This window comes from Salmo salar, chromosome 09 (assembly GCF_965601325.2).
Source record: "Salmo salar chromosome 09, fSalSal1, whole genome shotgun sequence".
In the NCBI taxonomy this organism is placed as follows: domain Eukaryota; kingdom Metazoa; phylum Chordata; class Actinopteri; order Salmoniformes; family Salmonidae; genus Salmo; species Salmo salar.
The window spans coordinates 164,284,035-164,356,123 of record NC_138299.1 but is presented as its reverse complement, the minus strand read 5'-3'; the positions used below and the strand labels follow the sequence as shown (position 1 = coordinate 164,356,123).

At 45.2% G+C, this 72,089-nt stretch overlaps 1 protein-coding gene across 1 annotated transcript; it reads left to right on the top strand.

Moving 5' to 3' along the window:
• The first annotated feature begins 16,530 nt into the window (after nucleotides 1-16,530).
• Nucleotides 16,531-68,813, top strand: LOC106613405 (contactin-5). The gene is made up of 6 exons (XM_082955563.1): nucleotides 16,531-16,554; nucleotides 16,786-17,053; nucleotides 31,538-31,661; nucleotides 40,449-40,624; nucleotides 68,485-68,580; nucleotides 68,788-68,813. The coding sequence occupies exons 1-6, from the start codon at nucleotides 16,531-16,533 to the stop codon at nucleotides 68,811-68,813; spliced, it is 714 nt and encodes a 237-aa protein (XP_082811689.1).
• The last annotated feature ends 3,276 nt before the right edge of the window (nucleotides 68,814-72,089 follow it).

Here is a 72,089-nt window from a genome sequence, read left to right as displayed (position 1 = left end):
AACTTGTTCTTGTTTGGGCCACTGCAGTAATCACAATTCAGGTCCACACATGTTTCCTCAACTCTGTAATTGGTGAAGAAATGGTGCATGTAGTTGATGACTGCGCTGCTGCCTGAGCTGGATGACATGTAAGGTGTAACCTGAGCCTGCTTGGACCAGCTCTCTTTTAGATGGGAGGCATTAGACCATTCTCCTTATATGACTGGTGGAGGAGAGACAGGTGTGTTCTACAGGTGGAGGAGAGACAGGTGTGTTCTACAGGTCTTTCTGATGGGAGGCATTAGACCATTCTCCTTGTATGACTGGTGGAGGAGAGACAGGTGTGTTCTACAGGTGGAGGAGAGACAGGTGTGTTCTACAGGTGGAGGAGAGACAGGTGTGTTCTACAGGTCTTTCTGATGGGAGGCATTAGACCATTCTCCTTGTATGACTGGTGGAGGAGAGACAGGTGTGTTCTACAGGTGTGTTCTACAGGTGTTTTCTACAGGTCTTTATGATGGGAGGCATTAGACCATTCTCCTTGTATGACTGGTGGAGGAGAGTCAGGCCTGTTCTACTGATGCAGAAAGACAAATTCTAGTTACAAATATTTTAGCAATAGGCTATAACTAGCAATGTGAAATGGCATTCTGAGAAAACATCACTAATGTTGCACACAATTCATACACATAAATTAATGTTAGCTAGCAAGCCAGCCATCTAACCTCAGCTAACGTTAGTTAGCTAACAGCAAGCTTTAACTTGGGGTCTTTTGTTTAGACATGTCACGTTAAATTTAGCTAGCTAAAAAATGAACTATAATCCCAATCCATAGAGTAACGCTACTAGCAAGACAAACCGATTGTCATAGCTAAAGTTAACCAAATAAATTAGGTTGAATGTTAACTTTAGCTAGCAAGCCAGCCATTGAACAGCTTGCCTTAACTTGCATTGAAAACAACTGACAAAATTAGAAATGTATAATATTTGAATCTGTGGCTAGATTCTTACCTGTATACATGGATGAATGCTTCACAGCAGACTGCATCCCCTTTCATTTAATAAGACGTCCTGTGTAGTTTCCGTTTAGTTTGCACAGCTAGTTTGGCCCGTTGCGTTCCACTAATTTCAAAACTCGGTCAACGTTTTCCGTGACAACAACACTGTTGATCGCCATTTCTTCCCCATCACCGTCATCGGAAGACTCCACAAAATCTTCTTCAATCATAATTTGTACCTAAATCAGAGATTTCCTCATCGTCTGATTCATTTTCAGAGTCAGAGAGAGCCAGCATGGTACGATCGTCCTCCAGAAAGTAGTCCATCACAACTTTTTCCCACTGACCTTTGTCGATAGCGCCTGATAAATTCAGGGCAGTAGCAACATATTTGCCGGTCTCCATGGCTAACATTATATCTTTAGAAAAAAACTACGTTAGAAAGGATTATCTACGCATAACGAGCCGCTCATTTTATAGACACAAGATGCTACAATCTGAAACTCTTCTCTCGGCATGTCCAGCCCACTCATTATCTCAGCCAATCATGGCTAGCGGGAAGGTTACTGGCTTTTCTTTGGCTAAACCAACTAGGCTCTTAATTTAACAACTTTATTTGTATTTCCAGATAGCATAAAAGTTTGTTATTAAGGCACATAAAAGTTCACATGTTCGAGAAGGCATTTCTTCCAAAAAGCACATTTTGGGAAATAAAATGTTATGTTTAAACGACTCTCCTGTGAAGTCGTGACTTGCGGCATACGTCTAGTTTCCTGAATCGGGTCACATATAATGATTTGATTCCAGACTTTTAGGCCTATTGAACTGATTCCTATATGTTTTAGAGATATAGTGCCTCCTAGAGGATGTTGGACTTTGGGGAATGGCCCAAGCCACAAGAAAGCATGCCACGCATCATTATATTAAACGTCAAATATGTATCTCTGTTTTTTTGTTCCTGTTTTTTTGTTCCTTCTTGTGTCAGACCCAGGATGTGCTTGCATACTTCCTGTTCATTCAGTCATACCCACCTTGTATGCTATGCATGGGAATCTTGGCTGTAGTTTGTCCCTAGGCTAGATATCGTAATCACACCAAAGCAAGTGCAGACAGACAGCCAGACAGACAGATGGGTCCGGACTTTTGTCCTCTCTGGCCGTGGGTTTCAGCACTCTCAGCACCTCAGGACCCTGCTGGGTGTAATCGAGGAAGGCTTTTCAGATGGTTACATGAGATCACTTCACGGGTCATTCAAACATCAACACTTTAATGGTCAATTATTAATATCCCATGGACCAAATTAAATGTCAAATGGAACTTTCAGTGGAGTGCGTCGCATGTGTCTGTTATGGTTTTGAATGAGACTAGCATGGTCTCTCTGCTCTCTCCCTGGGGATACCTGCTACTGGATAGCATGGCCTCTCTCCTCTCTCCCTGGGGATACCTGCTACTGGATAGCATGGTCTCTCTCCTCTCTCCCTGGGGATACCTGCTACTGGATAGCATGGTCTCTCTCCCTGGGGATACCTGCTACTGGATAGCATGGCCTCTCTCCTCTCTCCCTGGGGATACCTGCTACTGGATAGCATGGTCTCTCTCCCTGGGGATACCTGCTACTGGATAGCATGGTCTCTCTCCCTGGGGATACCTGCTACTGGATAGCATGGTCTCTCTCCTCTCTCCCTGGGGATCGGCCTTTATCATCCATTTTACTATGTGGTTGAATGCCTCTGTTGACTCACATTGCTACAATTTACAATATACTGTAAGTTCTCGTCTGGAAATGTATTATGTGTGCTAAGTATAGAAGTATTGACAATTTACAATTTACTAAATTAATGAATCAGTTAATGTTTTTTTTCCTTATACGTAAAGCTTAGAGGTCATGGCCCTCCCTCTTCAGCAAATGACAGACACACGGCTCTGACATACTACAGTACTGTAGTGAAGGGTACCATGAACCAGCTGAAAATGTTTTATTTGGTATAGCCATTTATTACTAATCTAATCATATCATTCACAGTCTGCAGAGCACTCTAAACGGGAGAAAAATAAATACGAACTTATTTTACACTTCTGCATCACTTTAACCAACTTTAAACCTTATATTGTACACTCTTCGGAAAAAAGGGTTCCAAACGAGTTCTTTGGCTGCCTCCATTTTGGAACGGGTTCTACAGGGAATCAAAAGGTTTTTACATGAACCAGAAAGTGTTCCTCAAAGGGGTTTCCAATGGGGAAAGCCGACTAATCATTTTAGGTTCGAGATAGAACCTTTTTTTTCTAAGAGTGTAATTACATTCGCTGTCCCATAAGTATGCACATACAGTAACACACTATTTTAGTACTCTGTTAGGGCTTTCTGCTGCTGCTTGGTAACATTAGGAATACACTTTCAGTAAGATAAGTGTTCCTATTTGTGATCAGAGCTTTGAATTGTTATGAGAAATTAGAGTTAATGGGAGAACCTGCTGAGAACACAGTGTGAGGTGGAGAGACCGATAGAACCATCTGCAGCTGGAGCTAATGCTGCTGTTGTCACTGTACAGTGGCTAGTGTATAGTGGCTAGTGTATAGTGGCTAGTGTTAGGCTGCTGTTGTCACTGTGTAGTGGCTAGTGTATAGTGGCTAGTGTATAGTGGCTAGTGTTAGGCTGCTGTTGTCACTGTGTAGTGGCTAGTGTATAGTGGCTAGTGTACAGTGGCTAGTGTGTAGTGGCTAGTGTATAGTGGCTAGTGTGTAGTGGCTAGTGTGTAGTGGCTAGTGTGTAGTGGCTAGTGTTAGGCTGCTGTTGTCACTGTACAGTGGCTAGTGTACAGTGGCTAGTGTGTAGTGGCTAGTGTATAGTGGCTAGTGTGTAGTGGATAGTGTATAGTGGCTAGGGTACAGTGGCTAGTGTATAGTGGCTAGTGTACAGTGGCTAGTGTGTAGTGGCTAGTGTGTAGTGGCTAGTGTTAGGCTGCTGTTGTCACTGTACAGTGGCTAGTGTACAGTGGCTAGTGTGTAGTGGCTAGTGTATAGTGGCTAGTGTGTAGTGGCTAGTGTATAGTGGCTAGCGTACAGTGGCTAGTGTATAGTGGCTAGTGTACAGTGGCTAGTGTGTAGTGGCTAGTGTATAGTGGCTAGTGTATAGTGGCTAGTGTGTAGTGGCTAGTGTATAGTGGCTAGTGTACAGTGGCTAGTATGTAGTGGCTAGTGTGTAGTGGCTAGTGTTAGGCTGCTGTTGTCACTGTGTAGTGGCTAGTGTATAGTGGCTAGTGTATAGTGGCTAGTGTGTAGTGGCTAGTGTATAGTGGCTAGTGTGTAGTGGCTAGTGTATAGTGGCTAGTGTATAGTGGCTAGTGTTAGGCTGCTGTTGTCACTTTGTAGTGGCTAGTGTATAGTGGCTAGTGTGTAGTGGCTAGTGTGTAGTGGCTAGTGTATAGTGGCTAGTGTGTAGTAGCTAGTGTATAGTGGCTAGTGTATAGTGGCTAGTGTGTAGTGGCTAGTGTGTAGTGGCTAGTGTATAGTGGCTAGTGTGTAGTAGCTAGTGTATAGTGGCTAGTGTATAGTGGCTAGTGTTAGGCTGCTGTTATGAGCAAAACCACTGTTTTGAAGTAGTACCTTATTTCATAATACGGTAGCTAGTATTACTGATGGTCTTATTTTGTTCATTGTCTCTCTATGCATTACCCCTGGTTAGTCGTAGAAGGCTTCCTGGTTAGTAGGGGTTTCCCTGTAGAATAATAAAGGCCATGTACATCTTTGTTATTGATGAGTAGTGTTGTTCTCATGTTTGTCCTATGCTGTGACTACATGTAACATAGTCCCTAACAATCACACTGAGTCCACAGGAGATATGTCCATATAGGTTGATAGTTGCTGGCCCTGCATGTATGTATAGTGTCCATTCTATCCAATACAACTCGTTTCCTAGTAACTGGCATGCATAGCATTTGCAAGATGGCTGTGCCAAATTGACTTTAAAAACCGAGCATTATAAACATTCATTTTGCAAGGTGACTGAAAAGTCTGTTACCAATCAAGATGACTAATATTACCCATCTAGTTACTTGAAATACACAGTTTGTCCTAAAGCAGAGTATAATGTGTGGTAGAGAAACCTGGATAGATGTCTGTCCAGCACCACTATACTGTGGATCACTATGGGAGCACCACTATACTGTGGATCACTATGGGAGCACCACTATACTGTAGAGCACTATGGGAGCACCACTATACTGTGGATCACTATGGGAGCATCACTATACTGTAGAGCACTATGGGAGCACCACTACACTGTAGATCACTATGGGAGCACCACTATACTGTGGATCACTATGGGAGCACCACTATACTGTAGAGAACTATGGGAGCACCACTATACTGTAGATCACTATGGGAGCACCACTATACTGTGGATCACTATGGGAGCACCACTACACCACTATACTGTAGAGCACTATGGGAGCACCACTATACTGTAGAGCACTATGGGAGCACCACTATACTGTAGATCACTATGGGAGCACCACTATAATGTAGATCACTATGGGAGCACCACTACACCGCTATACTGTAGATCACTATGGGAGCACCACTATACTGTAGAGCACTATGGGAGCACCACTACACCACTATACTGTAGAGCACTATGGGAGCACCACTACACCACTATACTGTAGATCACTATGGGAGCACCACTACACCGCTATACTGTAGATCACTATGGGAGCACCACTATACTGTAGCGCACTATGGGAGCACCACTACACCACTATACGGTAGAGCACTATGGGAGCACCACTACACTGTAGATCACTATGGGAGCACCACTACACTGCAGATCACTATGGGAGCACCACTACACTGTAGATCACTATGGGAGCACCACTACACTGTAGATCACTATGGGAGCACCACTACACTGTAGATCACTATGGGAGCACCACTATACTGTAGATCACTATGGGAGCACCACTATACTGTAGATCACTATGGGAGCACCACTACACCACTATCCTGTAGAGCACTATGGGAGCACCACTATACTGTAGATCACTATGGGAGCACCACTACACCACTATCCTGTAGAGCACTATGGGAGCACCACTATACTGTAGATCACTATGGGAGCACCACTATACTGTAGAGCACTATGGGAGCACCACTACACCACTATCCTGTAGAGCACTATGGGAGCACCACTACACCACTATACTGTAGAGCACTATGGGAGCACCACTATACTGTGGATCACTATGGGAGCATCACTACACCACTATACTGTAGAGCACTATGGGAGCACCACTATACTGTTGAGCACTATGGGAGCACCACTACACTGTAGATCACTATGGGAGCACCACTACACTGTAGATCACTATGGGAGCACCACTATACTGTAGATCACTATGGGAGCACCACTATACTGTAGATCACTATGGGAGCACCACTACACCACTATCCTGTAGAGCACTATGGGAGCACCACTATACTGTAGATCACTATGGGAGCACCACTACACCACTATCCTGTAGAGCACTATGGGAGCACCACTATACTGTAGATCACTATGGGAGCACCACTATACTGTAGAGCACTATGGGAGCACCACTACACCACTATCCTGTAGAGCACTATGGGAGCACCACTACACCACTATACTGTAGAGCACTATGGGAGCACCACTATACTGTGGATCACTATGGGAGCATCACTACACCACTATACTGTAGAGCACTATGGGAGCACCACTATACTGTTGAGCACTATGGGAGCACCACTACACCACTATACTGTAGAGCACTATGGGAGCACCACTATACCACTATACTGTAGAGCACTATGGGAGAACCACTATACTGTAGATCACTATGGGAGCACCACTACACCACTATACTGTAGAGCACTATGGGAGCACCACTATACTGTAGAGCACTATGGGAGCACCACTATACTGTAGAGCACTATGGGAGAACCACTATACTGTAGATCACTATGGGAGCACCACTACACCACTATACTGTAGAGCACTATGGGAGAACCACTATACTGTAGATCACTATGGGAGCACCACTACACCACTATACTGTAGAGCACTATGGGAGAACCACTATACTGTAGATCACTATGGGAGCACCACTACACCACTATCCTGTGGCCGTCCATGTCTAGTCAAAGACTATAACATTCAAATAAAATACAATTGTATTGGTTACATACACATGGTTAGCAGGTGTTATTTAGAGTGTAGCGAAATGCCCATTACATTAATCACTATGGGCAATACAACATATTCCTACTAATATCACCGTGCCAAAACTGAATTTTCCTTCTAATTTCACTGTTGCATTTGTAAAAGTTTGAAGCCAGTATCATTTGGTGAGCAACATTCCCACTGTGCATTAAAGATCAAAGGAAATGGTTTAGTAGGATGTCAGCTTTGCTCTGAAGGGAGGGGAAGGGGAGTGCGAGGAAGGTGGTGGGGGGTTATTGCATATGATACATGGATAGTTCTATCTGTAATGATATGCCAGTGAATAAATGGTCTCAAGCATAGTCAGCTTCAGTCAATATAATCTACCAGAAAAGGTGTTCATTAATCTTACCGGGCTGTGGCTAATCATGTCCATCTACTTGAACCCACGTGAACGTCTCACCTGCTTACAGTATGTTATTTTCATTAATGTTTCACACTGAAGTCCACAGCCAGCAGGCAAGCAGTTAGGCAGGCAAACAGTTAGGCTGCAGGGCAGGCAAGCAGTTAGGCTGCTGGGCAGGCAAGCAGTTAGGCTGCTGGGCAGGCAGGCAGTTAGGCTGCTGGGCAGGCAGGCAGTTAGGCTGCTGGGCAGGCAAGCAGTTAGGCTGCTGGGCAGGCAGGCAGTTAGGCTGCTGGGCAGGCAGTTAGGCAGGCAAGCAGTTAGGCTGCTGGGCAGGCAGGCAGTTAGGCTGCTGGGCAGGCAGGCAGTTAGGCTGCTGGGCAAGCAGTTAGGCAGGCAGGCAGTTAGGCTGCTGGGCAGGCAAACAGTTAGGCAGGTAAGCAGTTAGGCAGGCAAGCAGTTAGGCAGGCAGGCAGTTAGGCTGCTGGGCAGGCAAGCAGTTAGGCAGGCAGGCAGTTAGGCTGCTGGGCAGGCAAACAGTTAGGCAGGTAAGCAGTTAGGCAGGCAAGCAGTTAGGCAGGCAGGCAGTTAGGCTGCTGGGCAGGCAAGCAGTTAGGCAGGCAAGCAGTTAGGCTGCTGGGCAGGCAGGCAGTTAGGCAGGCAAGCAGTTAGGCAGACAGGCAGTTAGGCTGCTGGGCAGGCAAACAGTTAGGCAGGCAAGCAGTTAGGCAGGCAGGCAGTTAGGCTGCTGGGCAGGCAGTTAGGCAGAGTTTTTAAAAGTTTATATATGTTTTAACCTTTTATTTAACTAGGCAAGTCAGTTAAGAACAAATTTGTATTTACAATGCCGGCCTACACTGGTCAAACCCGGACGACGCTGGGCTAATTGTGTGCCGCCCTATGGGACTCCCAATCACGTGAGACAGAATGGATTCAAACCAGGGTGTCTGTAGTGGCACCTCTAGCACTGACATGCAGTGCCTTAGACCGCTGCGCCAACCAGAAGCCCAGGTGAGCCAAGGCTTAATCATTGTCTCTGTGACTCTGCTCTGATCCATCCACCAACCTATATTCATTATCTCTACTGTTGGACTCAGCTCTGATGTACACTACCGTTCAAAAGTTTGGGGTCACTTGGAAATGTCCTTAAAAGAACATCAAATGGATCAGAAATACAGTGTAGACATTGTTGTAAATGAGTACAGAGGCCCATTATCAGCAACCATCAGTCCTGTGTTCCAATGGCACGTTGTGGTAGCTAATACAAGTTTATCATTTTAAAAGGCTAATTTATCATTAGAAAACCCTTTGCAATTATGTTAGCACTGCTGAAAACTGTTATTCTGATTAATGAAGCAATAAAACTGGCCTTCTTTAGACTAGTTGAATATCTGGAGCATCAGCATTTGTGGGTTCGATTACGGGCTCAAAATGGCCAGAAACAAAGACCTTTCTTCTGAAACTCTTCAGTCTATTCTTGTTCTGAGAAATGAGGGCTATTCTATGTGAGAAATTGCCAAGAAACTGAAGATCTCTTACAACGCTATGTACTACTCCCTTCACAGAACAGCGCAAACTGGCCCTAACCAGATAGAAAGAGGAGTGGGAGGCCCCGTATGCAAAACACCAGTCTCAACGTCAACAGTGAAGAGGCGACTCCGGGATGCTGGCCTTCTAGGCAGAGTTGCAAAGAAAAAGCCATATCTCAGACTGGCCCCCGAAAAAGAAAAGGTTAAGATGGGCAAAATAACAGACACTGGACAGAGGAACTCTGCCTAGAAGGCCAGCATCCCGGAGTCACCTCTAGACTGTTGACGTTGAGACTGGTGTTTTGAGGGTACTATTTAATGAAGCTGTCAGTTAGCTCTGTGTGCAGCAGGTAACTAATTGGCTCCTGCTCAAATAACAAATTCTCCGCTTATCCACTGTCAAACTCAAAGACATCTTTAATTTTAAATAGATTCTCGCTCGCCTTTCCTCGTTCAAGTTTCCTGGCATATGAAATACCCACTGCATGTTGATTAAGCCTTAATGGAATTATGAAGAAGTAGAGTGATGGCCTACTTTACATTTTCAGAGAGCGGCAGACAGCAGCTCACCGTTATGATCTTTTAACATACTTTATCCGAAAGGGAGAAGTAAACCCCTGGGTAAACAATCTGATCAACCTTTCAGTCACTTTGATTAGACAATCTGATCAACCTTTCAGTCAGTTTGATTAGACATTCTCTCAGCCGCTCATTCTTTGCAGTCTTTTCCCACCTGCATGCAATATCATTAGATTTTTCTTATCCTTATTGTTATCCTCTGTAGCTCAGTTGGTAGAGCATGATGTTTGCAACACCAGGATAGTGGGTTCAATTCCTGGCACTACCTATACGTAAAATGGATGCACACATGACTGTAAGTTGCTTAGGTTAGAAGTGTTTTTCTGAATGGCATATATATTTATTAAATATGATATTATTTCCACTCATACAAACATAGTGGAATGTTTTGTTTTTCTTTATTGATGTGTCAGAACATTCGATTAACTCAATTATCAAAACAATCCTTGACTTAATTAGCTAAAAAGATAAACTTTTCCTAAGGTTAGGGTTAGGGTTAGGGTTAGGGCTAGGGTTAGGGTTGGGGTTAGGGTTAGGGCTAGGGTTAGGGTTAGGGTTAGGGTTAGGGTTAGGGCTAGGGCTAGGGTTAGGGTTAGGGTTAGGGTTAGGGCTAGGGTTAGGGTTAGGGTTAGGGTTAGGGCTAGGGTTAGGGTTAGGGTTAGGGTTAGGGTTAGGGCTAGGGTTAGGGTTAGGGTTAGGGTTAGGGCTAGGGTTAGGGTTAGGGATAGGGTTAGGGTTAGGTTAGGGTTAGGGTTAGGGTTAGGGCTAGGGTTAGGGTTAGGGTTAGGTTAGGGTTAGGGTTAGGTTTGAAAAAAAACTGACGAATCTGATATGCACTGGCACAGGCAAAACTTTAAATAAATGGTAAAAACCTTGTATAAAATACCTTGATTAAGAACAGGGGAGGGAAAAAAAGGGGGGGGGGAGAAGGAAAATAAATAATATTGATAAAAAGGTTACCCGGAAGATAAAACCTAGGTTTGCAACCCAAGATGCAATCCCTAAGGGATAGAGGCCAAAACCCAAGGTCAAGACCACCAACCTGAAATTAGGATGGTCATAGACATACAGGGGTTGAAGTTCGGCACACCAGCTCCAAGAGTTAGGGCCAAACGGGGTGATATAAGGGTCAAGAGGGTATAAGGGTTAGAATTAGATGAGGGGGTATGAAAGTTAGATAAGGGGGTATAAGGGTTAGGGTTAGATAAAAAGGTATAAAGGTTAAGGTTAGATAAGGGGGTATAAGGGTTAAGGTTAGAACTAAGGTGATGTAAGGGTTAAATAAAGAGATATAAAGGGTTGAACTTAGGGTTAAATAAGGGGATGTAAGGGTTTGGGTAGGTAAGGGGGTATAAAGGTTAGGGTTAGATAAGCAGGTATAAGGGTTAGGGTTAGATAAGGGGGTATAAAGGTAAAGGTTAGAGCTAAGGGGATATAAGGGTTAAATAAATAAATATAAAAGGTTAAGGTTAGGATTATAAGGGAATATAAGGATTAGGGTTAGGTAAGGGGGTATCAAGGTTAGGATTAGGTAAGCAGGTATAAAGGTTAGGGTTAGATAAGGGGATATAAAGGTTAAGGTTAGAACTAAGGGGGTATGAGGATTAGGGTTAGGGCTAGGGCTAAGGCTAGGGTTAGGGCTAGGGCTAGAGCTAGGGCTAGGGTTAGGGCTAGGGCTAAGGCTAGGGTTAGGGCTAAGGCTAAGGCTAGGGCTAACCCTAACCCTAACCCTAAGGTGTTTTGTAAATCTCTTCTGGTGAACCATGATTTATTCCATTTTGTTGTTCAAGTGGAGTATGGTTGGGGAGTCGAGGTGTGCTGATACTGCTGTGCTATGATGCTGTGTTTCTACCATGCTGTGTTGCTACCATGCTGTGTTGTCATGTTGTGTTGCTACCATGCTGTGTTGTCATGCTGTGTTTCTACCATGCTGTGTTTCTACCATGCTGTGTTGCTACCATGCTGTGTTTCTACCATGCTGTGTTGCTACCATGCTGTGTTTCTACCATGTTGTGTTTCTACCATGCTGTGTTGCTACTGTGATGTGTTGCTACCGTGATGGGTTGTCATGTGGTGTTGCTACCGTGATGTGTTGCTACCATGCTGTGTTGTCATGTTGTGTTGCTACCGTGATGGGTTGTCATGTTGTGTTGCTACCATGCTGTGTTTCTACCATGATGTGTTGTCATGCTGTGTTTCTACCGTGATGTGTTTCTACCATGTTGTGTTTCTACCGTGATGTGTTTCTACCATGCTGTGTTTCTACCATGATGTGTTGTCATGATGTGTTGTCATGTGGTGTTTCTACCGTGATGTGTTGTCATGTGGTGTTTCTACCGTGATGTGTTGTCATGTGATGTTTCTACCGTGATGTGTTGTCATGTGGTGTTTCTACCGTGCTGTGTTGTTGTCTTAGGTCTCTCTTTATGTAGTGTTGTGTAGTCTCTCGTCACAATGTGTGTTTTGTCCAACAATAGTTTTTTTAATCCCAGCCCCCGTCCCGGCTGGAGGCCATTTGCCTCTTGGCAGGCCGTCATTGTAAATACATTTTTTTTTTGTTAATTGACTTGCCTAGTTAAATAAAGGTTCAAATATAACATTTCACTGAGCAGCCATTACAAACACAGGTTGTAAAACAGTGATCTCTGAGGTCATTACAGAAAATACCATAAATGTCACTCTGGTGGAGGAGAGATGTGACTGGCGGAGGAGAGATGTGACTGGCGGAGGAGAGATGTGACTGGTGGAGGAGAGATGTGACTCTGGTGGAGGAGAGATGTGACTCTGGTGGAGGAGAGATGTGACTGGTGGAGGAGAGATGTGACTGGTGGAGGAGGGATGTGACTCTGGTGGAGGAGAGATGTGACTGGTGGAGGAGAGATGTGACTGGTGGAGGAGAGATGTGACTCTGGTGGAGGAGAGATATGACTGGTGGAGGAGAGATGTGACTGGTGGAGGAGAGATGTGACTGGTGGAGGAGAGATGTGACTCTGTTGGAGGAGAGATGTGACTGGTGGAGGAGAGATGTGACTCTGGTGGAGGAGAGATGTGACTGGTGGAGGAGAGATGTGACTCTGGTGGAGGAGAGATGTGCTGTGCCCTGGAGAAGAGACATTCTGTAATGATCTTGAAACGTTACAGTTTTATTACATTTAGTTGTCCCCGTCTGCCTGGGAAAGAAGTACTCCAATTATTTTATGACAGTTGTCAATCTCTCTAGAGAAATAAAATATTATCTAGTTACTCCTAGTTGTGCCTACAAGGTATCAGCAACATTTTGACGATATGGTCTTTGTCAGTTGTCAAACCTTCCCCACAGACTTTTTAGTGCACCAGCCAGACATTTTATAATAGTTTTAATTGTTTAATGAAGCTTTGAAAAATATCAGACTTTGGTAGTCTCTGGTTGTGTCACGCCCTGACCTTAGAGAGCCTTATTATTCTCTATGTTTGGTTAGGTCAGGGTGTGACACGGGTGGGAAATTCTATGTTTTCTGTTTCTTTGTTTTTGTGCCAGTGTGGTTCCCAATCAGAGGCAGCTGTCTATCGTTGTCTCTGATTGGGAATCACACTGGCCCAAAAACAAAGAAACAGAAAACATAGAATTTCCCACCCGTGTTTTCCACCTGAGTTTGTGGGATCTTGTTTTCTGTTTAGTGTCTGTGCCTGACAGAACTGTGCGCTTTCGTTTTTGCTTGAGTGTTTTGTGAATAAAAGAATCATGAACACTTTCCACGCTGCGCTTTGGTCTACTCTTCCTACCACCAACGAGAGCTGTTACAGGTTGTTAAAGTAATCTTTGGAAGACCAAATGAGCTGAGGCTATGGAAACATCATGTAAAAGAATGATTGGATAGGCCGGACATCTGTAGTTTACACTTAAAATGGATACATGCTGTTATACAACCCACTATCAGGGAACAAGGCAAGACCCAGATGCAGACACAGGAGGCAGACGGTTTGAGTCATTCATATTTATTGTATCCAAAAAGGGAAGGCAAGAGAATGGTTGTGGACAGGGAAAAAGTCAAAACCAGTTCAGAGTCCAGAAGGTACAGAGTGGCAGGCAGGCTTGAGGTCAGGGCAGGCAGAATGGTCAGGCAGGCGGGTACAGAGTCCAGAAACAGGCAAGGGTCAAAACTGGGAGGACTAGCAAAAGAGAATAGAAAAGGCAGAGGCATGGGAAAAACACGCTGGTTGACTTGGAACATACAAGACGAACTAGCACAGAGAGACAGAAAACACAGGTTTAAATACCCAGGGGACAATGGGGAAGATGGGAAACATGTGGATAAATACACTGGGGATAACAAGTGACACCTGGAGGGGGTGGAGACAATAACAAGGACAGGTGAAACTGATCAGGGTGTGACACACAGTATTTAGAAAAACTTTTTAGAAAAATATATACTGTATGTTGCACAGTGTCAGGTAAATAAGCCTTTCAAATGTAACTCACTTCATATTCCCTCCTATGTGTTGCAGATTTTTCCAAAACTGTAGCATGGAGGCAAGTGTCATATGCAGCAGTGTTGAGAATGAAACCGGACAGCTCGTCGTCACTGCTAAGTTCACGGCCACAGCTTCGACACGGACATGACCACGGTGTAGGGATTTTGACTCCTGACTGGCCGGCATCCTTCTCCAACCATCACCTGTCTGCCCTCAGTCTGCTCAGCTCCCAGGAGGAATACAGTAGCCAAGGTCAGTCAGACCTAACCCTAACCTTCAGTCTGCTCAGCTCCCAGGAGGAATACAGTAGCCAAGGTCAGTCAGACCAACCCTAACCTTCAGTCTGTTCAGCTCCCAGGAGGAATACAGTAGCCAAGGGCAGTCAGACCAACCCTAACCTTCAGTCTGCTCAGCTCCCAGGAGGAATACAGTAGCCAAGGTCAGTCAGACCAACCCTAACCTTCAGTCTGTTCAGCTCCCAGGAGGAATACAGTAGCCAAGGGCAGTCAGACCAACCCTAACCTTCAGTCTGCTCAGCTCCCAGGAGGAATACAGTAGCCAAGGGCAGTCAGACCTAACCCTAACCTTCAGTCTGCTCAGCTCCCAGGAGGAATACAGTAGCCAAGGTCAGTCAGACAGACCAACCCTAACCTTCAGTCTGCTCAGCTCCCAGGAGGAATACAGTAGCCAAGGGCAGTCAGACCAACCCTACCCTTCAGTCTGTTCAGCTCCCAGGAGGAATACAGTAGCCAAGGGCAGTCAGACCAACCCTAACCTTCAGTCTGCTCAGCTCCCAGGAGGAATACAGTAGCCAAGGGCAGTCAGACCAACCCTAACCTTCAGTCTGCTCAGCTCCCAGGAGGAATACAGTAGCCAAGGGCAGTCAGACCAACCGTAACCTTCAGTCTGTTCAGCTCCCAGGAGGAATACAGTAGCCAAGGGCAGTCAGACTAACCCTAACCGTCAGTCTGCTCAGCTCCCAGGAGGAATACAGTAGCCAAGGTCAGTCAGACCAACCCTAACCTTCAGTCTGCTCAGCTCCCAGGAGGAATACAGTAGCCAAGGGCAGTCAGACCAACCCTAACCTTCAGTCTGCTCAGCTCCCAGGAGGAATACAGTAGCCAAGGTCAGTCAGTCAGACCAACCCTAACCTTCAGTCTGCTCAGCTCCCAGGAGGAATACAGTAGCCAAGGTCAGTCAGTCAGACCAACCCTAACCTTCAGTCTGCTCAGCTCCCAGGAGGAATACAGTAGCCAAGGTCAGTCAGACCAACCCTAACCTTCAGTCTGCTCAGCTCCCAGGAGGAATACAGTAGCCAAGGGCAGTCAGACCAACCCTAACCTTCAGTCTGCTCAGCTCCCAGGAGGAATACAGTAGCCAAGGGCAGTCAGACCAACCCTAACCTTCAGTCTGCTCAGCTCCCAGGAGGAATACAGTAGCCAAGGGCAGTCAGACCAACCCTAACCTTCAGTCTGCTCAGTTGGTAGAGCATGGTGTTTGCAACGCCAGGGTTGTGGGTTCGATTCCCACAGGGGACCAGTACGGAGAAAAATGTATGAAATGTATGCATTCACTACTGTAAGTCGCTCTGGATAAGAGCGTCTGCTAAATGACTAAAATGTAAATGTAGGAATACAGTAGCCAACGTCGGTCTGTCCCTTACGAAAAAAGATTGTAGTCAGAGTGCAGTATAACTGCAGTATGCTTCAAATACTGCGTCCAAAACAACAGCCTTTTTTTACTGCTGTAATTTTTCAGTGTGACTGCAGTTACAGGGCAGCATAAGTGCAGTTAAACTGCAGTAAACTACAGTTATTCTGCAATTACTGCACCCAAAATACCAGTTGACTGCAGTTACTGCGCTTTTATCAGTTAGACCTGGCGGGGATACAATAGTTGTGGAATCTTCTAAATCAGAAGGATACTAGATGGTAAGGGTTTGCATTTCCTGGAGTATTGCATTTGTTCCATTGTATTATACTATACTTTAGCCACACCGATTCTATGACTTTAACAGAGATTCCTGTCACAATGGAACCAATGGACTGGTCAAATCAAATGTATTTGTCACATGGTTGGTAAACAACAGGTGTAGACTAACATTGAAATGCTTACTAGTCCAGGAAATACAACCCCTTCCCATCAGGAACTTTGGCCATCTAAATCAAATGCTAAAAGTTGTTTTATGATTTTAAATAATACATGAACCCGTCAAGGACCACTTTGAAAAGTGTTTTAATTAATGCATTTAAGCGCTATAGTCTGGTACTCCAATGTACAGGTTGTTGTATACTTTTCTTACCCAATTCAATTAAATTCACCTCTGCAGAGTGAGAGTCAGCGTTACTAGTCCAGCTCCATTGGGGTGCTCCATCCCTGTCTCTGCCAAGCTCAGCCTGCCCTTCAGACTGCATGGCCATGGATGCTTCCTGCTTGGTTAGACCCTGGGATGCATCCCAAATGGCACCCTGTTCCCTATATAGTGCACTACTTTGACTAAAGCTCACTACTTTTGACCAGGGCTCTGGTCTAAAGGAGTGCACTCAATGGGGAATAGGGTGCCATTTGGGATGCATCCCCGGTCAGTCCGGAAATTAATCCCACCTATCCATCATAGGCTGTGGATAGTATGTAGTGACCCGATTCCTGCCCTCTGTGAAATTGAAGAGGGATCATGGCAATATCTGCGACTCCCTGAACTCCCTGGACTCCCTGGACTCCCTGGACACCCAGAACTCCCTGGACTCCCTGAACTCCCTGGACACCCAGAACTCCCTGGACACCCAGAACTCCCTGGACTCCCTGAACTCCCTGGACTCCCTGAACTTCCAGTACTCCCTGAACTCCCTGGACTCCCTGAACTCCCAGGACACCCATGACTCCCTGGACTCTTGTCACTGTAGGAGGAGAGAAGATGGATTTGTCAATAAGGGAAGTATTTATTTCCAGAAGCCTAGGAGCCAGGGAGGCACACTGTGACTGACTACAGCTGGAACAAACACAAGGTTTCTATATTGGTCTGTGACTGACAACAGCTGGAGCAAACACATGGTTTCTATATTGGTCTGTGAATGACTACAGCTGGAACAAACACATGGTTTCTATATTGGTCTGTGAATGACTTCAGCTGGAACAAACACATGGTTTCTATATTGGTCAGCTCTATCCTGTCCCAGATGTATCCGTGTTTCTGGAGAAGATAAAGACATCTAATATTTTAACATTTTCCGACAAGATAGAACTGCCAAAGGGGGCGGAGTTAGCCTGCAGAGTTCTGTCATACTATCCAGGTCTGTGCCCAAAAAATTAGAGCTTCTACTTTTAAAAATCCACCTTTCCAGAAACAAGTCTCTCACCATTGCCGCTTGTTATAGACCCCCTTCAGCCCCCTGCTGTACGTTGGACACCATATGTGAATTGATTGCCCCCATCTATCTTCAGAGTTGATACTGTTAGGTGTTATGCTTAACACCCCGGCCGTCCTACAATCTAAGCTAGATGCCCTCAATCTCACACAAATCATCAAGGAACCTACCAGGTACAACCCTAAATCTGTAACCATGGGCTTCCTCTTAGATATCATCCTGACCAACTTGCCCTCTAAATACAACTCTGCTGTCTTCAACCAGGATCTCAGTGATCACTGCCTCTTTGCCTACGTGTCTTCAACCAGGATCTCAGCGATCACTGCCTCATTGTATCCTGCCTTCCAGAATACAGGCATCCTCTACTTGACCTCATCCCGTCAGTAGAGGATGCCTGGTTGCTCTTCAAAAGTGCTTTCCTCACCATCTTAAATAAGCATGCCCCGTTCAAGAAATGTAGAACTAAGAACAGATATAGCCCTTGGTTCACCCCAGACTTGACTGCCCTTGGCCAGCACAAAAATATCCTGTAGTGTTCTGCATTAGCATAGAATAGCCACCGTGATATGCAACTTTTCAGGGAAGTCAGGAATCAATATACTCAGTCAGTTAGGAAAGCTAAGGCTAGCTTTTTGAAATAGAAATTTGCATCCTGTAGCACTAATTCCAAAAGGGTTTGGGACACTGTAAAGTCCATGGAGAATAAGAGCACCTCCTCCCAGCTGCCAACTGCACTGAGGCTAGGAAACACTGTCACCACCGATACATCTACAATAATCGATCATTTCAATAAGCATTTTTCTATGGCTGGCCATGCTTTCCACCTGGCTACCCTTACCCCGTCCAACAGCTCAGCACCCCCTGCAGCAACTTGCCCAATTCCCCCCCCCCCCCCCCGCTTCTCCTTCACCCAAATCCAGACAGCTGATGTTCTGAAAGAGCTGCAAAATCTGGATCCCTACAAATCAGCTGGGCTAGACAATCTGGACCCTGTCTTTCTAAAATTATCTGCCAAAATTGTTGCAACCCCTATTGCTAGCCTGTTCAACCTCTCTTTTGTATCGTCTGGGATCCCCAAAGATTGGAAAGCTGCCGCGGTCATCCCCCACTTCAAAGGGGGAGACACTCTAGACACAAACTGTTTTAGACCTTTATCCATCCTGCCCTGCCTTTTATAAAATCTTTGAAAGCCAAGTTAACAAACAGATCATCGACCACTTCGAATCCCACCGTACCTTCTCCACTATGCAATCTGGTGTCCGAGCTGGTCATGGGTGCACCTCAGCCGCGCTCAAGGTCCTAAACGATATCTTAACCACCATCTATAAAAGACAGTACTGTGCAGCAGTCTTCATCAACCTGGCCAAGGCTTTCGACTCTGTCAATCATCGCATTCTTATCAGCAGACTCAACAGCCTTGGCTTCTGAAATGACTGCCTCGCCTGGTTCACTAACTACTTCTCAGAGTTCAGTGTGTCAAATCGGAGGGCCTGTTGTCCGGATCTCTGGCAGTCTCTGTGGGGGTGCCACAGGGTTCAATTCTCGGGCCGACTCTTTTCTCTGTATATATCAGTAATGTTGCTGTTGCTGCTGGTGATTCTCTGATCCACCTCTATGCAGACGACACAATTCTGTATACATCTGGCCCTTCTTTAGACACTGTGCTAACAAACCTCCAAACGAGTTTCAATGACATACAACACTCCTTCCGTGGCCTCCAACTTCTTTTAAATGCTAGTAAAACTAAATGCATGCACTTCAACGGATTGCTGCCCGCACCCGCCCGCCCGACTAGCATCACTACACTGGACGGTTCTGACTTAGAATATGTGGACAACTACAAATACCTAGGTGTCTGGTTAGACTGTAAACTCTCTTTCCAGACTCACATTAAGCATCTCCAATCCAAAATTAAATCTAGAATCGGCTTCCTATTTCCCAACAAAGCCTCCTTCACTCATGCTGCCAAACATACCCTCATAACTGACTATCCTACCGATCCTTGACTTTGCGATGTAATTTACAAAATAGCCTCCAACACTCTACTCAGCAAACTGGATGTAGTCTATCACAGTGCCATCCGGTTTGTCACCAAATCTCCATATACTACCCACCACTGCGACCTGTATGCTCTTGTTGGCTGGCCCTCACTACATATTCGGGGGAAGGGGAGGAGGGGTGGGGGGAAGGGAAGGAAATCTGTTAGTGGTACTAAGGGAAGGCTGGTGGTATCATGTCAATCTGTTAGTAGGGTGCAATCACAACTTCTACAATTATTTAGACTTTATTTCTTATTCAGGCTAGTTCAACCTTGGTTCATGTGGGTGAAAAGACAGAAACTGAACTGTGTTCAGTTTCTTGAACTGTGTTGTAATTTTTACATTTACATTTTAGTCATTTAGCAGATGCTCTTATCCAGAGCGACTTACAGTAGTGAATGCATATAGTTCATACATTTTGTTCTCCGTACTGGTCCCCTGTGGGAATCGAACCCACAACCCTGGCGTTGCAAACACCATGCTCTACCAACTGAGCCACACAGGACCAACTAACCTCTTGCTGTATAAATATGTCCCAAGTATTTTTCTTTCTACATATTCTCTGACAAGCCGTGTGTGTTTTCAGCATGTCTCTTCATAATTTTTCCCATCTATTTCAAAGCCTTGAAATTCAAAGGCCTTTTCTATCTTAAATTAGACTGTATTTATCCTGTCCAGTGGTGTTATTTTCCTCTTTCAGTTTTTTTCTGTGTGAATGGGGACAGGACTGCGTTACTCCTAGACTGCTAGCTTCCTGCTAGTGGGGACATGACAGTGTCACTCCTAGACGGCTAGCTTCCTGCTAGTGGGGACATGACAGTGTCACTCCTAGACGGCTAGCTTCCTGCTAGTGGGGACATGACAGCGTTACTCCTAGACGGCTAGCTTCCTGCTAGTGGGGACATGACAGCGTTACTCCTAGACTGCTAGCTTCCTGCTAGTGGGGACAGGACAGCGTTACTCCTAGACTGCTAGCTTCCTGCTAGTGGGGACATGACAGTGTCACTCAAAGGCTGCTAGCTTCCTGCTAGTGGGGACATGATAGTGTCACTCAAAGGCTGCTAGCTTCCTGCTAGTGGGGACAGGACAGCGTTACTCCTAGACTGCTAGCTTCCTGCTAGTGGGGACAGGACAGCGTTACTCCTAGACTGCTAGCTTCCTGCTAGTGGGGACAGGACAGTGTCACTCATAGGCTGCTAGCTCCCTGCTAGTGGGGACAAGACAGCGGAATAGAGTACCAAAGCCCAGCACTATAAAGGGAATAGAGTACCTGAGCCCAGCACTATAAAGGGAATAGAGTACCTGAGCCCAGCACTATAAAGGGAATAGAGTACCTGAGCCCAGCACTATAAAGGGAATAGAGTACCTGAGCCCAGCACTATAAAGGGAATAGAGTACCTGAGCCCAGCACTATAAAGGGAATAGAGTACCTGAGCCCAGCACTATAAAGGGAATAGAGTACCTGAGCCCAGCACTATAAAGGGAATAGAGTACCTGAGCCCAGCACTATAAAGGGAATAGAGTACCTGAGCCCAGCACTATAAAGGGAATCGAGTACCTGAGCCCAGCACTATAAAGGGAATAGAGTACAAAATCAGCAGGGGATCAAATACTTTTTCCCCTCACTGTATAAAGTGAACAGGGTACTATTTATGATGCACCCCTCCTCTCATCTCCATGTCTTTAATCTCTTCTGACTGGAACTCAACTCACATCACCGCTAGCTAGCTGCTTTTAGCAACCCCATTTGGTGCAAAGGATTAATGGCCAGTAATCAAAGTGGAGAGCACTCTACTTCCCCAATAATGTCCAAACAAGGCCTGCAGTGTTGTTGTGGCTTGTCTTATGTAGAAAGGACCAGAACAAATGTTTCCATTTAGATCAACTCGTGTGGTGTTTGTATTTCAGGCTAGTTGATGATGATGATAATAATAATAACAATATTAATAATAACAATAATAACAATAATAATAATAGTAATAGTAGTAATAATAGCAACAATAATATAGTAATAATAATAGTAATAACAATAATAATGGTACTATGAATAATATGAAGAACATCAATAATAATGGTAATAATAGTCAAAAATAATAATAACAATAATAGTAATAGTAACAGCAATAATAATAATTCATAATGATAATAACAATTATCATAACAATAACAACAATAATAGCAATAATAATAACAATAATAACAACAATCATAATAATAACAGCAATAACAATACTACTAATAATAATAATAATAATAATAATAACAATAATAATAATAATAATAACAATAATAACAATAATAATAATAATAATAGCAATAACAATACTACTAATAATAACAATAATAATAATAATAATAATAAACAATAATAATAACAATAATAACAACAATCATAATAATAACAGCAATAACAATACTACTAATAATAACAAGAATAATAATAATAATAATAATAACAACAAGAATAATAATAATAATAGTAATAACAATAATAACAATACTACTAATAATAATAATAATAATAATAACAACAAGAATAATAATAATAATAGTAATAATATCAATATTAATAATATGAATAATAACAATAATAACAATAATAATATGAATAATACAAATATTAATCAATAATAACTATAATAATTTGAATAATAATAATAATAATAATAATAACAATACTTGTAATATGAGGTCGTTTTATCTACCTTTTGTTTAATTGACTGATTGTAGCTGTCACTCTGTAGAAGGGTCTGCTAAATAATGATGTACTGTGTCAGATTGACATGTAACACTGCATGTAGGGAATTAGTTGACAGGCAGGCAGTGTAAATGTATTGTTTTGATTCTAAGTTGTGGATGGTTTATTGAGCACTCAAACACAGGGAATGCCTCAGGCAATGATTTTCTTCTCACTCCAAGGAAGTGACCCTTGTTATCGGTGATTGTGTCAATTTAGCAACCTAGACTGGAAGAGAAGCATTGGTGATTTTCTTCTGTCACTCTGACTTTCTCATTTCAATCTCAAAGTCACTGTCACGTTGCTGCTTCATGAATAATTGTATGTTGTTGTTGAACAATGGACTACATTTACATACAGTCCCTGTCTGTTGTTAACACTGTCACCCTTACCTTATGTACCACTGGATTAGGAGTCCCTGGCTGTTGTTAACACTGTCACCCTTACCTGATGTACCACTGGATTTAGATTAACCTCGGAGTTGAAACCAAGTGTACATCCCAAATTGATCAGAGTCCTATGGATCATGGTCAACATTAGTGCACTATAAATTAAATAGGGTGCTATTTGGAATGAAGGTGTTATGTTCCTTTTCCCCGGCTGCAAATTGCTTTGTTGTATTGTGAGAGATGGAGCGGAGGGCAGTTGGATGGAGCGGAGGGCAGTTGGATGGAGCGGAGGGCAGTTGGATGGAGCGGAGGGCAGTTGGATGGAGCGGAGGGCAGTTGGATGGAGCGGAGGACAGTTGGATGGAGCGGAGGACAGAGCGGAGGGCAGTTGGATGGAGCGGAGGGCAGTTGGATGGAGCGGAGGACAGTTGGATTGAGCGGAGGACAGAGCGGAGGACAGTTGGATGGAGCGGAGGACAGTTGGATGGAGCGGAGGACAGTTGGATGGAGCGGAGGACAGTTGGATTGAGCGGAGGACAGAGCGGAGGACAGAGCGGAGGGCAGTTGGATTGAGCGGAGGACAGAGCGGAGGGCAGTTGGATGGAGCGGAGGGCAGTTGGATGGAGCGGAGGGCAGTTGGATGGAGTAGAGGACAGTTGGATGGAGCGGAGGACAGAGCGGAGGACAGTTGGATGGAGCGGAGGACAGTTGGATTGAGCGGAGGGCAGTTGGATTGAGCGGAGGGCAGTTGGATTGAGCGGAGGGCAGTTGGATTGAGCGGAGGGCAGTTGGATGGAGCGGAGGGCAGTTGGATGGAGCGGAGGGCAGTTGGATGGAGCGGAGGACAGAGCGGAGGACAGTTGGATGGAGCGGAGGGCAGTTGGATGGAGCGGAGGACAGTTGGATTGAGCGGAGGACAGAGCGGAGGACAGAGCGGAGGGCAGTTGGATTGAGCGGAGGGCAGTTGGATTGAGCGGAGGACAGAGCGGAGGGCAGTTGGATGGAGCGGAGGGCAGTTGGATGGAGCGGAGGACAGTTGGATGGAGCGGAGGGCAGTTGGATGGAGCGGAGGGCAGTTGGATGGAGCGGAGGACAGTTGGATGGAGCGGAGGGCAGTTGGATGGAGCGGAGGGCAGTTGGATTGAGCGGAGGACAGAGCGGAGGGCAGTTGGATGGAGCGGAGGGCAGTTGGATTGAGCGGAGGACAGTTGGATGGAGCGGAGGGCAGTTGGATGGAGCGGAGGGCAGTTGGATTGAGCGGAGGACAGAGCGGAGGGCAGTTGGATGGAGCGGAGGGCAGTTGGATGGAGCGGAGGGCAGTTGGATGGAGCGGAGGACAGTTGGATTGAGCGGAGGGCAGTTGGATTGAGCGGAGGGCAGTTGGATTGAGCGGAGGGCAGTTGGATTGAGCGGAGGACAGTTGGATGGAGCGGAGGGCAGTTGGATGGAGCGGAGGACAGTTGGATGGAGCGGAGGGCAGTTGGATGGAGCGGAGGGCAGTTGGATTGAGCGGAGGACAGAGCGGAGGGCAGTTGGATGGAGCGGAGGGCAGTTGGATTGAGCGGAGGACAGTTGGATGGAGCGGAGGGCAGTTGGATGGAGCGGAGGGCAGTTGGATTGAGCGGAGGACAGAGCGGAGGGCAGTTGGATGGAGCGGAGGGCAGTTGGATGGAGCGGAGGGCAGTTGGATGGAGCGGAGGACAGTTGGATTGAGCGGAGGGCAGTTGGATTGAGCGGAGGGCAGTTGGATTGAGCGGAGGGCAGTTGGATTGAGCGGAGGACAGTTGGATTGAGCGGAGGACAGTTGGATTGAGTTGGATTGAGCGGAGGGCAGTTGGATTGAGCGGAGGGCAGTTGGATTGAGCGGAGGGCAGTTGGATTGAGCGGAGGGCAGTTGGATGGAGCGGAGGGCAGTTGGATGGAGCGGAGGGCAGTTGGATGGATCTTCCTTTTCCTTTATTAATCTATTCTCCTGATTTATGTATAACTCTAGAGAGACTTATTTCCCTCATGGATCTGCATTCTACTGACAACATGCTGCTGAGATTACATGTCCTCCCAGTGACAAAAACCAAGGCCATTTTTGTCAGAAGATCATTCTTAACTTTTTTATTGCAATGGGCTAAATCAGGGCCACACAGAGTGATTATTGGTAGTCTGAAACAAATCTACTTTGAATCCAAAGTATAAACCTCAGACATGATTATGGGCTTTAAAAAAAGAAGACCACCTGTACGAAGTCGGAAATAGAGTTGAAACGTGCAACATTTAGATTTTGCGTCCCAGTATTACACTTTATATACAGTACCATTCAAAAGTTCAGACACACCTACTCATTCAAGGGTTTTTCTTTATTTTTACTATTTTCTACATTGTAGAATAATAGTGAAGACATCAGGACTATGAAATAACACACATGGAATCATGTAGTAACCAAAAGTGTTAAACAAATCAAAATCTATTTTATATTTGAGATTCTTCAAAGTAGCCACCCTTTGCCTTGATGACAGCTTCGCACACTCTTGGCATTCTCTCAACCAGCTTCATGAGGTAGTCACCTGGAATGTATTTCAATTAACAGGTGTGCCTTGTTAATAGTTAAATTGTGGAATTTCCTTCCTCCTTAATGCGTTTCAGCCAATTAGTTGTGTTCTGACAAGGTAGGGGTGGTGTACAAAAGATAGCCCTATCTGGTAAAAGACCAAGTCCATATTATGGCAAGAACAGCTCAAATAAGCAAAGATAAACAACAGTCCATCATTACTTTAAGACATGAAGGTCAGTCAATCTGGAAAATGTCAAGAACTATGAAAATTTGTGCAGTCGCAAAAACCGTCAAGCGCTTTGATGATACTGGCTCTCATGAGGACCGCCACTGGAAAGGAAGACCAAGAATACCTCTGCTGCAGACGATAAGTTCATTTACATTTTACATTTTTTTACATTTTAGTCATTTAGCAGACGCTCTTATCCAGAGCGACTTACAAATTGGTGCATTCACCTATAATATCCAGTGGAACAACCACTTTACAATAGTGCATCTAAATCTTTTAAGGGGGGGGGGTTAGAAGGATTACCTTATCCTATCCCAGGTATTCCTTGAAGAGGTGGGGTTTCAGGTGTCTCCGGAAGGTGGTGATTGACTCCGCTGTCCTGGCGTCGTGAGGGAGCTTGTTCCACCATTGGGGTGCCAGAGCAGCGAACAGTTTTGACTGGGCTGAGCGGGAACTGTGCTTCCTCAGAGGTAGGGAGGCGAGCAGGCCAGAGGTGGATGAACGGAGTGCCCTTGTTTGGGTGTAGGGCCTGATCAGAGCCTGAAGGTACGGAGGTGCCGTTCCCCTCACAGCTCCGTAGGCAAGCACCATGGTCTTGTAGCGGATGCGAGCTTCGACTGGAAGCCAGTGGAGAGAGCGGAGGAGCGGGGTGACGTGAGAGAACTTGGGAAGGTTGAACACCAGACGGGCTGCGGCGTTCTGGATGAGTTGTAGGGGTTTAATGGCACAGGCAGGGAGCCCAGCCAACAGCGAGTTGCAGTAATCCAGACGGGAGATGACAAGTGCCTGGATTAGGACCTGCGCCGCTTCCTGTGTGAGGCAGGGTCGTACTCTGCGAATGTTGTAGAGCATGAACCTACAGGATCGGGTCACCGCCTTGATGTTGGTGGAGAACGACAGGGTGTTGTCCAGGGTCACGCCAAGGCTCTTAGCACTCTGGGAGGAGGACACAAGGGAGTTGTCAACCGTGATGGCGAGATCATGGAACGGGCAGTCCTTCCCCGGGAGGAAGAGCAGCTCCGTCTTGCCGAGGTTCAGCTTGAGGTGGTGATCCGTCATCCACACTGATATGTCTGCCAGACATGCAGAGATGCGATTCGCCACCTGGTTGTCAGAAGGGGGAAAGGAGAAGATTAATTGTGTGTCATCTGCATAGCAATGATATGAGAGACCATGTGAGGATATGACAGAGCCAAGTGACTTGGTGTATAGCGAGAATAGGAGTGGGCCAAGAACAGAGCCCTGGGGGACACCAGTGGTGAGAGCACGTGGTGCGGAGACAGATTCTCGCCACGCCACCTGGTAGGAGCGACCTGTCAGGTAGGACGCAATCCAAGCGTGCGCGGTGCCAGAGATGCCCAGCTCGGAGAGGGTGGAGAGGAGGATCTGATGGTTCACGGTATCAAAGGCAGCAGATAGGTCTAGAAGGATGAGAGCAGAGGAGAGAGAGTTAGCTTTAGCAGTGCGGAGAGCCTCCGTGACACAGAGAAGAGCAGTCTCAGTTGAATGCCCAGTCTTGAAACCTGACTGATTAGGATCAAGAAGGTCATTCTGAGAGAGATAGCAAGAGAGCTGGCCAAGCACGGCGCGTTCAAGAGTTTTGGAGAGAAAGGAAAGAAGGGATACTGGCCTGTAGTTGTTGACATCGGAGGGATCGAGTGTAGGTTTTTTCAGAAGGGGTGCAACTCTCGCTCTCTTGAAGACGGAAGGGACGTAGCCAGCGGTCAAGGATGCGTTGATGAGCGAGGTGAGGTAGGGGAGAAGGTCTCCGGAAATGGTCTGGAGAAGAGAGGAGGGGATAGGGTCAAGTGGGCAGGTTGTTGGGCGGCCGGCCGTCACAAGACGCGAGATTTCATCTGGAGAGAGAGGGGAGAAAGAGGTCAAAGCACAGGGTAGGGCAGTGTGAGCAGGACCAGCAGTGTCGTTTGACTTAGCAAACGAGGATCGGATGTCGTCAACCTTCTTTTCAAAATGGTTGACGAAGTCATCCGCAGAGAGGGAGGAGGGGGGGGGGGGGGGGAGGAGGATTCAGGAGGGAGGAGAAGGTAGCAAAGAGCTTCCTAGGGTTAGAGGCAGATGCTTGGAGTTTAGAGTGGTAGAAAGTGGCTTTAGCAGCAGAGACAGAAGAGGAAAATGTAGAGAGGAGGGAGTGAAAGGATGCCAGGTCCGCAGGGAGGCGAGTTTTCCTCCATTTCCGCTCGGCTGCCCGGAGCCCTGTTCTGTGAGCTCGCAGTGAGTCGTCGAGCCACGGAGCAGGAGGGGAGGACCGAGCCGGCCTGGAGGATAGGGGACAGAGGAGATCAAAGGATGCAGAGAGGGAGGAGAGGAGGGTTGAGGAGGCAGAATCAGGAGATAGGTTGGAGAAGGTTTGAGCAGAGGGAAGAGATGATAGGATGGAAGAGGAGAGAGTAGCGGGAGAGAGAGAGCGAAGGTTGGGACGGCGCAATACCATCCGAGTAGGGGGAGAGTGAGAAGTGTTGGATGAGAGCGAGAGGGAAAAGGATACAAGGTAGTGGTCGGAGACTTGGAGGGGAGTTGCAATGAGATTAGTGGAAGAACAGCATCTAGTAAAGATGAGGTCAAGCGTATTGCCTGCCTTGTGAGTAGGGGGGGAAGGTGAGAGGGTGAGGTCGAAGGAGGAGAGGAGTGGAAAGAAGGAGGCAGAGAGGAATGAGTCGAAGGTAGACGTGGGGAGGTTAAAGTCACCCAGAACTGTGAGAGGTGAGCCATCCTCAGGAAAGGAACTTATCAAGGCGTCAAGCTCATTGATGAACTCTCCAAGGGAACCTGGAGGGCGATAAATGATAAGGATGTTAAGCTTGAAAGGGCTGGTAACTGTGACAGCATGGAATTCAAATGAGGAGATAGACAGATGGGTCAGGGGAGAAAGAGAGAATGTCCACTTGGGAGAGATGAGGATTGCAGTGCCACCACCCCGCTGGCTCGATGCTCTAGGGGTATGCGAGAACACGTAGTCAGACGAGGAGAGAGCAGTAGGAGTAGCAGTGTTATCTGTGGTGATCCATGTTTCCGTCAGCGCCAGGAAGTCTAGGGACTGGAGGGTAGCATAGGCTGAGATGAACTCAGCCTTGTTGGCCGCAGACCGGCAGTTCCAGAGGCTGCCGGAGACCTGGAACACCACGTGGGTCGTGCGCGCTGGGACCACCAGGTTAGAGTGGCAGCGGCCACGCGGTGTGGAGCGTTTGTATGGCCTGTGCAGAGGAGAGAGAACAGGGATAGGCAGACACATAGTAGACAAGCTACAGAAGAGGCTACGCTAATGCAAATGAGATTGGAGTGACAAGTGGACTACACGTCTCGAATGTTCAGGAAGTTAAGCTTACGTTGCAAAAATGTTATTGACTAAAATGATACAGTACTGCTGGCTGGTGGAGTAGGCTAGCTAGCAGTGGCTGCGTTGTTGACTTTGAACGTGTAGCTGGCTAGGTAACCTCGGTAGTTTCAGTACTACACCTTGTCATGATACAAAGCAACTTTGTAGCTAGCTAGCTAACATAACACTAATCAAGACGTTCCTTGTAGTGTATTTAGTTTCAACAATGCTGCTCGTCGGTAATAGTTGGCTAGGTTAGGAAAAATGGCGTCGCGGGGGACGGAAATAGCTGGCTAGCTAACCTCGATGGCTGGCTAGCTAACAATTATCAATTAACAATTATCAAGTTATGACAAAGACAACTAGGTAGCTAGCTAGGTAACACTGCACTAGTCAAATCGTTCCGTTGTTTAGTATTAGTAACTACAGCGCTGCTAGTCGGTAACGGATGGCTAGCTGGCAGTGGGTTAATGATGACTAGGTGTGTTGAGTAAGTCTGGCGCCGCGTCGCGGCTGGCTAGCACACCTCGATAATACTCAAACTCAAACTACACAATTATCTTAGATACAGAGACAGCACAGACAACTATGTAGCTGGCTAACTAACACTAACACCACACTAATCAAGTCGTTGCGTTGTAATGTAATAGTTTCTGCGGTGCTGCTAGTCGGTAGAAGTTGGCTAGCTAACGGTGATGACTAGCTAGCTAGCAGCTAGCAGTGTTGACTACGTTAGGAGGACGAAGATAGCTAGCCTCGATAATTACTCAGTTACTCTAAACTACACAATTATCTTTGATACAAAGACGGCTATGTAGCTAGCTAAGAAGAATTGCTCAGATCAAACAAATCAAGCCGTTGTAATGTAGCGAAGTGGAATATTACCTGTGGAGCGAAGCGTGGTGCGACTGCTCGCTCCAAACCGGAAACATTAGTTACCAGCATCAGAAATTGCAACAGACACTGTTCAGAGGAGACTGCGTGAATAAGGTCTTCATGGTCGAATTGCTGCATAGAAACCAATAAGAAGAAGAGACTTGGATGGGCCAGGCTTCTGAGTGGCACAGCGGTCTAAGGCACTGCATCTCAGTGCTAGAGGCGTCACTACAGACCCTGGCTTGATGCCGGGCTGTATCACAAGCGTCTGTGATCGGGAGTCCCATAGGGCAGCGCACAGTTGGGATCAAACCCTCCGAGTTAGGGGAGGGTTTGGCCGGAGTAGGCCGTCGTTGTAAATTAAGAATTTGTTCTTAACTGACTTGCCTAGTTAAATAAAGGTTGAAAAGAAACATGAGCAATGGACATTAGACTGGTGGAAATCTGTCCTTTGGTCTGATGAGTCCAAATTTGAAATTTTTGGTTCCATGTTGAGCTCATTCATATTGAGCTGATTCATATTGAGCTGATTCATGTTGAGCTGATTCGTATTGAGCTGATTCGTATTGAACTGATTCGTATTGAACTGATTCGTATTGAGCTGATTCGTATTGAGCTGATTCGTATTGAGCTGATTCGTATTGAGCTGATTTGTATTGAGCTGATTCATTATTGAGCTGATTCGTATTGAGCTGATTCGTATTGAGCTGATTCGTATTGAACTGATTCGTATTGAGCTGATTTGTATTGAGCTGATTCATTATTGAGCTGATTCGTATTGAGCTGATTCTTATTGAACTGATTCGTATTGAGCTGATTCGTATTGAACTGATTCGTATTGAGCTGATTTGTATTGAGCTGATTCATTATTGAGCTGATTCGTATTGAACTGATTCGTATTGAGCTGATTCGTATTGAGCTGATTCGTATTGAGCTGATTCGTATTGAACTGATTTGTATTGAGCTGATTTGTATTGAGCTGATTCATTATTGAGCTGATTCGTATTGAGCTGATTCGTATTGAACTGATTCGTATTGAGCTGATTCGTATTGAGCTGATTTGTATTGAGCTGATTCGTATTGAGCTGATTCGTATTGAGCTGATTTGTATTGAGCTGATTCGTATTGAGCTGATTCATTATTGAGCTGATTCGTATTGAGCTGATTCGTATTGAGCTGATTCGTATTGAGCTGATTCGTATTGAACTGATTCGTATTGAACTGATTTGTATTGAGCTGATTCATTATTGGCCAATTGAGCTGATTCATATTGAGCTGGAAGTAGAAGAAAAACGATGGTGAGTTTGCCCTCAAGTCAAGAGAATTAGAGTAAGGTACAAATTCAAACAGAGATGACCTGGTCAAAAGTAGTGCACTATGTAGGGAATAGGGTGAGATAATGTAGGGAAAAGGGTGAGATAATGTAGGAAGGTGATGTTCTCCGTTCAGAATCTGAATATCAGCCCATTGCTCAGTTAGCGACACCACATCCACCTCTGGTAATAGAATAATTCAGTACTGTTGTAACTCCCTCTAAAATCATCTGATTTAACACTGAATTATGCAGTGTTGTAACTCCCTCTAAAATCATCTGATTTAACACTGAATTATGCAGTGTTGTAACTCCCTCTAAAATCATCTGATTTAACACTGAATTATGTAGTGTTGTAACTCCCTCTAAAATCATCTGATTTAACACTGAATTATGTAGTGTTGTAACTCCCTCTAAAATCATCTGATTTAACACTGAATTATGTAGTGTTGTAACTCCCTCTAAAATCATCTGATTTAACACTGAATTATGTAGTGTTGGTGTAGCTCCTAAAACCATCAGAAGTTTCGGTGGTGACCTTCTTCAATGTGTGTATCTCCCTCAAACTCTTCTCTGTCTTCTCCGTGTTTTAGAGAGTGAAGAGTTTGGGCCGGTGTTCGTCCAGGAACCACATGACGCCATCTTTCCGTTGGACTCTGAGGAGAAGAAAGTGATGATGAGCTGTGAAGCCAGAGGCAACCCTGTACCTGCATACAGGTATGACTCTCTGGCTCTCTGTCTCTCTGCGTCTCTGTCTTTGTCTCTTTGTCTCTCTCTCTTTCTCTGTGTCTCTGTGTATCTGTGACTCTGTCTCTGTCTCTCTCTCTCTGTGTCTCTGTCTTTGTGTCTCTCTCTCTGTCTCTTTGTCTCTGTCTCTGTATCTCTCTTTCTCTCTCTGTCTGTCTCTGTCTCTCTGTCTCTCTGACTCTCTGTCTCTTTCTCTCTGTGTGTGTCTCTCTGTGTGTCTCTCTGTGTGTCTCTCTGTGTGTCTCTCTGTGTGTCTCTCTGTGTGTGTCTCTGTGTGTGTCTCTCTGTGTGTCTCTCTGTGTGTCTCTCTGTGTGTCTCTCTCTGTGTCTCTGTCTCTGTGTCTCTGACTGTGTCTCTCTCTGTGTCTTTGTGTTTCTATATCTCTTTCTGTGTCTCTCTGTCTCTGACAAAGTGAAAAATCAGTCGATGTGCCCTTGAGCAAGGCACTTACCGCTAATTTGCTCCAGGGGAGCCGTATGGCTGACAACACATTACACTGCACCTAAACCTATGGCTGACCCTGTACAACAACACATTACACTGCACATAAACCTAAACCTATCATACTGCTATGGCTGACCCTGTACAACAACACATCACACTGCACCTAAACCTATCATAAAACTATGGCTGACCCTGTACAACAACACATCACACTGCACCTAAACCTATCATAAAACTATGGCTGACCCTGTACAACAACACATCACACTGCACCTAAACCTATCATACTGCTATGGCTGACCCTGTACAACAACACATCATATTTCACTGCACCTATCGTACTGCTATGGCTGACCCTGTACAACAACATATCACATTTCACTGCACCTATCGTACTGCTATGGCTGACCCTGTAAAACAACACATTTCACTGCACATATCATACTGCTATGGCTGACCCTGTAAAACACCTATCTGGTGGATGTGACCCTGTATATCAATCAAATGTTATTTATGAAGCCCTTTTTACATCAGTCGATGTCACAAAGTGCTATACAGAAATCCAGCCTAAAACCCCAAACAGAAAGCAATGCAGGTGTAGAAGCACGGTGGCCAGGAAAAACTCCCTAGAAAGGCCAAAACCTAGAGAGGAACCAGGCTACAGTGAGGGAAAAAAGTATTTGATCCCCTGCTGATTTTGTACGTTTGCCCACTGACAAAGAAATGATCAGTCTATAATTTTAATGGTAGTTTTATTTGAACAGTGAGAGACAGAATAACAACAAAAAATCCAGAAAAACGCATGTCAAAAATGTTATAAATTGATTTGCATTTTAATGAGGGAAATAAGTATTTGACCCCCTCTCAATCAGAAAGATTTCTGGCTCCCAGGTGTCTTTTATACAGGTAACGAGCTGAGATTAGGAGCGCACTCTTAAAGGGAGTGCTCCTAATCTCAGTTTGTTACCTGTATAAAAGACACCTGTCCACAGAAGCAATCAATCAATCAGATTCCAAACTCTCCACCATGGCCAAGACCAAAGAGCTCTCCAAGGATGTCAGGGACAAGATTGTAGACCTACACAAGGCTGGAATGGGCTACAAGACCATCGCCAAGCAGCTTGGTGAGAAGGTGATAACATTTGGTGGGATTATTCACAAATGGAAGAAACACAAAATAACTGTCAATCTCCCTCGGCCTGGGGCTCCATGCAAGATCTCACCTCGTGGAGTTGCAATGATCATGAGAACGGTGAGGAATCAGCCCAGAACTACACGGGAGGATCTTGTCAATGATCTCAAGGCAGCTGGAACCATAGTCACCAAGAAAACAATTGGTAACACACTACGCCGTGAAGGACTGAAATCCTGCAGCGCCCGCAAGGTCCCCCTGCTCAAGAAAGCACATATACATGCCCGTCTGAAGTTTGCCAATGTCAGATGAGACCAAAATGGAGCTCGTTGGCAGCAACTCAAGAAGAAGCACATTAAGGTCCTGGAGTGGCCTAGCTAGTCTCCAGACCTTAATCCCATAGAAAATCTGTGGAGGGAGCTGAAGGTTCGAGTTGCCAAACGTCAGCCTCGAAACCTTAATGGCTTGGAGAAGATCTGCAAAGAGGAGTGGGACAAAATCCCTCCTGAGATGTGTGCAAACCTGGTGGCCAACTACAAGAAACGTCTGACCTCTGTGATTGCCAACAAGGGTTTTGCCACCAAGTACTAAGTCATGTTTTGCAGAGGGGTCAAATACTTATTTCCCTCATTAAAATGCAAATCATTTTATAACATTTTTGACATACGTTCTTCTGGATTTGTTGTTGTTATTCTGTCTCTCACTGTTCAAATAAACCTACCATTTAAATTATAGACTGATAATTTCTTTGTCAGTGGGCAAATGTACAAAATCAGCAGGGGATCAAATACTTTTTTCCCTCACTGTATGAGGGGTGGCCAGTCCTCTTCTGGCTGTGCTGGGTGGAGATTATAACAGAACATGGCAAGATGTTCAAATGTTCATAGATAACCAGCAGGGTCAAATAATAGTAATCACAGTGGTTGTCGAGGGTGCAACACGTCAGCACCTCAGCAGTAAATGTCAGCTGGCTTTTCATAGGCGATCATTCAGAGTTAGACAGCAGGTGCGGTAGAGAGAGACAGGTATCACGTCCAGTGAACAGGTCAGGTTTCCATAGCCGCAGGCAGAACAGTTGAAACTGGAGCAGCAGCATGACCAGGTGGACTGGGGACAGCAAGGAGTCGTCAGGCTAGGTAGTGTTGAGGCATGGTCCTAGTGCTCAGGTCCAGAGAGAGAGAGAGAGAGAGAGAGATCTTAGATTCACACTGGATTATATGAGAAATACTCCAGATATAACAGACTGACTCTAGCCCACCCCTGACACGTAAACTATTGCAGCATAAATACTGGAGGCTGAGACAGGAGGGGTCAGGAGACACTGTGGCCCCGTCTGACGATACCCCCAAACATGGCCAAGCAGGCAGAATATAACCCCACCCACTTTACCAAAGCACAGCCCCCACACCATTTGAGGGGTATCTTCAACCACCAACTTACTACCCTGAGACTAGGCTGAGTATAGCCCATGAAGATCTCCCCACAAACCCGCCATTAAAAGGTCATTTACCACCTTCACAAGTGCAGTCTCAGTGCTATGATTGGGTCTAAAACCAGACTGAAGCGTTTCGTATACATTGTTTGTCTTCAGGAAGGCAGTGAGTTGCTGCGCACCAGCTTTAAAAAAAGATGGATTGATAACACCTATCATACTGCTATGGCTGACTCAGTGAACAGCCTATCATAGTGCTATGGCTGACCCAGTGAACAGCCTATCATACTACTATGGCTGACCAAGTAAACAACTGTCATGTCTCTGACTAATTAAATTATATGACACGCTTTTTTATCAAATCGATTACCTAACGTTTAATTGGTTACGTGATTGAATTAAACCATGCAACAATTAACTCATTAACAACCTGGGACACCACAGAAGCATTAGTTTATATAGAGCGCCTATCTCCCGAATCCCCTCTTAATTATCTAAATATCTCTTATATCAATAGCAGTGAATTATTAATCGTCACCTTATTCAGTCTCATCTGAACGTTGTAAAATTATTGGTGATCTTTACGAACCCTGGCTAACAAGTTGAATCAGCAATACAAAAATTGGCTTAATTATTTATTTACGAAATACCTAAATAATCACATAAAAAAAAGGCCCTAGAGGACGAAACCGATATGATGGCTGGTTACACAAAGAAAGGGGGTTGGGTTTGAATGAAAGAGCGGGAAGACTGAGGTACAAAGGAGATTTGGTCTCTATTGGACCTTGAAAAGCTATGCTAACGTAAATACAGAATCTTATGCATTCTAATAACCGCCTATTCAGAAAAGGAAAATGCAAGATATATACAGTTGAAGTCGAAAGTTTACATACACCTTAGCCAACTACATTTAAACTCCGTTTTTCACAATCCCTGACATTTAATCCAAGTAAAAATTCCCTGTTTTAGGTCAGTTAGGATCACCAGAGAAGGATTTATTTCAGCTTTAATTTCTTTCATAACATTCCCAGTGGGTCAGAAGTTTACATACACTCAATTAGTATTTCTTAGCATTGCCTTTAAAATGTTTAACTTGGGTCAAACTTTTTGGGAAGCCTTCCACAAGCTTCCCACAATAAATTGGGTGAATTGTGGCCCATTCCCCCTAACAGAGTTGATATATCTGAGTCAGGTTTGTAGGCCTCCTTGCTCACAAATGCTTTTTCAGTTCTGCCCATACATTTTCTATGGGATTGAGGTCAGGGCCTTGTGATGGCCACTCCAATACCTTGACTTTGCTGTCCTTAAGCCATTTTGCCACAACTTTGGAAGTATGCTTGGGGTCATTGTCCATTTGGAAGACCCATTTGCGGCCAAGCTTTAACCTCTTACATCTAGACGTTCCGCTAGCGGAACACCTGCTCCAATATCCAATGATGGGCGTGGCGCGAAATACAAATTCCTCAAAAATACAAAAACTTCCATTTTTCAAACATATGACTATTTCACAGCATTTTAAAGACAAGACTCTCCTTTATCTAACCACACTGTCCGATTTCAAAAAAGCTTTACAGCGAAAGCAAAACATTAGATTATGTCAGCAGAGTACCCAGCCAGAAATAATCAGACACCCATTTTTCAAGCTAGCATATAATGTCACAAAAAACAAAACCACAGCTAAATGCAGCACTAACCTTTGATGATCTTCATCAGATGACACACCTATGACATTATGTTATATAATACATGCATGTTTTGTTCAATCAAGTTCATATTTATATCAAAAACCAGCTTTTTACATTAGCATGTGACGTTCAGAACTAGCATACCCCCCGCAAACCTCCGGTGAATTTACTAAATTACTCACGATAAACGTTCACAAAAAACATAACAATTATTTTAAGAATTATAGATACAGAACTCCTTTGTGCAATCGAGGTGTCCGATTTTAAAATAGCTTTTCGGTGAAAGCACATTTTGCAATATTCTGAGTAGATAGCCCAGCCATTACGGCTAGCTATTTAGACACCCACCAAGTTTAGCCCTGACCAAACTCTGATTTACTATTACAAAAGTTTGATTACCTTTGGTGTTCTTCGTCAGAATGCACTCCCAGGACTGCTACTTCAATAACAAATGTTGGTTTGGTCCAAAATAATCCATCGTTACATCCAAATAGCGGCGTTTTGTTCGTGCGTTCAAGACACTATCCGAAGTGTAAATAAGGGTCACGAGCATGGCGCAATTCGTGACAAAAGATTTCTAAATATTCCATTACCGTACTTCGAAGCATGTCAACCGCTGTTTAAAATCAATTTTTATGCCATTTTTCTCGTAAAAAAGCGATAATATTCCGACCGGGAATCTGCGTTTAGGTAAACAGACGAAAGAAAAGAAAGCATGAGGTTGACTCGGGCACGCGCCTGAGTCTCACAGTACTGTAACCAGCCACTACCCAAACGCGCTACTTTTTTTCAGCCAGAGCCTGCAAAGCCACGATTCAGCTTTTTGCCGCCTTCTGAGAGCCCATGGGAGCCGTAGGAAGTGTCACGTAACAGCAGAGATCCCGTGTAATGGATAGAGATAATCAAGAAGGGCAAGAAATTGTCAGACAGGGCACTTCCTGCATGGAATCTTCTCAGGTTTTGGCCTGCCAAATGAGTTATGTTATACTCACAGACACCATTCAAACAGTTTTAGAAACTTTGGAGTGTTTTCTATCCAAAGCTAATAATTATATGCATATTCTAGTTTCTGGGCAGGAGTAATAATCAGATTAAATCGGGTACGTTTTTTATCCGGCTGTGAAAATACTGCCCTCTAGCCATAACAGGTTAACTTCCTGACTGATGTCTTGAGATGTTGCTTCAATATATCCACATAATTTTCCTTCCTCATGATGCCATCTATTTTGAGAAGTGCACCAGTCTCTCCTGCAGTAAAGCACCCCCCACAACACGATGCTACCACCCCCGTGCTTCACGGTTGGGATGGTGTTCTTCGGCTTGCAAGCCTCGCCCTTTTTCCTCCAAAAATAATGATGGTCATTATGGCCAAAATATTAAATTTTTGTTTCATCAGACCAGAGAACATTTCTCCAAAAAGTACGATCTTTGTCCCCATGTGCAGTTGCAAACCGTAGTCTGGCTTTTTTATGGCGGTTTTGGAGCAGTGTCTTTTTCCTTGATGCGCGGCCTTTCAGGTTATGTCGATATAGGACTCGTTTTACTGTGAATATAGATACTTTTGTACCTGTTTCCTCCAGCATCTTCACAAGGTCCTTTGCTGTTGTTCTGGGATTGATTTGCACTTTTCGCACCAAAGTACGTTCATCTCTAGGAGACAGAACGCATCTCCTTCCTGAGCGGTATGACGGCTGCATGGTCCCATGGTGTTTATACTTGTGTACTATTGTTTGTACAGATGAACGTGGTACTTTCAGGTGTTTGGAAATTGCTCCCAATGATGAACCAGACTTGTGGAGGTCTACAATTTATTTTCTGAGGTCTTTGCAGATTTCTTTTGATTTTCCCATGGTGTTAAGCAAAGAGGCACTGAGTTTGAAGGTAGGCCTTGAAATACATCCACAGGTACACCTCCAATTGACTCAAATTATGTCAATTAGCCTATCAGAAGCTTCTAAAGCCATGACATCCTTTTCTGGAATTTTTCATGCGTTAAAGTCAGTCAACTTAGTGTATGTACATTTCTGACCCACTGGAATTGAGATACAGTGAAATAATCTGTCAGTAAAAAATTGTTGGAACAATGACTTGTGTCATGCACAAAGTAGATGTCCTAACCGACTTGCCAAAACTATAGTTTGTTAACAAGAAATTTGTGGAGTGGTTGAAAAACAAGTTTTAATTACTCCAAGTGTATGTAAACTTCCGACTTCAACTGTATTTACACTGAGCTGTGCTTCGATAGATGGGTCGAAGATGGAAGACTGGTTTGCCCAGCAGAGATCGCCCTTGTCCTTTGTAGAATCTGTCTTTTCGTAGTGTTGTTGGGTGGATACGTTGTACCTGTCTTCTCAGGAGATTGTCTCTTTCCTAGGCCACGTACGTTTACAGCTGCTGCTGATAACTCAGCGTCTAGGATGTATCGCTTCTTTAGTGAATAAGAGTTCAAAGTTCATACCAAGTTCCCATCTTCAGCTCGTGCTGTATTCTGGCTGATCGTCACCTCCACGTTGAAATTAGCCCGTTTAAACGTATGGACATCAGTCCTCACGTCATCGGAAACACAGGTTTAACTTCCGTCAACAGGCTTTTTGTAGTGGTGGAGAGAAGGGCGTGTTTCATAGTTCTCAACCAATGTCTGTTCACTTGGGTGTGGCCACTGAGTGAGCATAGTTTACATTATGAAAACAATTCTCTCATTTAGAAGCTAAAATTACATTTAATCTTTTCAAAGTTTCATATTTAAACATTTAAATTGCACATCATATTCTTTAAGTACCAACGGACACTTTCAACTAGTTGGATTACAGAAATATTGTTTTTCCCCCCAACCTTTTTATGTTACCATACTCTCTCTATTTTAACAAAGGGCTTTCCAAGAGTCCATTTTGTAGAATGGAGATAAAAGGGGGAAAGGTATTTTAGAGGGGTCATAAACCTCCTCCAACAGGGCAACGTCATGACACAACCTATCCTACTACTATGGCTGCCCTGTAAACAACCTATCATACTACTATGGCTGCCCAGTAAACAATCTATCATACTACTATGGCTGACCCTGTAAACAACCTATCATACTACTATGGCTGCCCAGTAAACAATCTATCATACTACTATGGCTGACCCTGTAAACAACCTATCATACTACTATGGCTGCCCAGTAAACAATCTATCATACTACTATGGCTGACCCTGTAAACAACCTGTCATACTACTATGGCTGCCCACTAAACAATCTATCATACTACTATGGCTGCCCTGTAAACAACCTATCATACTACTATGGCTGCCCAGTAAACAATCTATCATACTACTATGGCTGACCCTGTAAACAACCTATCATACTACTATGGCTGCCCAGTAAACAATCTATCGTACTACTATGGCTGACCCTGTAAACAACCTATCATACTACTATGGCTGCCCAGTAAACAACCTATCATACTACTATGGCTGCCCAGTAAACAATCTATCATACTACTATGGCTGACCCTGTAAACAACCTATCATACTACTATGGCTGCCCAGTAAACAATCTATCATAGTACTATGGCTGACCCTGTAAACAACCTATCATACTACTATGGCTGCCCAGTAAACAATCTATCATACTACTATGGCTGCCCTGTAAACAACCTGTCATACTACTATGGCTGCCCAGTAAACAATCTATCATACTACTATGGCTGCCCAGTAAACAATCTATCATACTACTATGGCTGACCCTGTAAACAACCTGTCATACTATTATGGCTGACCCTGTAAACAACCTGTCATACTATTATGGCTGACCCTGTAAACAATCTATCATACTATTATGGCTGCCCTGTAAACAATCTATCATACTACTATGGCTGACCCTGTAAACAACCTGTCATACTACTATGGCTGCCCTGTAAACAACCTGTCATACTATTATGGCTGCCCTGTAAAACACCTATCTGGTGGAGGTAACAATAAACCCTTTTCCGTCTCTATCTGTTCATATTCATTCAAATCAAAACATCAGATTGTCTACCTTTTTGTGTAAAGACGTTTATATGTGATCTTTGTCTCTCTGCAGTTGGTTTATCAATGGAACAGAAGTCGATATTGAGGCAGATTACCGTTACAGCGTGATCGACGGCAACTTGATAATAACCAACGCCAGCGAGACGGCAGACTATGGGAGATACCAGTGTAAGGTGGAGAACAGCTACGGGACGGTCCTGAGTCGGGATGCACTGCTACAGTTTACCTGTGAGTATCTCTCTCTGATCGCTCTTTCTCTCTCTCTCTCTCTCTCTGATCGCTCTCGGATCTCTACCTGACCATCTCTCTGATCTCTCGCCGACTTTCTCTCCAACCTTCTCTAGGATCTCTCTCTGACCTCTCTGATCTCTCTGACCTCTCTCTGATCTCTCTCTGATCTCTCTCTGATCTCTCTCTTATCCATCACTGGTCTCTCTAATCTCTCTCTCTGATCTCTCTCTGATCTCAAATACAAATTCAGATTGGTTTATTGGCATTAAATACAATTTGTAGATATTGCCAAAGCAGTACAGTGGTACAGCATTTCAGTAAATACAGTACAATGCAATGAGGATAATGAAATCCAGTTAATTTCAGGAGTAATGATAATGACATACAGTGTATAATCATGTGTACAGGTACAACACTACTGCTGTTGTATTTTGGAATCTTAGGTCTAATTAAATGAAACATATGTTTATAAAAAAATTGTGAATTGCTAATAAATAAAGAATAAAATATACATGGATGATGGTTCCACTATGCACGACTTGTAAGTTATATACAATGTAAATTCTTTAGGGAATTAATGGTCATGGGATGTTCCTCTGACTATGGCAATCAAATACACTGCTCAAAAAAATTAAGGGAACCCTAAAATAACACATCCTAGATCTGAATGAATGAAATAATCTTATTAAATACTTTTTTCTTTACATAGTTGAATGTGCTGACAACAAAATCACACAAAAATAATCAATGGTAATCCAATTTATCAACCCATGGAGGTCTGGATTTGGAGTCACACTCAAAATTAAAGTGGAAAACCACACTACAGGCTGATCCAACTTTGATGTAATGTCCTTAAAACAAGTCAAAATGAGGCTCAGTAGTGTGTGTGGCCTCCACGTGCCTGTATGACCTCCCTACAACGCCTGGGCATGCTCCTGATGAGGTGGCGGATGGTCTCCTGAGTGATCTCCTCCCAGACCTGGACTAAAGCATCCGCCAACTCCTGGACAGTCTGTGGTGCAACGTGGCTTTGGTGGATGGAGCGAGACATGATGTCCCAGATGTGCTCAATTGGATTCAGGTCTGGGGAACGGACGGGCCAGTCCATAGCATCAATGCCTTCCTCTTGCAGGAACTGCTGACACACTCCAGCCACATGAGGTCTAGCATTGCCTTGTATTAGGAGGAACCCAGGGCCAACCGCACCAGCATATGGTCTCACAAGGGGTCTGAGGATCTCATCTCGGTACCTAATGGCAGTCAGGCTACCTCTGGCGAGCACATGGAGGGCTGTGCGGCCCCACAAAGATATGCCACCCCACACCATGACTGACCCACCGCCAAACCGGTCATGCTGGAGGATGTTGCAGGCAGCAGAACGTTCTCCACGGCGTCTCCAGACTCTGTCACGTCTGTCACATGTGCTCAGTGTGAACCTGCTTTCATCTGTGAAGAGCACAGGGTGCCAGTGGCGAATTTGCCAATCTTGGTGTTCTCTGGCAAATGCCAAATGTCCTGCACGGTGTTGGACTGTAAGCACAACCCCCACCTGTGGACGTCGGGCCCTCATACCACCCTCATGGAGTCTGTTTCTGACCGTTTTAGCAGACACATGCACATTTGTGGCCTGCTGGAGGTCATTTTGCAGGGCTCTGGCAGTGCTCCTCCTGCTCCTCCTTGCACAAAGGCGGAGGTAGCGGTCCTGCTGCTGGGTTGTTGCCCTCCTACGGCCTCCTCCACGTCTCCTGATGTACTGGCCTGTCTCCTGGTAGCGCCTCCATGCTCTGGACACTACGCTGACAGATACAGCAAACCTTCTTGCCACAGCTCGCATTGATGTGCCATCCTGGATGAGCTGCACTACCTGAGCCACTTGTGTGGGTTGTAGACTCCGTCTCACGCTACCACTAGAGTGAAAGCACCGCCAGCATTCAAAAGTGACCAAAACATCAGCCAGGAAGCATGGGAACTGAGAAGTGGTCTGTGGTCACCACCTGCAGAACCACTCCTTTATTGGGGGTGTCTTGCTTATTGCCTATAATTTCCACCTGTTGTCTATTCCATTTGCACAACAGCATGTGAAATGTATTGTCAATCAGTGTTGCTTCCTAAGTGGACAGTTTGATTTCACAGAAGTGTGATTGACTTGGAGTTACATTGTGTTGTTTAAGTGTTTCCTTTATTTTTTTGAGCAGTGTACATATCTAGCAGTAATATTTGTGGTTTCTCCCTCACCCAGAATAACTCGGGTGAAAAAAGCTGTTTCACCACACATCTCCCCCCTGATATTACAGTTGATCTGGAAGTATTATGTTTTTTGGGCGCTAAAATAAGGTCAATTCTGCTTTGAAATTTGATAAACTTTTGAGAAAATGGCCTTTGAATATTTTGGTATCTAGCGAAGAGCTCTTCTTTGTCTACACCATTCAGCTTCATTCACACTCTTAAGCTTTAACCCCACCCATCTTGTTTCGCCCTCGGAGCGTTTAGAGCTTGACGCTCTGGCCGATGATTTGTTTACCTCTGGATAACATGAAAACTGCCTAACCAGCTCTGCTGGCAATAATTTCATTACGCTTCTTTGCAGACGTTTACTGACACCGGCCATATATGTGATGTATACTTTATCTTAAGACATGCAACATTAACTAATGCTCTTTTGTACATCCTGCTGGTCCGTACAATTGACCAATGACTGGAAAGAATTGCAAAAATGACTGAAGCTGCAATCTTTTATCTCCCTCACAAACTTTAAGCATCAGCTGTCAGAGCAGCTTACCAATCATTGCACCTGCACACAGCCCATCTGTAAATAGCCCACTCACCTACCTCTTTCCCATATTGTATTTAACCCTGAAACCATACAGGGTCTATTTGACCAGATCCCTATGGGCCCTGGTCAAAAGTTGTTCATTATATACAGAATAGGGTGCCATTTGGGACATATACCTGATGTTCAGACATGCAGTGCTGTGTTGGGAACCACTGCCACTGGGTAGGTAGCTGCTGCTTTCACTGGTGGGGAAGTGTCCCTAGCTCCTCACCTAGCTGCTTGGGTGGTGGGTGAATGGAAGCAGCAAAAAATTGCACCCTATTCTCTATATAGTGCACTACTTTTAGCCAGAGCACGTTGGGGTTAGGGTGCCATTTGGGAAGCATGCACAATATCTTCCTCCAGTAATTCTCTGGCCAGGCTCCAAAACATCATCACAAGCCAAGGAAGCATACCGACCGCGAGCCCAGGAGCAACTGTGCTCTGCTCACTGGAGAAACACATTGTTAGTTTAGCTTTCAGTTTCTGCAGGAGCGCAGGCCATAATAACGTTATCGCCATGCCCACAGGGAGCGTATGTGGTAGATATTACTGTGTGTTGTTTTTCTTTTTATTGAATATCCAAAACATACAATTTACTTGCAGTGAAGCCGCTCAACAACTACATCATACCAGTCATCCAACAGACTCCCATTCAGAGCGACACACAAAAGCATCCAGGGTAAAAGCCCTGCTCAAGGGCATGTCGACAGATCTCCCACAAGGCCAAAAACGGGGAGCCAAATCAGCAATCCATCAGCCACCAGCCCACGCTTTCAACCGCCAGCCCTCCAAGATCACCCCACAGTTCCCCAAGAGCTGTCCCTCAACCCTCGGAGACCCCTCCCACAGTCCCCCCCCCAAGAAAAAAATTATCATAATAATTAAAATAATTCCATTCCCCCCCCACCCCAAAGAGCCCCCCCCCAATGCACCAACAACCAGGAAAATGAACTAAAAAGGACAAAGACAAAGGAAAACAACAATGCAAAAAACAAAGGACATCAAGGACAACTAAAATCATAACAGCAAGGCCAACTATACATGTTTGAGTGCATGTCTGGCACTATTTACGTGTGTGTGTGTGTGTGTGTGTGTGTGTGTGTGTGTGTGTGTGTGTGTGTGTGTGGCATTTGAATGAGAGTGTGTATGTGCATGTGTACAAACACCTGCACGGCATCAGCCTCAGGCAAACCGGTATAAAAACACTGCCCTCATGGTCATTCAAACTTACCTTTTTATACTTTTATCTTTGACCGCCATTCTATCCCCCGCCCAGCAACTCCACTCCCACTTGTCTCTAATTCCACATCCCCAACCCTCCGCTTGCCTCAGCCCATCCCACCTATCTCTGCTGGCCACCCTCTACGGATTTCTTTGCAACATATATATCTTTCAACTATGCTGTGATGTTTTAACGTACTATTTCAATATATCTAATCGAATAGAATCCACAGATTGCGAGTTGAAGATAAATACTTCTAAGATTATTAGTATATTAGTAATTGACTGACCCGCTCTCCAGATCTCCTAACAGTACTATTTCTAGGGTAAATTTTAGATCAATGTTCTGCATTTTCAGCCATTCCTGAACCTGAGACCAGAAACAGGCTACCTGAGGGCAATACCAAAATAAATGGTCTATTGATTCTGTATCCTCACAACAAAATTTGCAGAGCTTTGATGATTTTATGTCCCAAATATTCAACATTTTATTGGTGGCAATAATTCTATATCATAATTTTAGCTGAAAAGCATGAAGTCTTGAATCTTAAGTCGTTTTATATATCAACTCCTACCATGGAATCGGTACATCAAAAATCTCTTCCCAACTACTCTGCAATCTGTATGGCACAGTTGTCAACATCCTGGTCCTCAATGAAACTGGTATACTTTCCTATTTATGCTATTTTTATTCCTCTGTCAGTTTTGATCCTTTATGTTGGGCAGACAGACCAGTTCCCTACCTCCTCCTGCTGCCACCTGCCTCCTCCAGTTTTGGGGCAATGCTGTAATCAATTGGTTGTACTCTTGGATTGAGCAGACCTTCCTGTACAATTCTGATAACTCCATGAAAGACATAACCCTACCATTACAATTTACAATATCATTTAAGAACAAAATACCCTTTTCAAACATCTTTCCCATAAATACAGGTATTTTATCAACCAGCACATTTTGAGTTCAGCCATAATATGTGTTGTAATATTTGTTCTATCTTTTCAGGGGGATGAAATTGAAATTGTAGCCAGCTCTGCAATGCTTGTTTGAAAAGAGAGAGACTTTGAAAAAAGCATCATTTTCAATTAATTGAAAATGAGACATAGCAATCTGCACAAAGGCAAAAAGGCAATTTTTAAACAATGGATGAGCTTTTCTTAGTAATCTACTTGAGGACCATTTAGAGTTCAAGTAAAACTTTTGAATGAGTGAAGCTTTTAGAGAGAGGTTTAGTGCTTTTATATTTAATCATCTCAACCCTCCCAGTTCATATTCATTATATAGATAGGCACGTTTTATCTTGTCTGGTTTAGCTTCCCAGATAAAGCAAAATATTTTTTGCTCATATGATTTGAAAAACAAATCAGGAGTGGGCAGCACCATAAGTAAGTGAGTAAACTGAGATATGACTAAAGAGTTTGTTAGGTTGCTTCAATTGAATCTGGTATCAGAACAGAATTTAACACTAGGCTACTGAATATATATTTTCAGCTGTTAATTAATAGAATTAGTCAAGCATAATAAATGGTAAATGCAATTTTCGTATTTTCGGGTTCACTGTAACACCTCGCAGGGCAAAACAGAGAACTAACTGTTTAAGCACAAAATTCTTCTTTAATACTCTGACAGAGATAGTTCCCACTCAGAGCGGGCCTGTCAGAGTAGAGGCTCAGTGTGGTTTAGACTTACTCCAGCCTATCGTAGGCGCACAGGCTGGTCCCAGCCTCCTGGCGCATCACATGTTGTCAGGCGTTGGATCTTATCTTCTTAGTGTATACTCGAGAGTCAGCAACCCCTCAGTTGCCTGTTATTCACTCATACAGTTGTTTCTCCACTCTATCTGTTCCTCACATGCTCCCCTTGTGATTGGTTTCACAACCTCCTATCACCAAGTCAGCTGCCTGCACCTTGTTTACACAATGTTATCTTTGTCTACCCATTTTGCTGTCCTGTTTAAGTTCTGATGTACTATAAACCATAATTATAGTTGCACATTCAATATCTGCAAAAGCATAAAACCGAAAAATAACCCCACAAGTTAATCAGGGCAATTTTTCCATAAATAGACAGGTATTTATCTCTCCATGGTTGCAGGATCTTGTCTATTTTTACACGTTTTTGATTGAAATTCATTGTGGAGAGCTCAGTTATATATTTTGTGATATGAATACCAAGTATGTCTATTTCACAATCAGCCCATTTTATAGGTACACTGCAGGGTAATGTAAAAGTTGTGTTTTTTAAGATCCAATACGTAATATTGTACACTTAATTAGGTTTTAGTCCATAGAGTCTGTATGTTGTTTAAGGGGTCATAGATCCAGGTGAAAAGTGATACATTGGTTCTTATACTAACAACTGTTTGGCTATTACGCAGTCCATGTTTACTGAGCTGAAGAAAAGGGTTTTGGTGGGCATGGACTATTATTGTCCTTCCTTCCTGCCCTCTACTCGGCTGGACACTCATATTTGCCTAAAACCATGGCGACGTGTGACTGGTTCTCCACCGTTCACTTTGTCTTGTCTGTGTGGTTTTAGGATTGACAACGCTGTCTTGTCATTGGGTGATTTGATACAGGGCCTCCTTTATCCTCCTGTAACTACAGGATGACCTCTACACTGCATGGTCAAATCCAATCTAACACAATGTCAGCATATGTTTCCATAGATTTCTAATCCAATATGATCCAAGATGGCGTAGCAGTGCAGACGTGGTTTGTCGTTCTCTCCTGTACATTTTTTTTATTTGTTTTATTTTTTTAGTATATATTTCAATTTTTTTTCAATCTCTTTTCCATTTTTAAACGAAATATACCTTCCGGTAACCCACAGATCCGCTATTTTCAGACCTTTTAGCCAGAACCTCCATCAGAAGCTAGCCATCAGAACCTCCATCAGCAGCTAACCATCAGAACCTCCATCAGAAGCTAGCCATCAGAACCTCCATCAGCAGCTAACCATCAGAACCTCCATCAGAAGCTAACCATCAGAACCTCCATCAGAACCGCCATCAGAACCGCCATCAGAAGCTAGCCATCAGAACCTCCATCAGAAGCTAACCATCAGAACCTCCATCAGAACCGCCATCAGAACCGCCATCAGAAGCTAGCCATCAGAACCTCCATCAGAAGCTAGCCATCAGAACCTCCATCAGAACCTCCATCAGAAGCTAACCATCAGAACCTCCATCAGAACCTCCATCAGAAGCTAACCATCAGAACCTCCATCAGCAGCTAACCATCAGAACCTCCATCAGAACCTCCATCAGAAGCTAGCCATCAGAACCTCCATCAGAAGCTAACCATCAGAACCTCCATCAGAAGCTAACCATCAGAAGCTAACCATCAGAACCTCCATCAGAACCTCCATCAGCAGCTAACCATCAGAACCTCCATCAGCAGCTAACCATCAGAACCTCCATCAGAACCTCCATCAGAAGCTAACCATCAGAACCTCCATCAGAACCTCCATCAGAACCTCCATCAGAAGCTAGCCATCAGAACCTCCATCAGAACCTCCATCAGAAGCTAACCATCAGAACCTCCATCAGAACCTCAATCAGAACCTCCATCAGAACCTCCATCAGAAGCTAGCCATCAGAACCTCCATCAGAAGCTAGCCATCAGAACCTCCATCAGAACCTCCATCAGAAGCTAACCATCAGAACCTCCATCAGAACCTCCATCAGAAGCTAACCATCAGAACCTCCATCAGCAGCTAACCATCAGAACCTCCATCAGAACCTCCATCAGAACCTCTCAGAACCTCCATCAGAACCTCCATCAGAACCTCCATCAGCAGCTAACCATCAGAACCTCCATCAGAACCTCCATCAGAACCTCCATCAGAAGCTAGCCATCAGAACCTCCATCAGAAGCTAACCATCAGAAGCTAACCATCAGAACCTCCATCAGCAGCTAACCATCAGAACCTCCATCAGAACCTCCATCAGAACCTCCATCAGAAGCTCCATCAGAAGCTAACCATCAGAACCTCCATCAGAAGCTAACCATCAGAAGCTAACCATCAGAAGCTAACCATCAGAACCTCCATCAGAAGCTAACCATCAGAACCTCCATCAGAAGCTAACCATCAGAACCTCCATCAGAAGCTAACCATCAGAAGCTAACCATCAGAACCTCCATCAGCAGCTAACCATCAGAACCTCCATCAGAAGCTAACCATCAGAACCTCCATCAGAAGCTAACCATCAGAACCTCCATCAGAAGCTAGCCATCAGAACCTCCATCAGAACCTCCATCAGAAGCTAGCCATCAGAACCTCCATCAGAAGCTAGCCATCAGAACCTCCATCAGCAGCTAACCATCAGAACCTCCATCAGAAGCTAACCATCAGAACCTCCATCAGAACCTCAATCAGAACCTCCATCAGAACCTCCATCAGAAGCTAGCCATCAGAACCTCCATCAGAAGCTAGCCATCAGAACCTCCATCAGAACCTCCATCAGAAGCTAACCATCAGAACCTCCATCAGAACCTCCATCAGAAGCTAACCATCAGAACCTCCATCAGCAGCTAACCATCAGAACCTCCATCAGAACCTCCATCAGAACCTCCATCAGAACCTCCATCAGCAGCTAACCATCAGAACCTCCATCAGAACCTCCATCAGAACCTCCATCAGAAGCTAGCCATCAGAACCTCCATCAGAAGCTAACCATCAGAAGCTAACCATCAGAACCTCCATCAGCAGCTAACCATCAGAACCTCCATCAGAACCTCCATCAGAACCTCCATCAGAAGCTAGCCATCAGAACCTCCATCAGAACCTCCATCAGAACCTCCATCAGAAGCTAGCCATCAGAACCTCCATCAGAACCTCCATCAGAAGCTAACCATCAGAACCTCCATCAGAAGCTAACCATCAGAAGCTAACCATCAGAAGCTAACCATCAGAACCTCCATCAGAAGCTAACCATCAGAACCTCCATCAGAAGCTAACCATCAGAACCTCCATCAGAAGCTAACCATCAGAAGCTAACCATCAGAAGCTAACCATCAGAACCTCCATCAGCAGCTAACCATCAGAACCTCCATCAGAACCTCCATCAGAACCTCCATCAGAACCTCTCAGAACCTCCATCAGAAGCTAGCCATCAGAACCTCCATCAGAAGCTAACCATCAGAAGCTAACCATCAGAACCTCCATCAGAACCTCCATCAGAACCTCCATCAGCAGCTAACCATCAGAACCTCCATCAGAACCTCCATCAGAACCTCCATCAGAAGCTAGCCATCAGAACCTCCATCAGAAGCTAACCATCAGAAGCTAACCATCAGAACCTCCATCAGCAGCTAACCATCAGAACCTCCATCAGAACCTCCATCAGAACCTCCATCAGAAGCTAGCCATCAGAACCTCCATCAGAACCTCCATCAGAACCTCCATCAGAAGCTAGCCATCAGAACCTCCATCAGAACCTCCATCAGAAGCTAACCATCAGAACCTCCATCAGAAGCTAACCATCAGAAGCTAACCATCAGAAGCTAACCATCAGAACCTCCATCAGAAGCTAACCATCAGAACCTCCATCAGAAGCTAACCATCAGAACCTCCATCAGAAGCTAACCATCAGAAGCTAACCATCAGAAGCTAACCATCAGAACCTCCATCAGCAGCTAACCATCAGAACCTCCATCAGAAGCTAACCACCAGAACCTCCATCAGAAGCTAACCATCAGAACCGCCATCAGAAGCTAGCCATCAGAACCTCCATCAGAAGCTAGCCATCAGAACCTCCAGAAGCTAACCATCAGAAGCTCCATCAGAACCTCCATCAGAACCTCCATCAGCAGCTAACCATCAGAACCTCCATCAGAAGGTAACCATCAGAAGCTAGCCATCAGAACCTCCATCAGAACCTCCATCAGAAGCTAGCCATCAGAACCTCCATCAGAAGCTAGCCATCAGAACCTCCAGAAGCTAACCATCAGAAGCTCCATCAGAACCTCCATCAGAACCTCCATCAGCAGCTAACCATCAGAACCTCCATCAGAAGGTAACCATCAGAAGCTAGCCATCAGAAGCTAGCCATCAGAAGCTAGCCATCAGAAGCTAGCCATCAGAAGCTAGCCATCAGAAGCTAACCAGCAAATTGGCTACTAGCTATTTAGTCATTGTCAGCCACTGCTAGCGGCCTTTACCTTCTGCACAGACACCAGCTGCTCTTAGCCTGGATAATGATTGCCAGCCTGCCAGTATCGGACTGTTTTCTCCACTACAACGCCAGATACCTGCCGTAAGCCCTGGACCATTACTCCTGATCATCACAGCTAGCTAGCTGCCACCGAGTGGCCCAGCCCCGAAGCTAGCTCTGAGCCAGGCCCACCTCCCGGTCTACTCTGCCACCGAGTGGCCCAGCCCCGAAGCTAGCTATGAGCCAGACCCACCTCCCGGTCCGTTCAGTGATCACTCGGCTACACAGCTGATGCCTTCCGGACTCTTCCCCAACACGGCTAGAATTCCACTACTCCACCGGATCCTTGCCATAAGCTCTGGACCTTTGCATCGGGTCATCGCTGCTAGCTAGCTGCTACCGAGTGGCTATAGTGGCTAACACCCTTGTCCTGAAGGAATTGGGAGGTGTAGGGAGGGATAGGGAGGTATAGGGGGGATGGGGAGGAATAGGGAAATATAGGGAGGAATGGGGAGGTATAGGGAAATATACTGCTCAAAAAAATAAAGGGAATACTTAAACAACACATCCTAGATCTGAATGAAAGAAATAATCTTATTAAATACTTTTTTCTTTACATAGTTGAATGTGCTGACAACAAAATCACACAAAAATAATCAATGGAAATCCAATGGAGTCACACTCAAAATTAAAGTGTAAACCACACTACAGGCTGATCCAACTTTGATGTAATGTCCTTAAAACAAGTCAAAATGAGGCTCAGTAGTGTGTGTGGCCTCCACGTGCCTGTATGACCTCCCTACAACGCCTGGGCATGCTCCTGATGAGGTGGCGGATGGTCTTCTGAGGGATCTCCTCCCAGACCTGGACTAAAGCATCCGCCAACTCCTGGACAGTCTGTGGTGCAACGTGGCTTTGGTGGATGGAGCGAGACATGATGTCCCAGATGTGCTCAATTGGATTCAGGTCTAGGGAACGGGCGGGCCAGTCCATAGCATCAATGCCTTCCTCTTGCAGGAACTGCTGACACACTCCAGCCACATGAGGTCTAGCATTGTCTTGCATTAGGAGGAACCCAGGGCCAACCGCACCAGCATATGGTCTCACAAGGAGTCTGAGGATCTCATCTCGGTACCTAATGGCAGTCAGGCTACCTCTGGCGAGCACATGGAGGGCTGTGCGGCCCACCAAAGAAATGCCACCCCACACCATGACTGACCCACCGCCAAACCGGTCATGCTGGAGGATGTTGCAGGCAGCAGAACGTTCTCCACGGCGTCTCCAGACTCTGTCACGTCTGTCACATGTGCTCAGTGTGAACCTGCTTTCATCTGTGAAGAGCACAGGGCGCCAGTGACAAATTTGCCAATCTTGGTGTTCTCTGGCAAATGCCAAATGTCCTGCACGGTGTTGGGCTGTAAGCACAACCCCCACCTGTGGACGTCGGGCCCTCATACCACCCTCATGGAGTCTGTTTCTGACCATTTGAGCAGACACATGCACATTTGTGGCCTGCTGGAGGTCATTTTGCAGGGCTCTGGCAGTGCTCCTCCTGCTCCTCCTTGCACAAAGGCGGAGGTAGCGGTCCTGCTGCTGGGTTGTTGCCCTCCTACGGCCTACTCCACGTCTTCTGATGTACTGGCCTGTCTCCTGGTAGCGCCTCCATGCTCTGGACACTACGCTGACAGACAGAGCAAACCTTCTTGCCACAGCTCGCATTGATGTGCCATCCTGGATGAGCTGCACTACCTGAGCCACTTGTGTGGGTTGTAGACTCCGTCTCATGCTATCACTAGAGTGAAAGCACCGCCAGCATTCAAAAGTGACCAAAACATCAGCCAGGAAGCATAGGAACTGAGAAGTGGTCTGTGGTCCCCACCTGCAGAACCACTCCTTTATTGGGGGTGTCTTGCTAATTGCCTATAATTTCCACCTGTTTTCCATTCCATTTGCACAACAGCATGTGAAATGTATTGTCAATCAGTGTTGCTTCCTAAGTGGACAGTTTGATTTCACAGAAGTGTGATTGACTTGGAGTTACATTGTGTTGTTTAAGTGTTCCCTTTATTTTTTTGAGCAGTGTATATTGAGGAATATGGAGGGATAAATCAAATCAAATCAAAATGTATTTATATAGCCCTTCTTACATCAGCTGATATCTCAAAGTGCTGTACAGAAACCCAGCCTAAAACCCCAAACAGCAAGCAATGCAGGTGTAGAAGCACGGTGGCTAGGAAAAACTCCCTAGAAAGGCCAAAACCTAGGAAGAAACCTAGAGAGGAACCAGGCTATGAGGGGTGGCCAGTCCTCTTCTGGCTGTGCCGGGTGGAGATTATAACAGCACATGGCCAAGATGTTCAAATGTTCATAAATGACCAGCATGGTCAAATAATAATAATCATAGTAGTTGTCGAGGGTGCAACAAGTCAGTAACACAAGAATAAGTGTCAGTTGGCTTTTTCATAGCCGATCTTTGAGAGTATCTCTACCACTCCTGCTGTCTCTAGAGAGTTGAAAACAATAGCCCACAAAGATCTCCGCCACGGCACAACCCAAGGGGGGGCTCCAACCCAGACAGGAAGACCACGTCAGTGACTCAAACCATTCAAGTGACGCACCCCTCCCAGGGACGGCATGGAAGAACACCAGTAAGCCAGTGACTCAGCCCCTGTAATGGTGGTAGAGGCAGAGAATCCCAGTGGAGAGAGGGGAAACTGGCCAGGCAGAGACAGCAAGGGCGGTTTGTTGCTCCAGCCTTTCCGTTCACCTTCACACCCCTGGGCCAGACTACACTTAATCATAGGACCTACTGAAGAGATGTGTCTTCAGTAAAGACTTAAAGGTTGAGACTGAGTCTGTGTCTCTCACATTGGTAGGCAGACCATTCCATAAAAATGGAGCTCTATAGGAGAAAGCCCTACCTCCAGCTGTTTGCTTGGAAATTCTAGGGACAATTAGGAGGCCCGCGTCTTGTGACCGTAGCGTACGTGTAGGTATGTACGGCAGGACCAAATCGGAAAGATAGGTAGGAGCAAGCCAATGTAATACTTTGTAGGTTAGCAGTAAAACCTTGAAATCAGCCCTTGCCTTAACAGGAAGCCAGTGTAGGGAGGCTAGCACTGGAGTAATATGATCACATTTTTTGGTTCTAGTCAGGATTCTAGCAGCCGTATTTAGCACTAACTGAAGTTTATTTAGTGCTTTATCCGGGTAGCCGGAAAGTAGAGCATTGCAGTAGTCCAACCTAGAAGTAACAAAAGCATGGATACATTTTTCTGCGTCATTTTTGGACAGAAAGTTTCTGATTTTTGCAATGTTACGTAGATGGAAAAAGGTGTACTTGAAACAGTCTTGATATGTTCTTCAAAAGAGAGATCAGGGTCCAGAGTAACGCCGAGGTCCTTCACAGTTTTATTTGAGACGACTGTACAACCAGTGAGGAATAGGGAGGAATAGGGAGGTATATGTAGGTATAGGGAGGTATAGGGAGGTATAGGTGAGGAATGGGGAGGAATATGTAGGTATAGGGAGGAATAGGGAGGTATAGGGAGGTATAGGGAGGAATAGTGTGCACCTGCGTCTGTGTGTGCATGCGTGCTGGTGTCCTTGCGCTCGCTTTTGTATGCCAGCGTGTTTTTTCCATCGTGCGTGTGTGTGTTGGCGTGTGTGTGTGACCTTGTGTCTTCGAGTTGTCTCGACAACTTTATACAGTCCTATTACAAGACATTACCATTATCTTATATAATCTGTTGAAAGTTGATCAGATCTCTTAAACGTGTGATTTTCTTACCTCCTGGAATATTGATTAGTGAAGTGTGTTCGTCTTACTTCTTGTTATGTGTCCCAAATGGCAAGCTATTCCCTATTTATTACAATATTCTCTCTTTCTCTCTTCCTCTCTGCATAATGAATGGCCACCATTTATCAATCTCTGTGAATCTCAAGGTTTTTCCATGTTGGCATGGTAAAATATTATGCATTGGATCTTGCGTGATAACAGACCTGCCACAGTAAAAGCTGTGATTTACGGCGATACATCTTGTAGGGGAATGTTTTAGAATAAAAAAACAGTAGGACCATTTAATCTTTCTGAAGTGTGCTAATGAATGTATTTACTTTCATGCACTTGAAGTGTAGACACAACCACAGAACTCTGTGCTTCTCTAATGTGTCCAAAGTTGGTGGGTTGTTGGTTTAATTGTTATTAGTGTTGCTTGGTAATCACTTTATGATAGGATACATTGTATCAGTTACGACATAGTTTGTGAAAACAAAATCATATTGCATGAAAGAAAAATGTGGTTGGATTTATTTTATAATATCCGTAATATGCTTGAGAATGTGGAATATCATTAATATTTGCATGGCTAAGGGTTTCATACTTTAAAAGGCTTGTCCATTATCAGTCCCTTATAGAGGAAGGTCAGGTTTCATACTGGTAAAGGCTTGTCCATTAGCAGTCCCTTATTGGGGAGGAAGGTCAGGTTTCATACTGGTAAAGGCTTGTCCATTATCAGTCCCTTATTGGGGAGGAAGGTCAGGTTTCATACTGGTAAAGGCTTGTCCATTATCAGTCCCTTATTGAGGAGGAAGGTCAGGTTTCATACTAGTAAAGGCTTGTCCATTATCAGTCCCTTATTGAGGAGGAAGGCCAGGTTTCATACTGGTAAAGGCTTGTCCATTATCAGTCCCTTATTGAGGAGGAAGGTCAGGTTTCATACTAGTAAAGGCTTGTCCATTATCAGTCCCTTATTGGGGAGGAAGGTCAGGTTTCATACTGGTAAAGGCTTGTCCATTAGCTGTTCCTTATAGAGGAAGGTCAGGTTTCATACTGGTAAAGGCTTGTCCATTAGCAGTCCCTTATTGGGGAGGAAGGTCAGGTTTCATACTAGTAAAGGCTTGTCCATTATCAGTCCCTTATAGAGGAAGGTCAGGTTTCATACTGGTAAAGGCTTGTCCATTAGCAGTCCCTTATTGGGGAGGAAGGTCAGGTTTCATACTGGTAAAGGCTTGTCCATTATCAGTCCCTTATTGAGGAGGAAGGTCAGGTTTCATACTGGTAAAGGCTTGTCCATTAGCAGTCCCTTATTGAGGAGGAAGGTCAGGTTTCATACTGGTAAAGGCTTGTCCATTAGCTGTTCCTTATAGAGGAAGGTCAGGTTTCATACTGGTAAAGGCTTGTCCATTATCAGTCCCTTATTGAGGAGGAAGGTCAGGTTTCATACTGGTAAAGGCTTGTCCATTAGCAGTCCCTTATTGAGGAGGAAGGTCAGGTTTCATACTGGTAAAGGCTTGTCCATTAGCTGTTCCTTATAGAGGAAGGTCAGGTTTCATACTGGTAAAGGCTTGTCCATTAGCAGTCCCTTATTGGGGAGGAAGGTCAGGTTTCATACTGGTAAAGGCTTGTCCATTAGCAGTCCCTTATCGAGGAGGAAGGTTAGGTTTTATACTGGTAAAGGCTTGCCCATTAGCAGTCCCTTATTGAGGGTTTTCCTGTTGCTACTTATCTACTTGACTCTGCTAAGAAGCTGTGCTACTCTAGTGTGTTGAACTCCACTGATCTCCTTCCTATCCAGTGTACTGTAGCTAGAAGCATCTCTAAAGTCTCGAAGGAGGATAAACTGCTGCTCCCGGACCAGGCCCAAATCCCCATCATGCGTGTGAAGAAAAGACGGAGATACAGGGGACAGATCCGGGTGCCTTGTGAGAATTAGTCGGCGAGTGGGTAACCCGCCTCTACCATCTGTCCTATTGGCCAACGTGCAATCATTGGAGAATAAACTGGATGAGCGCCGTTCGAGACTATCCTACCAACGGGACAATAAAAACTGTAATACCTTATGTTTCACCGAGTTGTGGTTGAACTACGACACGGATAAAATACAGTTGGCTGGGTTTTCCGTGCATCGGCAAGACAGAACAGCTACGTCTGGTAAGACAATGGGTGGTGGTGTGTGTCTATTTGTCATTAACAGCTGGTGGTCTAATATTAAGGAAGTCTCTATGTTTTGCTTGCCTGAGGTAGAGTACATCATGATAAGCTGTTGACCACACTATCTACCAAGAGAGCTCATCTATTTTTTTGGTAGCCGTCATCTGACTATTTACCACCACACCACAAACTGATGCTGGCACTAGACCGCTCTCAACAAGCTATATACATAAGGCCATAAGCAAACAAGAAAATACTCATCCAGAGGCGACACTGCTAGTGGCAGGGGACAATAATGCAGGAAAACTGATATCCGTTTTACCTCATTTCTATCAGTATGTCACGTGAGGAAAAAAAAACTCTAGACCACCTTTACTCCACACAGTGATGCATACAAAGCTCTCCCTCGCCCTCCATTTGGCAAATCTGACCATAATTCTATCCTCCTGATTCCTGCTTACAAGCAAAAACTAAAGCAGGAAGTACCAGTGACTCGCTCAATACGGAAGTGGTCAGATGACGCAGATGCTAAACTACAGGACTGTTTTGCTAGCAAAGACTGGAATAAGTTCCGGGATTCATCCAAGTGCATTGAGGAGTATACCACATCAGTCAACGGCTTCAACAATAATTCGATGACATCCTCCTCACAGTGACCATACGTACCCCAACCAGAAGCCGTGGATTAAAGGCAACATCCGCACTGAGCTAAAGGGTAGAGCTGCCGCTTTCAAGGCGCAGGACACTAACCCGGAAGCTTATAAGAAATCCCACTTTGCACTCCGATGAACCATCAAACAGGCAAAGTGTCAATACAGGACTAACATTGAATTCTACTACACCGGATCTGACTTTCATCAGATGTGGCAGGGCTTGCAAACTATTACAGACTACAAAGGGAAGCCCAGCTGCGAGCTGCATAGTGACACGAGCCTACCAGACAAGCTAAATTACTTATATGCACACTTCGAGGAAAGCAACACTGAAACATGCATGAGAGCACCATACGTTCCAGACGACTGTGTGATCATGCTCTCTGTAGCTGGTGTGAGCAAGACCTTTAAACAGGTCAGACGGATTACCAGGATGTGTACTCAGAGCATGCGCTGACCAACTAGCAAGTGTCTTCACTGATATTTCCAACCTGTCCCTGACTGAGTCTGTAATTTCTACATGTTTCAAACAGACCACCATAGTCACTGTGCCCAAGAATGCCTAGATAATCTGCCTAAATGACTACCGACCCGTAGCACTCACATATGTAGCCATGAAGTGCTTTGTAAGGCTGGTCATGGCTCACATCGACACCATCCTCCCGTAAACCCTAGACCCATTTCAAGTTGCATATCGCCCAACATATCGCCCCTAGACCCACAGATGATGCGATCTCTATTGCACTCCACATTGCTCTATCAAAAGGAACACCTACGTGAGAACCATAGTGCCCTCAAAACTCATCACTAAGCTAAGGACCCTGCTATTGAACACCTCTCTCTGCAGTTGGATCCTGGACTTCCTGACTGGCTGCCCCCAGGTGGTAAGGGTAGGCAATAACACATCTGCCATGCGGATCCTCAACAGGGGGGGCCCCTCAGGTTTGCATGCTTAGTCTGCTCCTGTACTCCTTGTTCACCCACGACTGCGTGGCCAAGCACGTCTCCAACACCATCATTAAGTTGGCCGACCGACAACAATGAGACAGCCTACAGGGAGGAAGTCAGAGACCTGGCAGTTAGGTGCCAGGACAACATCTCCCTCAATGTGAGCAAGACAAAGGACCTGATCGTGGACTACAGGAAAAGGAGGGCCAAGCACGCCCCCATTCACATCAACAGGAGCAGGTTGAGAGCTTCAAGTTCCTTGGTGTCCACATCACCAACAAACTATCATGCTCCAAACACACCAATATAGTCGTGAAGAGGGCTTGACAACGCCTATTTCCCCTCAGGAGACTGGAAATGTTTGGCATGGGTCCTCAGATCCTCAAATAGTTCTACAGCTGCAGCATCGAGAGCGTTCTGACTGGTTGCATCACTGCCTGGTATGGCAACTGCTCGGCCTCCAACTGCAAGGCACTACAGAGTGTAGTGTGTACGGCCCAGTACGTCAATGGGCCAAGCTTCCTGCCATCAGAAGAAGGCCCTAAAAATTGTCAAAGACCCCAGACACCCTAGTCATAGACTGTTCTCTCTGCTACCACAAGGCAAGTGGTACCAGAGCGCCAGGTCTAGGTCCAAAAGGCTCCTGAACAGCTTCTACCCCCAAGCCATAAGACTGCTGAACAGTTAATCAAACAGCCACCGGACTATTTACATTGACTTTCATTTATTTAGTACTTATTTTCTTAAAACTGCATTGTTGGTTAAGGGCTTGTAAGTAAGCATTTCACGGTAAGGTCTACACCTTTTGTATTCGGCGCATGTTACAAATACAATTTGATTTGTACTGTAGCTAGAAGCATTTCTACAGCACTTCCAGGGATCCAGATTGGAGGTTGGAGGAGGCTGGGGCCGCAGGCGGTCAACCTTCCTGATTGCATCAAAAGCAGCAGTAGCAGCCCGAGGGGGGAGGAGATGCAGGGGAGAGAGGAGATGGGAGAGAGGAGATGGGAGAGAGGAGATGGGGGGGAGGAGATGGGGGGGGGGGAGTGAGGAGATGGGGGAGATGGAGGGGGGGGAGAAGATGGAGGGGGTGGAGGGTAGAGAGGAGATGGACGGAGGAGATTCAGGGGAGAGAGGGATGGAAGGGAGGAGATGGGGGGAGGAGATGGGGGGAGTGAGGAGATGGGGGGGGGGGAGTGAGGAGATGGGGGGGGGGAGTGAGGAGATGGGGGGAGTGAGGAGATGGTGGGGAGTGAGGAGATGGGGGAGATGGAGGGGAGTGAGGAGATGGAGGGGGGGAGGGTAGGGAGGAGATGGACGGAGGAGATACAGGGGAGAGAGGGATGGGAGGGAGGAGATGGGGGGAGTAAGGAGATGGGGGAGATGGAGGGGAGCGAGGAGATGGAGGAGAGAAGGAGGGGGAGAAGAGGGAGGGGATGGAGGAGAGAAGGAGGGGGGAGAAGAGGGAGGGGATTGAGGAGAGGGAGGGGAGACGTGATCTGACTCCCTAGTGAGATCCTACCCTCTTTCTCTCTCTCTTCTTTATCTCCCTCCCTCTCTCTCCCACTGTACACCTTTCTCTCTCTCTCTCTCTCTCTCTTTATCTCTCTGTCTCCCTTTCTCTTAACCTCTCACTCTGATCTCTCTCGCTCTCCCTCTTTCTTTCTCTCTCGCTCTCTTATCACTCTGTCTCCCTTTCTCTTAACCTCTCACTCTGGTCTCTCTCTCTCCCCTCTCTCTTGCTCTTTCCCTTTCTCTTAACCTCTCACTCTGGTCTCTCTCTCTCCCCTCTCTCTTGCTCTTTCCCTCTCTCTCTCTCTCTCCCTCAGTATCTCTCCCCCTCTCACTCTCTCTCTGTCTCCCCCATTCCACGGCCTCTATGAGTCAGGTATTGTGTCACTGTGGGCTCTGTAACTACAGTAGTGATATGTCTAGTGAGCTCCATTGACATCAGAGCAATGTCAGGTTCTATCTCCACCAGCCTGTCCATAAGATGTAGATGGAAGCGATTCTGTGAGCGCAGACACAGGTAAGATCACATGATCTCAAGGAAAATGAACCACGCCTGAACAATGGATTTAACAGAGATGCATACTGAGCCAAGAATATTCTGTCTTTTATGCCTTTACCTTTTTCATAGTGATTGTCCATATTGAATTGCAAACTTATTTTAACTGAATGACTAAAATGCAATAATGAGGTTATGCTTTGAGCACTGTTCAGGCTATGGACTAGTCTTCAGAGAACCAGTCAGTAGATTGGCAGATACTTATTTTAATGGCGTAATTATTATCTTCCATTCTTATCTAATAACACATCCATGGTTGCTGCATTGTTAAGAACACATTCATATTTATCTCCTGACATGACTTTCACATTACAGAGAGATCCGATTGGTCCAGAGAAACATGACTTCACATTACAGAGAGATCTAATAGGTCCAGAGAAACATGAGAGAGATCCGATAGGTCCAGAGAAACATGACTTCACATTACAGAGAGATCCGATTGGTCCGGAGAAACATGACTTTCACATTACAGAGAGATCCGATAGGTCCGGAGAAACATGACTTCACATTACAGAGAGATCTGATAGGTCCAGAGAAACATGACTTCACATTACAAAGAGATCCGATAGGTCCAGAGAAACATGAGAGATCTGATAGGTCCAGAGAAACATGAGAGATCTGATAGGTCCAGAGAAACATGAGAGTCTGGGCCAGGCTGGGCTGATAGGTCCAGAGAAACATGAGAGGGTATTGTAATAAAAAGAAAGGAATTAAAGCTGTAGTCATCCACTCAACACATTTTGATCTCTTCTCCTCTTTACACCGGCTATGTCTGAAATGGTACCCTATTCCCTACGTAGTTCACTTTTTTTGACCAGAGGTCTATGGACCCTGGTTAAAAGTAGTGCACTATATAGGGAATAGGGTGCCATTTCAGAGGCAGCCAGTATGATCTGACAACTGTGTTGTCTTTATGTCTTTGGTTACAAGGTTCTGACACCTGGATATCATGTTTTATTGTCTCTATATGTCTTTATAGCAGAACCTTGTAACCAAAGCTTCAGCTTGTTCTCTGACACCTGGATATCATGTTTTACTGTCTATAGATCAGTTACTGGCCACCTCAGTGACAGTGATCAGTTCATGGCCACCTCAGTGACTGTGATTGGTTACTGGCCACCTCAGTGGTAGTGATTGGTTACTGGCCACCTCAGTGGTAGTGATTGGTTACTGGCCACCTCAGTGGTAGTGATCGGTTACTGGCCACCTCAGTGGTAGTGATTGGTTACTGGCCACCTCAGTGGTAGTGATCGGTTACTGGCCACCTCAGTGACAGTGATCGGTTACTGGCCACCTCAGTGACAGTGATCGGTTACTGGCCACCTCAGTGGTAGTGATTGGTTACTGGCCACCTCAGTGGTAGTGATCGGTTACTGGCCACCTCAGTGGTAGTGATCGGTTACTGGCCACCTCAGTGGTAGTGATCAGTTACTGGCCACCTCAGTGGTAGTGATCAGTTACTGGCCACCTCAGTGGTAGTGATCAGTTACTGGCCACCTCAGTGGTAGTGATTGGTTAATGGCCACCTCAGTGGTAGTGATCAGTTACTGGCCACCTCAGTGGTAGTGATCAGTTACTGGCCACCTCAGTGGTAGTGATCGGTTAATGGCCACCTCAGTGGTAGTGATCAGTTACTGGCCACCTCAGTGGTAGTGATTGGTTAATGGCCACCTCAGTGGTAGTGATCAGTTACTGGCCACCTCAGTGGTAGTGATCAGTTCATGGCCACCTCAGTGGTTATTCAGACTAAGGTCTTCCATTCCTTCACTCTGGTGGCAGCTTATTAGGGAGGGAACTGACACCTGCCTCATGTTTAGCAGAGACATTGTAGTAAAACATTCTTCAACCTTACTCAACATTCCTTAGGTTTCACATAGTGAGCTGGTCCGGAAGATGGGTTAGCTTCAAAGTACACTGATGATTAAATCAAAATGAAAAACATTTAATATTGCTTTTGTCGGTGGGGACCCTGTCCTCTTCATAATGCTTCAACATGGATATGCCGACCTTCATGAATTGTTAAAACAAATGTAGCTACAAAATGTGTGTCTGCAATATGAATATTGCCTCTAACTCTCCAGGGCTCCAGGTAGAGTAGCTCTTCTCACTGCAGGAGCCATTTTATATTTTTAATGAAAGCTTTGTCTTTGATCTCTCCTCTTCACTATGTATAGCTGAACCAGTCTCTATAGACCACACTATGTATAGCTGAACCAGTCTCTATAGACCACACTGTCTCTATAGACCACACTATGTATAGCTGAACCAGTCTCTATAGACCACACTATCTATAGCTGAACCAGTCTCTATAGACCACACTATGTATAGCTGAACCAGTCTCTATAGACCACACTATGTATAGCTGAACCAGTCTCTATAGACCGCACTATCTATAGCTGAACCAGTCTCTATAGACCACATTATGTATCACTATGTATAGCTGAACCAGTCTCTATAGACCACACTATGTATAGCTGAACCAGTCTCTATAGACCACACTATGTAAAGCTGAACCAGTCTCTATAGACCACACTATGTATAGATGAACCAGTCTCTATAGACCACACTATGTAGAGCTGAACCAGTCTCTATAGACCACACTATGTAAAGCTGAACCAGTCTCTATAGACCACACTATGTAGAGCTGAACCAGTCTCTATAGACCACACTATGTATAGCTGAACCAGTCTCTATAGACCACACTATGTAGAGCTGAACCAGTCTCTATAGACCACACTATGTATAGCTGAACCAGTCTCTATAGACCACACTATCTATAGCTGAACTAGTCTCTATAGACCACACTATCTATAGCTGAACTAGTCTCTATAGACCACTGTCTGCAGGGGAAACTACTGCAGCACTGGACTGGCCTGGGTCTGCAGGGGAAACTACTGCAGCACTGGACTGGCCTGGGTCTGCAGGGGAAACTACTGCAGCACTGGACTGGCCTGGGTCTGCAGGGGAAACTACTGCACTTCCTGCAGCACTGGACTGGCCTGGGTCTGCAGGGGAAACTACTGCAGCACTGGACTGGCCTGGGTCTGCAGGGGAAACTACTGCACTTCCTGCAGCACTGGACTGGCCTGAGTCTGCAGGGGAAACTACTGCAGCACTGGACTGGCCTGAGTTTGCAGGGGAAACTACTGCACTTCCTGCAGCACTGGACTGGCCTGAGTCTGCAGGGGAAACTACTGCAGCACTGGACTGGCCTGAGTCTGCAGGGGAAACTACTGCACTTCCTGCAGCACTGGACTGGCCTGAGTCTGCAGGGGAAACTACTGCAGCACTGGACTGGCCTGAGTCTGCAGGAGAACTCCCTACTCTGAACTGTGCTGACCATATCTCATTCTATCGACCAGAATGCTGCTATTGGTGAGGACATTCTCACCTCTATTTACTTTTAAGGCAACAAGTTCTACCCACAAAATACACCGTGATCCTTTCCGTGTTTTCCACCCCGAGTTAAATATAACGGAAACTGTTGCACATGTTGTTAATGGTTGTCGTTCATACAAAGGCCTGTATATTGCTGGACTTGACCTCCTTGTCGACCTGATAGCTACTGAGGTGAGACGGGTGTTCTCACAAACAGAACACATACACAAAGTTCTGTTATCAGAAGAGCCTGATTTGATGGTGATGATCAATGTTTTTTCTTGTGTGCTGAATTAGCCAGATGTTGTTGATGGGGGAGGCCAGAGGGAGGTGCTGCTTCTGGGGATGGGCTGCTCATTTGACTACTACATGGAACCTTTTCTGACAAGCTGCTTAAATACCATCCCCCATCACATCTGAGCAGTCCTGGGTATTAGCGCAGGCTTAATGTGGTGATACTAGGAAGTCTGGGCCATGTTAACAGGCTGACAGAACCTGGCCTTAAGATAGCAGGGGCAGCAGGTAGCCTAGTGGCTAGAGCCTTGGGCCAGTACCTGAAAGGTTGCTGGATCGAATCCCTGAGCTGACAAGTTAAAAATGTGTTGTTCTGCTCCTGAACAAGGCATTTAACCCACTGTTCCTTTGTAGGGTGTCATTGTAAATAAGAATGTGTTCTTAACTGACTTGCCTAGTTAAATGAAGGTTAAACATTTTGCCTTCAGATAGCAGGCTTACAAACGGTGATGGATAAGCAGCTGGTGAGGTGATGCTCTGTATCAGCGGTCATGGTCACCCTTGCTGTTTGGAGAAGAAGGTGCTATCTGGGGCCAGATATCCATGTCCTGGAATGTTTGAATCCTCATTGCACACTCTTAGTATAAAAGGTATTATCTAGAACCTAAAAGTGTTATTTGTCTGTTCCCCTTCGAAGAACCCTTGTTGGTTCCAGGTAGAATCCTTCTGGTTCCAAGTAGATCCATTTTGGGTTCCATGTAGAACCCTTTCCACAGAGGATTCTACATGGATCCCAAAATGTTTCTACCTGGAAGCGAATATGTCTGAACTGAGAGGGAGCAGAAATCAAATCCAGAAATCACATCACGGTTACAGTACAGTTGCTATGAGGCATCATTACCCAACTATTTCGTAGACGGTAGGAAGGTAAACCATCCCCTTCTGAGTGATGACTGTTGGGATTAAAGAGCCTGCTGCAGCAGAAAGCTGGCGAAGGCTCCACCTTTGTCATCAGAGTCCCACTGGTTGGCCTGCGTGCACATGCCCCCTTGCGTAAAGCGAGGTCCGTACAGAAATGGTTGGTCGAGATCGTTGTGGAAGAACTTGACTGGCCTGCACAAAGCCCAGACCTCAACCCCATCGAACACCTTTTGGATGAATTGGAACGCCAACTGCGAGCCAGGCCTAATCACCCAGCACCAGTGCGCCGATCTCACTAATGCTCTCGTGGCTGAATGGAAGCAAGTCCCCACAGAAATGTTCCAACATCGAGTGGAAAGCCTTCTCAGAAGAGTGGAGGCTGTTATAGCAGCAAAGGGGGGACCAACTCCATATTAATGCCCAGGATGTTGGAAGGAGATGTTTGACAATCATTATTTTGGTCATGTAGTTTAGCACTGGATTTATAAGCATGAAAAGACACAACTCAGTGTGAGAACCAAGTGATTTGATTCCAATTCATTCATCTTCAAATCTGAGACATGAACATTGTGTATCCCTCCTCTTTTCTCTTCTCTGCTTGGCAGAATGTACCATGAAAATCTACATTTGGTTATATTACATCTTGGTGTTTAACATGAAACTCAAACATAACTTCACGACTACATTTCCATGAGATGATGATGTGTACCTTGTTGTTACTTCTCATGTGACGCTGACCTTAGTAAACGTTGTTTACACACATCTTGTTTGTCCTTTGAAAATCAGTTTACAGCGAGAAAAAAGACTAAAGTCTGTTTCTTCAAGCATAGATAAAATCAACCTTTACAAGCAATTTACACTTTGTGGTGTAAAAACATGCCTCAGTTGGATCTGTGTCGGTCAGTGGCAGAGTACCACTGACCTGTGTGCAAACCTGCATCCAAACTGGCACCCTATTCCTAATATAGTGCAAAATGTTTGACCAGGGCACATAGGGAATAAGGTGCCACTTGGGACTCAGTCTACACAGATTGGTGATTGCAGAATGCTAATGTGATTGGTCACTTGAGTAGAGGGTCCATGTCTTGTGTCCTCATACATAATTTCATCATAGTTTATTTATTTATATTTTTTATTTCACCTTTTATTTAACCAAGTAGGCCAGTTGAGAACAAGTTCTCATTTACAACTGCAACCAAGATAAAGCAAAGCAGTGCGACAAAAACAACAACACAGAGTTACACATAAACAAACGTACAGATGATGATGTGCAAGTAGCAATACTGGGGTGCAAAAGAACAAGAGGGTAGGTAATAATATGGGGATGAGGTAGTTGGGTGGGCTATTTACAGATGGGCTACGTACAGGTACAGTGGTCGGTAAGCTGCTCTGACAGCTGATGCTTAAAGTTAGTGAGGGAGATATAAGACTCCAGCTTCAGTGATTTTTGCAGTTCGTTCCATTCATTGGCAGCTGAGAATTGGAAGGAAAGGTGGCCGAAGGAAGTGTTGGCTTTAGGGACGACCAGTGAAATATACCTGCTGGAGCGTGCTACGGGTGGGTGTTGCTATGGTGACCAGTGAGCTGAGATAAGGCGGGGCTTTACCTAGCAAAGACTTATAGATGTTTGGCAATGAATACAGTGAGGGGGAAAAAAGTATTTGATCCCCTGCTGATTTTGTACGTTTGCCCACTGACAAAGAAATGATCAGTCTATCATTTTAATGGGAGGTTTATTTGAACAGTGAGAGACAGAATAACAACAAAATAATCCAGTAAAACGCATGTCAAAAATGTTATACATTGATTTGTATTTTAATGAGAGAAATAAGTATTTGACCCCTCTGCAAAACATGACTTGGTACTTGGTGGCAAAACCCTCACCATCTATAGCTACTCTAAATTGCATACCAAAAGCACAGTTGTGCTCTATGTAGGGAATAGGGTGCCATTTGGGATTAACACTATCTTCTAAATGAAAAGGGCAGGAGGACAGTTTGTGTGGCCCTTTGTAATTAGCTCCAAGGTATTTCTAATCCACCAGGTCTCATTCTGCCATGGATCAACCATTTACATACAGCTCTGTCATGGATCAACCAGTTATATACAGTTCTGTCATGGATCAACCAGTTATATACAGTTCTGTCATGGATCAACCAGTTATATTACAGTTCTGTCATGGATCAACCAGTTATATACAGTTATGTCATGGATCAACCAGTTATATTACAGCTCTGAACTGGATCAACCAGTTATATTACAGCTCTGTCATGGGTCAACCAGTTATATTACAGCTCTGTCATGGGTCAACCAGTTATATTACAGCTCTGTCATGGGTCAACCAGTTATATTACAGCTCTGTCATGGGTCAACCAGTTATATTACAGCTCAGTCATGGGTCAACCAGTAGACACCTTTCCACTGGCTCTGCTTCCCACACTCTTAGAAAAGTAGTGCTTCCCACGCCCTGGTCCAAAGTAGTGTTCTGTATAGGGAATAGTGTACCATTGGGTCCTGGTCCAAAGTAGGGCTCTATATAGGGAATAGGGTACCATTTGGGACACACACTGCACTCTTAGAAAAAAGGGTTCCAAAAGGGTTGTTTGGCTGTCCCCATAGGATAACTCTTTTTGGTTCCAGTAAGAACCCTTTTGGGTTCCATGTAGAACCCTCTGTGTAAATGGTTCGACATGGAACTCAAAAAGATTCTATCTGGAACCAAAAGGGTTATTCAAAGGGTTTTCCAACGGGGACGGCCGAACAACCCCTTCAGGCTCTAGATAGCACCTTTTTTTCTAAGAGTGTGGGAAGCAGAGCCGTTGGAAAGGTGTCATCTCTATATCTTCAATTGAGCTCTTACCTGAGTCAGCAGCTCTTGTATAGACTGAACAGGCTATAATTTCATATTAGGACAGTAAAGTGTGTCAAAGAATATTGACCTTCAAACATTAACTTTAAAATGTTTACTCTTTCACGGCAGTGCAGTTGGGTTTCCAATAGAAGTAATGTGCTACGTTGGCTACAAAGCTTTTTGGGACAACTCTGTCCCCCGCCCTGGCAACTCTGTCCCCCGCCCTGACAACTCTGTCCCCCGCCCTGGCAACTCTGCCCCCCGCCCTGGCAACTCTGTCCCCCACCCTGGTAACTCTGTCCCCCGCCCTGGTAACTCTGTCCCCTGCCCTGACAACTCTGTCCCCCGCCCTGACAACTCTGCCCCCCCCCCTTGTAACTCTGCCCCCGCCCTGACAATTCTGTCCCCCGCCCTGACAATTCTGTCCCCCGCCCTGACAATTCTGTCCCCCGCCCTGACAACTCTGTCCCCCGCCCTGACAACTCTGTCCCCCGCCCTGGTAACTCTGTCCCCCGCCCTGACAACTCTGTCCCCCACCCTGGTAACTCTGTTCTCCACCCTGACAACTCTGTCCCCCACCCTGGTAACTGTGTGTACAGAATAGTTTTGTAACTGTGTGTACAGAATAATTGTGTAACTGTGTACATTATAGTCTGGCAACTGTAAATGCTGTATGTTGCAGATCTGGGGACTTTCAGTGGGAGGACGAGAGGAGGCGTGTCTGTAAGGGAAGGACAAGGAGTGGTGCTCATGTGTACTCCACCCCCTCATTCACCAGGTAAGACCCTGGCCCCTGACCCCTAACCCCTGACCCCTAACCCCTAACCCTTAACCCCTAACCCCTAACCCCTAACCCTTCTCATGTATTCTCCATCCCCTCATTCACCAGGTAAGACCCTGGCCCCTAACCCCTAACCCCAACCCTTAACCCTTAACCCCTAACCCCTAACCCTTCTCATGTGTACTCCACCCCCTCATTCACCAGGTAAGACCCTGCCCCCTGACCCCTAAACCCTAACCCCTAACCCTTAACCCCTGACCCCTAAACCCTAACCCCTGGCCCCTGACCCCTAACCCCTAACCCTGCTCATGTATACTTCACCCCCTCATTCACCAGGTATGATTCTTTAGCCTCAGCATCCCAAACAGGCAGATGATACAGGTGCATGTGTATTGTTACAAAATATCTTCATCATCACATAATGCTTTAATCAGCCATATACCGATGTAGGATCTTCATTTGAGCCAGTTTGGTACAATAGTAAAATAATCCTGAAGCAACAGGAAAGGTGAATTATAATTAATCAACATTTTTGTAAGGGTTGATACATTTTCTGTTAGGGAAAATCAGGTCGGAAAGTGGAAATGATTAACTTCAGAAGCCTTTTTGAAACTCATACACTACACGTTTGCATTTCCTGCTTTACATTAAATTCTCAGCAACAAAATAGAGATCAAATTAAGATCCTTCATCTGTTTATGGCCAGCCAGGTCACTCCATCTTCTCCTCTCCTCTCCCTCTCTCTCTCTCCCTCTCCCTCTCCCTCTCCCACCCCTCTCCTCTTCCTCTCTCTCTCTCCCACCCCTCTCCTCTCCCTCTCTCTCTCTCTCCCTCTCCCTCTCCCACCCCTCTCCTCTTCCTCTCTCTCTCTCTCTCTCCCTCTCCCACCCCTCTCCTCTTCCTCTCTCTCTCTCCCTCTCCCACTCCCCCTCCTTCTCCTCTTAATCTTCCTCTCCTCTCATTTTCCTCTTCTCTTCCTCTCCACTCCTCTTCCTCTCATCTCCCTCTTCCTCTCCTCTCCTCTCCCTTTCCTCTTCCTCTATTCTCCTCTCACTCTTCCTCTTCCTCTGCTCTCCTCTCCATCTCTTCTCATCTTCCTCTTCCTCTCATATTCCTCTTTGGCTTCCTCTTCCTCTCCTTTCCTCTTCTCTTCCTCTCCACTCCTCTCCCTCTCCACTCCTCTCCCTCTTCCTCGCCTCTTCCTCACCTCTCCCCTTTCCTCTCTTCTCCCTCTCCTCTCCTCTCCTCTCCTCTCCTCTCCTCTCCTCTCCTCTCCTCTCCTCTCCTCTCCTCTCCTCTCCTCTCCTCTCCTCTCCTCTCCTCTCCTCTCCCTCTCCCTCGCCTCTTCCTCTCCCTCATCTCTTCCTCTCCTTACCCTCTCCCTCTCCACTCCTCTCCCTCTTCCTCTTCTCTTCCTCTCCCTCTTCATGTCCCTCTTCTCTTCCTCTCCTCTCCTCTCCTTCCCCATCTTCCCCTTCATCTTCTCTCCCTTTCCTGTCCTTTCCTTTCCCCCTTCCTCTTCTTCTCCCCTCTTCCTCTCCCTCTTCCTCTCTTTTCCTCTCCAACTTCCTCTCCTCTCCTTTCCTCTTCCTCTCCTCTTCCTTTCCTGTCCTTTCCTGGTTGTTCTTCATCTCTTCTTTCTTTCCTCTCCTCTTCCTTTCCTCTCCTCTCATTTTTCTCCTCCAGTAGAAGTGTGTGTGGAAAATCACTGGGGAAGCCAAGCCAGGGAAAAAAAGCCATATTATAACCTGTTAGTTCATATGCCTTGTCACTGTGATATATAGGCCTAAGGCCAAGACAATAAGAAGACACAGTGGCAGAATAAATGCAACCACGCCTTTGTTCATCACAAAACTGGAGAGCAACATCTGTCCGGTGAAGTCCACAAAGCATATTGCATGTAACAAACAGTTACATGACCTACAGCATGGTCATGCAAGTTCATGTTTCCATTTTTTTTTAACTAAACAACCATTGATTTAGAACCGCAAGAGAAAAATCCATCCTCCTATCTTTCATGACGGTCTATGACTCCTGCCATACAGTTTATACTTTTAGTTTTTTTGTCTTGACTAAAATGCTTGTTCGTTAGCCTAATTTCCTTCAGGGCAACGATGTGTCAGGCCAGCTAGTTAACATTAGCCATCTAGCTACATATTGAACTCCATTCTCTCGGGCCAGGGGCAAAATAGAAAGATTTATGGTTGGATCAGAATTACCGTTATAATCATTGTCCAGTACGGAGAATTAAGTAAAACCACAAGTCCAAATCCCTATCTCCATCCATGGCTAATTTAGGAAAGGGAAGATTTTAGCTAGCTAGCTAGCCACCAGAGGGCAACAACACAATGAGATGCAACAATTCAAGTTTTTTTTGTTGTAAATAACGTTCTGCTTTTGATGTGATGTGATCGATGTGAAGCCAAATCCAAATTCTCTTTCCTTGACACTTTTTTTTTGGTGCGCCAGGACCAGTTGAGCTCAACTAGGGTCATTAGATTTCTTACAGCAAATTTTGACCGCAATTAACATAAACACATTTAGCATCTGCTGGCTTCCACACAGCCTACAAGCCACTGATGCAGACCTTTGGAACATCTACATTTTAAAAGTCTAATAAATCCATTTAATATAGTCTACACATCACAAAAAAATTCATGATTTATTTTAGACAGTTGTAAAGAAACATGATATGAAGAAAATCTATTTCAGAAGATCAGAATAGCATACTGTGAGTTGTCCTTATGTTAGTCCCTGATGTGGCTATGCCATATGGCTGTGGGCTACACTAGTTCATTTAGCAGACAAGATTTGCTTAGAATTCTGTGGCATTATTTTATAGAACGAACAATACAATTGAACGTAAGATGAATAAAATATATAAAGGATATTTTCTCCAAACGATTTCTGAGGGAGTGCGCATATGTGGCTATTCTGAGATGAGTGGTTAGCAAAGAAACAGGTCCTCCTATATGCTTAATTTAGAGGTATTTATGTAACTTTAGCCCCGTGCTTCTAAATCTGCAGTGCTTGATGTTGGTGTTTAGTCCCAGGGTCCTTCGCTTAGTGATGAGCTTTGTGGGCAATATGGTGTTGAACGCTGAGCTGTAGACAATAAACAGCATTCTCACATAGGTGTTCCTTTGTCCAGGTGGGAAAAGGCAGTGTGGAGTGTGATTGAGATTGCATCATCTGTGGATCTGATCTCTTTCGTCCTCTCCTCCCCTCTCCTCTCCTCCATGCCTCTATACCTCCATGCCAGATTGCATGTCATGGTGGAATTGTGGAGAGGGGAGAAATCAGCCACTGCACAGATGTTCACTGAGAGAAAAAAAGATTGAAAACCGTTCAAACACAGTATGATGAATAAGTCAACGTCTAGGTCTATAGAGCTAAATACCTCTCATTGATGGCTCTAATTGATCAGCAGGACTCTCCTTCATGGCTCTGATTGATCAGCAGGACTTCTCCTTCATGGCTCTAATTGATCAGCAGGACCTCTCCTT

Coding starts and splice junctions, on each gene's coding strand:
- LOC106613405 (XM_082955563.1), top strand. CDS start 16,531: ATGGCCATGGATGCTTCCTGCTTG. Junction 16,555..16,785: donor CCATGGATGCTTCCTGCTTG/GTTAGACCCTGG, acceptor GTGAAATTGAAG/AGGGATCATGGCAATATCTG. Junction 17,054..31,537: donor TGGATTTGTCAATAAGGGAA/GTATTTATTTCC, acceptor TCCGTGTTTTAG/AGAGTGAAGAGTTTGGGCCG.